Raw genomic sequence first — 72,089 nt, forward strand, 5'->3', positions numbered from 1 at the left:
ATCAAGTGGAAATCCTTAACAGCATACAAAAAGAATCAGCTCAAAAGCTATCCTGCTCTCTCTGTACTCTGATGATGTAGCTCATGGACTATCTAGGCCTGTATATATAGGCTGCACAAGTCCTCCAAGCCCATATTTACTTGCGCAGTTTTGATTGGGGTCCAATTACATAACATGTGTGAATTGGCCAAATCATACCTGCTGTCACCTCAGGTCCAACTACACAGTACTAGAAGGAATAATATTTCTTCCTTATGCTTGGAATATTCACTAGGAATATCCTAGCAACTGATAGTACATTGTCCCTCATCTGATCTCAACTGGGTCTCTATCTGAACTGCCATGCATCAGTTATCCATGAGTGAATACTCAGTTATATGAAAATACCAGTTGTCACATGCATGCAAGCATCCAAACATTGAATCTCATTAATTTAACAACTTTTTAAATTAATCTAATTGGACTTGACTAAGCTAAACTAAGTCAACTGATCCTCTCAATATAGAACTCATCCTTAATTCCTCAATCAGTGGATCAAATCAAGGACACATTCCCCAATCAGTGGAGAAAATATTACATGTTCTCACAAAGACTTCAAGTTCATAATTCCTTAACTAATTAACTCAAACTGAATTAATTAATTAATTTACAAACTGCTGTTAATATCAAATTCGAATTTTAATTCCTATTTCTAGTCCAGGGACTAACTAAAATAGGAATCCACACTGCACTGCTAAAAATAAAACTTCTATTTTTAGCACTTCCATTTTTCATTCCCTGTTGCCCAATCCAGCACTAATGCCCAAACTTCTATTTTTAGCAGTGCTATTTTTAACACTTCTATTTTTATCAATTTCTTGTTGCCAATTTTCAACACTCCCTCTCAACAAGAAAGGCTTCCTCTCGAACCCGATCTTGTACCTTTGGAATGTTCTACATGCAACACATCTACCAAGTGTGGTTGCTTCAGCAACTCTTAGAACACAAAACTCCCAACTGACCTCTCTGTTGGGCTAGAATCATACTCTGATGCTGAAGCTCTACCTACTGCTAACAAGTGCTCCCTCTCTGACCTATGTGCTACTGCAACATCTCCATTTATCTCGCACCATTGCACCCTTCTCTATGCTACCCTTCACTATGCAACACACTTGTTCCTCTCGCATTGTTGCAGCCTGCATGCTCTATGCTGTCTTAGGATTCCCTACACTGTAGCTCTCTCTACCGCTCCATCTGCATCTGTCTCTACCCAATCAGTCAGTTCCTGCAACTCCTCATTGGGGCTCCTATAGCAAAGTCAAATCAAAGAGGTTGGGTACCTCAAGGATCCTACCCATCCTCCTTGGGATGATCACTCCACATCACCCCACCTCCTACCTGGAGGTATGGCTGCATGTGATCCCTCAGCCCACCTGGCTCGACGTTTCCCCCTACTGGAGGTCTTTGCATGAGTATATGTCTCTACTCGATCTCCTCTCAACTTCTCTAGTTGTGGCTGCTCCACAACATCCTGAAGCTGCTGCACCAATCGTGGCTCCTCCACAATCGTCTGAGACTTCTCCTGGCGCTACATGTTTAGAGGTAATTTACTCTCCCTCTCAACCACCAAGTCTCCATCAGTTGCCTTTCTGCTCAAGGCTTTGCATGCATCTTGAACCTCAAGAGCATACAGGTTCTTGACCCATGAACCAATATGCTTCACCTGTCTAGTGATGATGTGTCTAAGGAAAACCTTTCCCTTACTGAAGACTACATCATAGCCTCTGTCTTCCAGCATTGCGATCGACACAAAGTTTCTCTTCAGTCCTGGTACGTACTTGACATCGATCAAGGTAAGGCGAGCTCCATGCTCCCTCTGAAAAATAACCATGTCTACACCTCAGACACTATACTTTTCATCATTACCCACCGCTATGAGTATCTGGAGATCTTTCTCCTCCAAAGTACTGAACAAAATCTTGTCACCGGTCATGTGGAAATAAGCTCCACTGTCAAGAAACCAACCACTTCCCACCATGGATGAAACCATGAATGCGAAGAGTGTGAAATCCAACTCGAACTGTGAAGCAAGTGCCTCACCTTTAGATCCTTACCTGGATCCCTTCTTGGATTTCCTTAGTGGACAATTTGTAACAAAATGGCCCACCTCATGACAATGAAAGCATCTTACTTTCGATTTGTCAACCTTCTACCCACCATGGGAAGAACTGGATTCAGGAAAAGAAACCTTCTCCTTCCCCTTCTTCGCCTTACTCGTTAAGGCATAGTTTTCTTCATTGTCCATGGATGAAGAACCGTCTCTGGTGCTTCATCTGATCTCCTCCTCCATAAAATCTGACCATAGTCGTTCCCAATCTGGCAGTTTCTCTCTTCCACTAGTCGAGTCCTGGTAGTTATGCCAACTCTTAGGAAGTCCAAGGAGTGCAAGACTCACCATGTCATCATCAGCTGTCACGATCCCTACACTTCCAAGCTCATCCTTGCACGAGGTGAGCTTGTTCAGATACATAGAGATTGTGTCATCCTTTTCACACTTGATATTTCGAAGTTTGTCCTTCAGTGCTAGCTTCCTCTGATCACTGCTATTCTGATAAATATCTTTCAATGTTTTCCACATCGAAAACAGAGTCTCCTTCCCATGGAGGCTCGAGACTATGTGATCTCAAACTTCCTCTAGAAGGATTCTCCTTGCTCTAACCACACACTTCTTCCATTCTGCCAGTTGAGTAGCATCAATCGGCTTCGAGACTTCTTGATCAATGAAGTCCTTAAGGCCATTATCTTCTAATACTGCCTCCATGCGATCCTTCCAATCTATATAATTCGAACTTCCATCAAGGGCATATTCGAGTCCCAAACCATAGAATGCCATTGGTGACATAGGTGTGATAAGAACTTAATTCAATATTCAGAAACCACAAACTTCAACTTCTCCCTTCTTGTATATTGTTCTTCCTTGATCACCCGTGCTTCGATACCATGTGTAATTTTCTCTAGAAATTAGCTAGCTCACTGATATCATGTAGAAGTTCCACCTGCAGATCAAACTGATATATGCAATGTACTAAAGCATATAACTAGATCTACATCTACCATAAACTTTGTGGAAGCTAATCAACCATGAGCAACATCAAGCATGAACACATATAGCTGATAAGAAGGAATCAATCACACATGACACAGAAGAATTTATCCGAGAAAAGCACTAGCCTAAAACCCCATCTCTGTATTATCAATCAAGTGGAAATCCTCAACAACATACAAAAAGAATCAGCTCAAAAGCTATCCTGCTCTCTCTGTATTGATGATGTAGCTCATCGACTATCTAGGCCTATATATATAGGCTCCACAAGTCCTCCAAGCCCCTACTTCCTTGCGCAGTTTTGATTGGGGTCCATTTACATAACATGTGTGAATTGGCCAAATCATACCTGCGATCACCTTAGGTCCAACTATGCAATACTAGAAGGAATAATATTCCTTCCTCATGCAAGGAATATTCACTAGGAATATCCTAGCAACTGATAGGACATTGTCCCTCATCTGATCTCAACTGTGTCTCTGTCTGAACTGACATGCATCAGTTATCCATGAGTGAATACTCAGTTATCTGAAAATACCAATTGTCACATGCATGCAAGCATCAAAAAACTGAATCTCATTAATTTAACAACTTGTTAAATTAATCTAACTGGACTTGACTAAGTTAAACTAAGTCAACTGATCCTCTCAACATAGAACTCATCCTTAATTCCTCAATCAGTGGAGCAAATCAAGGACACATTCTCCAATTAGTGGAGAAAATATTACATGTTCTCACAAAGACTTCAAGTTCATAATTTCTTAACTAATTAACTCAAACTGAATTAATTAATTAATTTACAAACTGCTGTTAATATCAAATTCGAATTTTACTTCCTATTTCTAGTCCAGGGACTGACTAAAATAGGAATCCACACTGCACTGCTAAAAATAGAACTTCTATTTTTAGCACTTCCATTTTTCATTCCCTGTTGCCCAATCCAGCACTGATGCCCAAACTGCTATTTTTAGCACTTCTATTTTTAGGAATTTCTTGTTGCCAATTTTCAACAGATTGTGCAATTCTTCTAGGGTCTTCCTCTAACTGCATGCACCATCTTTACACTTAGGAACAATCTACAATTGATAATACACTGCCTTGGAATCTCCATTTCAATTGGGTAACTCGAATTCTCTACAGCATGAGATGATTTAGGTTGATTTATCTATTATCTAGTTGATCACTAAGTGTGGTTGAAGTTCCACTTCCACAACTTTACCTTCCACTAGTTTCTCCAACAGTTAGAACTAGTTTAACTGACCTTAACTCAATTTAACTAAATTAAATTTCTACCACTGAAATTAACTCAACCTAGGCTCGTAAATTTAGGAGCCCACTGCACACAATTGAACTTCATGTCCCTAACTTGAATTAACTGTGCTAGACTCCTTTATTTTTGAGAATTAGCTCAAGCAAAATAAAATTTAACTCATTAAATCGAATTGCGTGTTCTTAACTGAGTGATAAGTGCTATGTCACCTCAGTTAACTCCATCAAGTTGTTTGTTGATGTGGAAATTCAAATTATCTCATTTTTAATTAAGGAAAAATCAAAATTGAGACTTTATTGCTGCATTTTCAACACTCCCTCTCAGCAAGAAAGGGATTATCAACCATCCCTATCATGCACATGTAGAATGTACTGCATGCAACACCTCTCATTGTTGCTGCTGTAACTGCAAGATATGCAACTGAGAAGCATAAAAAAAAACAAATTGTATCAACTATGTCTGCAACTGTGTACTGGAAAATTGTGTTGTTGCTAACTTTGCTACTGTGCCTAACACTCCTCTTCACTTCTCAGTATCTGACTGACACTGACTGATCCTCCTGCTAATGAATACTGTGGGCCCTCGTAGCAAAGTAAATATCCATGAGGAGAATGCCTCAATGGACCCTGCCCAATCTTTTGCAACTCTTGGACTAAGGATATACATCACTCCACCTAACTCCTGGAGGTATGGGTGCATGTTCTCCCTCTAGCCAATTGGATTAAACTGTCGCCTATTGTAGGTATCTTCTTGAGTGGATCTCTCCACTCTTCCTCCTATCTGCTTCTCCATTTGTGGCTTCTCCACAACTTCCTGAGGCTTCTTTTGAGGCTGAATGTTGAGAGGTCTAACATGCTCCCTCTCAACCACCATATCTCTAGTCTACGCATTTCTCCTCAAGGATTTGCATGCATCTTCTACCTCAAGTGCATATAAGTTCTTAAATCGAACCTCAATATGCTTCACCTATCCCGTGGCTATGTGTCTAAGGAATTCTTACTTTGTTGAAGATCACATAATAGCCATGATATTCTAAAAATGCAACGGATACAAGATTCTTCTTTAGACCCAGAACAAACATCACATCCTTGAGTCTGAGAGGGGAGCCTGAATCCCTTTGAAAGGTGACTGTACCAATCCCAGTCGCGATGTACCTTCCATCCTCTCCAAAATCAATGTTCATCTAGAGATCTTTCTCCTCCAAATCACTGAAAAAATCTCTATTCCCTGTCATATGGAACGAGGCACCGCTATCGAGATACCACATGCTCCCTATCACTGTGCTCGCCATGCATGCGATGAGAGTGAAGTCAATATTGAACTGTGAAGCCAAAGCTTCACCTGATGCTTCTACTATAGGCTCCTTCTTGCATACCTTCTTCTGTGGACACTTCGTAGCATAATGCCTAAAATCATGACAATGAAAGCACTTAATTTTGGACAATTCTTTCTTCTTTCCCTCTTGGCTGGAATTAGCCTCACCTTGGGAATTATTTCCCTTGGCCTTCTTTCCCTTCTCTGGTATTCCGCCTTATGTCTTCTTGCACTCAATAGTTTCTCTCTACCATTTATTAAATCTTGATTACAATGCTAGCTCTTGGGAAGGCCCAAAAGGGCTAGAGCTACCAAGTCTTCTTCAAGGACTTTAAAACCGACCGCACCAAGCTCATCACAACATTGTGTAAACCTGATTAGTTGCTGCGGAATTGTGTCATTATCTACATCTTGATACTTAAAAGCTTGTCCTTGAGTGCCAACTTCCCGTGGTCACTATTGTTCTGAACAATTCTGTTAGTGCTTTCCACTTCACGAACAAAGTCTATTTTCCATGGAGATTCAAGACAATATGATCTTGAACTCCCTCCAATATGATTCTCCTCACTTTGGCCACATCCTTCTTCCACTGAGAAAGATTATGGACATCAGATGTTGGGGTTTTGCTACATTTGTCTTGATGTATTCTAGTGGCCCATTATCATCCAATATTTCCTCCATGCATACCTTCCATGCAACAAAGTTTGAGGTTCCTTCCAAGGCATACTTGAGCCTAAGTCCATTGAAAGCCATCTTCTCAGTCTTGAAGAAAACCCACAACATTGATCTTCAAATTCGAATCTCCTACAATGACAACTTCGAAATCTCTACTCTACAATGATTCTAGCTCTGATACCATGTAGAAATTAATGTATAGATCCAAAAATGTTCATGAAATTTACTAAATCACAAGACTTAAAGCCACTCTACTCATCTGTGAAATTTAATTCACCATCTAAAACAAGAATCATAGACATGCACAAGGAAACATCACACATGCACAAAGATTTATCTAGGGGAAATCATCTACTCAAAACCCCTTACTATATGTATTACATTAATCAAAGAATCTGGATGAATACAATATGCAGTGATGTGGTGTAGAAGGTTGAAGGTTAAGAGTGCAACACAAGTAAATTTGGCATTCCAAGCGTCAAATTCAATTACAGAAAAATAAAGGCTTGTTATGGTTGAGTGGATTGGGTCTTGTTGATACTGTCAAAGAGTTATTTACCATATGTAAAACTAAAGTTTGATGCCCATGGTAATTGGCATACAAACACTATAAAAGGTGTAGTAATTGTGGAGAAAAAGTTAGTTGTCATATTAAAGATCAGAGGTCAAGAGATCGCCAAAGAAAAATAATAAGTGCTATTCAAATGAAGAGCATATGCGGCTAAGTCTCTGTGGAGTTTGTGAATGTATCAAGAATGTTAGAGGCTAAGAATGTCTAAAAAATGCATTAAGAAAGTCGAGAGCTAAGGAGGATGAATGGTGAAAGGGCTGAGACTATGGAAGGCTGAGCCGATAAGAACTAGAGGCAAAGTGTGTGTTGCAAAGCTTAAGTTGTTGTAAGAGTTTGCAAGGGACAAGAGATCCTCAAGTGTGGTGAAGAAGATTGAGTTGGCAAGAAGAACTCAAAACATATTTATAAATTTGAGATTTGAGATATTGTTGATTGGTGAAAAGAGAAGATCTAGTGTGTTGAGATCAGATCTAGAATTGTAGACAAGAGTTGTTGAAGCAGATCTGAAATGCTCTGATTAGGTCAGAGTGTGAGGAGAGTTGCATAGCAAAGACAAAATCTGAAATGTTGATTGTATTGTGAGGTATCACACTGAGTGAGAGTTGTAGCAGAGAGAGCAGCAAGTATGAATATGAAGTTTAAAGAAATAGAGCATCTATAGATTTGAGTTTGAAAATGAATGAAAAAGACATCTTTGGTAGGTTGGTGCTTGCGCATTAGGGAGTTGGTGCTTCCTTTAGGTGGCTGCCTGAGAAACAACTTGGGGGTTGGTGCCCCTTGCAAATGGGTACTTGCAAATCAAGAAGTTGGTGCTTCCTTCAGGTCGGTGTCTAAAAATCAATTAGGGGTTGGTGCTTCCTGCAAATGGTTGCTTGCAAACCAGGGAGTAGAAGCTTCCTTCTAGTTGGTCTTAGTAAACATATTGTAATAAAAAGGTTGGAACTTACATTTGCGTAAAGAACTAAATAGAAGATTGGTGGATTTCTCTTTTTATGGGTTTCCACATACATCCCGGTGTCTTTATGTGTTGCAGATGTGTTTGTTGATTATGGTGTTGTGATTCATATGTTGTTTTATGATGCTACTTGCATGAATAATTGCTAAGTAAATTGAAATTACAAATTGGAAATAATTATTAAAATTAGCCATATCATTGATTACCCCTCTCACTATTATCCTTATTTCCACCAAAATTTAGGGTATAAGAGCTAGCATACCATGGTAGAATCAATCTAAAAGAGGTCAGGTATGTATCCGATGGAAAAAAAAGTGGAAGAACATGTCTAAATCTAAGAGGACGAGCAAGATCTACTCCATAAGATTATTAGGGTCATTTCTCAGAGATCTGTTCTACTAATTTTTTTTTTCCTGTAACTTGTTCTACTAAATAGTTACATCAAAATAAATTTATTAATGGACCTGGGCAAGTGCTTTAACAAAGTAAAAAATGTCCAGGATTTAGCGAAAATTGAGTTGACTCACTGAGCAAAGTGCAAAACAACCACTCTAATACAAAATTTAATCCATCAAGAAGTGCAAAAGGGCCCTTAATTTGTAGCGAAAGAATACTTGAGAAGAATGATGCGTATGTGTCTCACCAAGCATTGGACTACTAAATGTATAAAAGTTAAAGCGACAGATATTTCATTGTTTTATTAGATCAACATGCATGTTAACCTGTTCTACATGAACTTGTGATTGCATTCCAACAAAACACTTTAATTGTGCCACTACATTCATTTTACCTTCAACATCAAGGAGAAAAGATTTAATGCATTCACATCTTACCCATCAACATCCAGGAGAAGAGATTTAAGTCATTCACATTTTCCATCCCTTAAAATGGTAAGACAAAGATACCTACAGCATGAATGAATGAATTTCTGATGAATTGTCAACAGGGAAAAACTCAGAAAGGAACTATATTTATTTATTCATTGCTTCCAGATACAGTCACATGCTTAAGCTACAACTGATGTTCAAAAAACTACATTTTTTCTACCTCAAAATGTGTGTCTCCGTTGCCTTCCCATATTTAAACGCAATAACTATAGATTTGAATGTAATTGTTAACAATTCATTATAAATTAAGCCAACATATGACAGTTAGTAACACACTCAATTTTATCCTTAACTCGCTATGATGCATATGTTCATTTGTCCAGATAATTATACTATGGGGTCAAATAAATGTTCATGTATTACGCATCGATAAATTAAAAAAAAAAGGTTAAATCAAGCTACAAAAAATGTTCAGTACCCCAACTGTGGGAATCGGGGATCAAGGAGACCAAATCCTCAGGTTGTGTTTTGCCTTGAGACCAATCTTAGTACTTACACTCATACAAAAATTTCAACTTACTTATAAGGCTTCAACTTGCACACGAATGGTCTGTTAACTCAGGAAATAATGCTAGAACCATTAGAATACTAATGTATTATGCACGACAAAGAATAAATCAAATAGTACTATTGCCCTGCTAAAATTATTAATACTGTATTCTCTATATTGCAAAACCCAAACAAAACATTAAGTCATTAACAATGAATAGATAATATTCAAATGAGTAATAGGAAAATGCTCTCTACAAAGTAGTCTGAAAGTCTGTAAAGAAGATTTCTAAACATCTACATAGTAGTCTAAAAGCCTGTAAAGAAGATTTCTAAACATCAATTACCTATTTCTATTCTAAGATACACACGACAAAAAGAATGGAATGGTAGGGGTTGTTATCACTCAGAAATTTCTCTAGAAGTTATTAGAAGAAAGAAAATGAGTGAGTTAACCACAAATCAACTTTGGAGCATAGGCTCTAGTCAACCTATGGCTCAGAGAGGGCTCTCTCTATATGATTTAGCTTTATTTGCTGGGATTTCAGGCTAGTTATGAATGTTCACGGAGTTTTTTGATTTGTATTTGAGATTGGGTGGTGGGATGCTTTAAACAGATGGATAGAATGATGTCTCTAGACCATTGGGCTATGGATTCAACAGAAGGGCATCAACACTGGATCAACTCACTAAAGGGAATGTTCAACGGGCAAGCTCGTAGAGTTAAGTGTAGGTCTTTGGAATAGGGGGTGAAATGGTTTGAATCAAGGTGAGAGAGCAATTAAGGGTTCTCAGACCGAGACTTAAACGAGGAATAGGGGGTAATAAAAAACAAAGGGCAATTAAGAATCCTTTGGTCTGGATTAGCAATAAACAACCTAAACTAAGGAGCAATTAAGAATTTCGTAACTTAGATATTAGTTGAAAACATTTATAAGCATAACTATTAAAACAGAGTGTAATTAAACAAATTCTGAGATATTGTTCCAGTTATAGCATTCAGATTCAGAAATACATTAAAGATTGTGGAAAAAATTTAAGAAAGATAACAACAACATGAGAAAATACTTGTCTGCATTTCGCTTAACACATGAATCCTCTGAAATATCTTGTCTTTATTCATCAATTCGACTTGTTGGCTCAATCAATGATATAATAGCTTTACAATCTTTTGATCAAGAAATCTATGGAAATGTCTAAGAATCCACCCTACATACTTCGAATTATGAAGTATTTATACAAAAATTATTACAAAATATCTCAAACTAACTTGAGATTTAATCTAGGAAATAAAAATATCTTCTTGCAAGAAGATAGAGACAACTATTGAACTGCTTTCATGTTGTCCCATTTATTGTGGTGCTGCTGGCCTTTATAGTTTGGTTTTAGCCCTTTATGCTGCTTTGCTGTTTGATCATTCACGCTGGAGGCTTTAGTCACTTTAGGCTTTCATCTGATACTCTTTGACACTGATACACTTTTACTTTGATGACTTGTCAATATCCTTTACTGTGTTTTTACTTTTACTGTACATTTTAACTTTTTACTGTGTATTTCAACAGTAAATTATTTAGTTTTTTATATGTATCAACATATGGTAATGGATATTAATCAACTTTCTGTATGTTTGATTTTTTTTTCTTTTGACTATATGCTCTATCTGGTTCCTTTGTTTTAACAGTCAATGTCTCTGTGTGAATGATTTCTTTCTCTATTTTGTGCATAACTATTTTCTTCTTCTGAATGAAGGTTTTTTAAATAGATTTCCTTTCAAGTCTTGGAGTAAACAAGTTTTGTGACTAGTATCAAAACTTAAGAGAAGAATCTTTGGCAAAAATCACATAGAGATAATTTTGTCGACGTGTTTCGAACCAACCAGTGTGGTTCATTGTTAGGACAAGTTGAATGAGCAGATCTTGCTATGCATTATAAATAGATGAGGCAGAATATCCAGGTAACGGTGTTGAATGAGCAGATCTTGCTATGCATTATAAATAGATCAGGCAGAATATCTAGGTAACAGCTAGAATAATGATAGCTCGATTTGACTAGGGAACGACTAGTTAGACCAAAATATTTATTTATTTATTATTAATTTTTTTCTTTCCAAATCAGTTAATTCGGTTATTAATTTTCATATTAAAATAAACGTAAATTGACAATTTTATAAATATATATTAAAATAAGTGAGCTAATATACTATAATCATAAAATAATCGAGTAATTAAAAATAGATAATAGTTAACTATATTTTAAATTGATATAAGTTAATTATATTTTAAATAAAATATCAGATAAAGGGAGATTTAAATCTTAAAAATAAATTAATTATAAATCAACGAGGTTATATAAATATTAGTTAGTTGTATAAGTTAAAAATAGAATATTCTATAAATAGCTAATTATATTTTAAAATATAAATAAACAAATAAATAAGTTTCATATTCATAGTCAAAGAGTATCCTGATAAAAATATTTACTTTAATAGTTTATTAAGGGTAAAAATTAGTATATTAGTTTATATATATATATAAGAATCAAAGAGCTTGAAATAAATAAATAAATAAATAAAAATATTAATTATAATTTAAGAATTAAAGAGTTTGAAAATAAAAAATAAAATAATTAAATAAATAAATAAAAATTAAAAAAAAAATAATTAAATAAATAAATAAATAAAAATATTAATTTTAATTTAAGAATTAAAGAGGTTGAAAAAAAAATAAAAAAATAAAATGAATAAATAAATAAAAATATTAATTTAAAAATAATAATAATAATAATTTAATTTTAATTTAAGAATCAAAGAGCTTGGAAAAAAAAAAATTAATTTAAGAATCAAAGAGCTTGGAGAAAAAAAAGCACTCAAGGGAGAAAACGATTAGGAGGAGAGGGCTGGGACCCAGCAACTACTGATCTTCCAGCCATCCCTTCTGCTAATTACCTGCAAAATACAACAATCATTAAGAAAACATAGCTTGGTAGGTAAGGCAATTGATGGCTTTATTGCATAGGGATGTCTGGGGAAGGAGTCATAGCAATGTTTTGAAAGTAATCGGAGGTCGAATTGTGTTGATGAGGTTCATGGTGGCGCCGGAAGGGTTTAATAGGTTTTACTGTGAAACAGGGCAAAATGAATAAAAACGAGGGTTTTTAGGGTTTTAATGGTCAACTTTTTAAATTTGGTGCGGGATTAGTTAAGTGAACAGTGATGATTTCTCAGGTTGAGCGGGGAAGCGGTTTCCCAGGCCATCGCACTGCTTTTGTGGCGAAGCTGGTATTGAGGAGGGGTCACCTGATCTACCTCCGCGCCTGACACATATCATTTGGGGTTCGGGGGAAAACTATTTTATCAGGCGGGTAACGATCAGCCATCGGGCATGGTCGATATGGATGTGGACTGTCGGATGAGGGGGATGGTGATCGGACGACAGTTGGGCGAGGGAGGTGTGCGGGTGATAAAAGCATGGGCTTCGGTTGGGCCCAGAGCTTTAATCCTTGACAGATTGGGATTATTTAAGACTTTAATCACGAGTTTAATCGATTGGGTGGGGTTTAATGACGGGGTTTAACTTCGGGTAAAGGTCGGGTGTCAGGTGAGCCCGATATGGCTGTGAATCGTCAAACTTGGGCATTGACAATCAGACGACAGTCGGGTGGTGAAATAGCACGGACGAGATAGGAAAAATTTTTAGGGGGCCCGAGGTTTTAATCACAAGTGGTTTGTGATTAATTAAGGTTAAATACGGGATTAAATTGATTGGAAGGGTTTTTAATGAAGTGGAACCATGGGTTTAAACAGAGTGATTTTTTTAACTTTACTGAGGGTTGGTGAGTTAAGAGGGGTCCGTTGGGGAAGTATCAAATAGAGGGTCAACTATAGTTTATATTTAAACTAAGGGTTGGGGTATTTATTTATGAGATTTAATTAATATATGGGAAAAAAGTATGTCGGGGAGGTAATACAATAGACTAGCATGTTAATATGAAATGAATGTGCGGGAATGTAAAATACACTAGGCATAGTGTAAAATATGATTTTTAAGCGCGATTTGTTCATTGTGATGCCCCACATAGTCATTTAACACTTCTACTTAAGATAAAGTCTTTTTGTGGGTTTTTGAGTGAAAATGGGACTTAACATGAGATTTTTACTTTTCATAGGCAAATGGTGTTTAACCTTAGGAAAAGGGGTTTTGTTAGGGTAATGAAGGGAAATGACTTTTATGAAGGGAATTCTAGCACTTAATGTCCATAAGCCATTAAGCCGAGGGTCCGGTGCCACCAAAAGTCAGAGAAATGCTCTGAGCCTCTTTGACTTGAAAGATTTAAAGTACTTGAACATGCTTGTGGATAAAAATTTAATAAGTATAGGGGAAAAATGAATGAGGAGTTAATCACATTCACTTGCAAACCTTTGTTTTTACTTCTATAGTTGATTATACATATAGAAATATGTGTTTAAGCATGATGCATGTATTTTGATCCAACCAATTTTATATTTCAACAACCTTTCTTCTACTTACCCATTACTTACCCTACCATTTTTTCTTCATTTTATGTTGGTGCATTTAGACTAGCAAACCCTTAACATCCATTTTTCTTTTGAAAAGTAATCTTTCTAATTCTATTATTATATCATCTAAGGGCTCAGATTAAACTGATGAGTTCCTTTTATTTTCTCTACCTATCTATAATGATATGCCAAGATCACGCTGTTTGCTCAGATTTTATTCTCTAACTACAAACATAAAATTCAAAGCAAAAAATAACCAAGATTAAACAATTTGATTACCATGGATTGTGGCATGAATAACAAGCTGCACACAATCATTATTATGCATAAAAGTAAATAGTAGTGGCATTTAGACTTGCACACTTTCATGGTCTCTTTTTGTTTTTGGGGTTTATATATTTTCATTTTTTAACCTTCTCTTTTTCTTTTTGTCCTTTGATTTTTCTTTTATGACATACCCTCTTTAAATTTTTTAATCTTTTAAATAATATGGAAAACATTTGCAGAAAGAAAATGTATGTACAATATTACAAGGCTTAACCTTAGTCATTCAAAATTATGACTCCTATTGGTATAGGAACCTAACAGGGGTCAAACCTCCGAATCTACCATGGGGGACCAACTACAATAAACATTTATATAAAGAACATATGCCAAAGAAAGCTCTAAAAATACTGTAAATTCAAAAGCTCTCTCAATTGGGACGGGCTAGAAAGTACTCTTCCTTAACGACATGAGTTAGCTCCTTTATTTTATGCTCGCAGAAGAGTTGGCTGAAGACTGAGAATTTTGTAGCCCAGTTAATGCTGAATTTTTTTGAGAAGATTCGGAGCAATGTTTCATAGCCTTCAGTATTAATTGTAGTAGATTCCAAGTTCAACTTTGCTAACATCCTGCCAACAATATGCGTAATAAATTGACTTTCAGCAGCATGGCGATCATGTTCAGTGAATGGCATCTCAACCATCTTGCAACCTTCTTTTGTAAATATATTCAAAAACCTATAACAAAATTCTACTCTTGCTCCTTTGCCAACCCTAACCTTTTCATAAACAAAAGGAAGGCCACTCCACCCAGATTTGCCGCTCTCAGGTCCAAACATAGGATGGGTGCACGATATATCAAATTTTGGAGGCAATACCTGTAAAAATAAATCACGTGGAAACTCTTTGACAGAAAGGACATCTGCAAATAATGTGCTTCTCTTCAATCTTTGAGTTGGAAATGACCTCAACACATACTCTGTTGCCATAATAGATGAACATGGCAATATAACCTCAGGATGTTCTTCACAAAAATCATCTGCATCCTTGAAGAAAGAAACTCCCATCTTTCTAGCAATCCCCCCATGATCTGTTCGAGAATGAGCCAATAATGTATGACCTTGCTTTACAAGGGTTTAGGCAAGAAATTGACCAAAATTACCAAATCCAACTATACCTATCTTCAACAAAAAGTTCTTCTCCAAGTCCTCTTTTTTCATGAATTCATAATCAAATGGCCGAGCAGCATCCAACGCTTTAATCTTCAGATGTCTGAGAATGTAACTATGCTCTCTATTTTGTTTCTTCCTAAAAGAAAATAGAGAGGTTGATCTACCGTTCCATATCTGTGATGGCATGAAAAGCTGTTTGACACAAAAACAGGGCTGGGTAGAGTGAAACCAAATAGATGAAGGCTTAACTGAAGTAGCCATGCATTGGAATTCAGGTATCTCCAAGATTTTGGTGATTATACTACAGCTTGGAATAAAAGGATGTAATTTAGACAGGTCGAGCCCTGAGTTTTAAATGTATCTCTTTCTTCTTGGATTAAAAGTCAAGTTTCTTGCATTGGCTAACCAAGCCCTACAATTTCAACTATATAAGATAGATTTCTTATCGCCAGAGTATTTGATCCTAGAATAAGATTGGACAAGTCAAGCTACATGTACTGAACTCTAGGCCTTTTCATCAGGAAATCGGTAATGAGCTCTCCCTTCAGAGTGAATCCAACATCTCCTGCATGGATTAACAAGACAAAACCGTCAGCGCTGTTAAAAAATATAATAACCTTAACAGGTGAACCTCATTAAACCCTAACAGGTGTTCGAGCGAGTCGAGACAACCAACATCCAAACAATAATGGACGCGAGCAACTCCTACTTTACTAGGGAGCATTATCATAAAGGACCTAGAACAAGGAATCACTTAATAATTGTTAAGAGCCTGTCTGATAGATTAATTGGTCTGCGGGTTATTAATATCTCATCGCTACTTTATTGATCTGTATAATTTTTGAATCATAAACAACAAGAAGCGTTGAATTTTTATTAGAACAAATGCATTTGAGATAATTATATCCATTGACCTTCGAAAGTTATATTGCTGTCTGCAAAACGAACAGGTACCTTACGGCTGGAATGCCTATACATCGTCAAATGACGCTTAGTACAACAAACTTTCGATATTCACTCGAAATAACCCTACATTCCAAGCAAAAATCACATTTTATGAAAAACTGAACAACTATCTTATGCTTGAAATGCCTAATACTTCAGAGATAACTATATTGATCCGAAAATGACTGAAAATGGTGGCAATAAGTTAGAATTACCTACGACTGGTATTCAAGGCCTGTTAAAAACCCAAAAGCAGAGTAGCGGAAGGCAAAAAAAACCTTTAATTCAACTAGATACTCTAAACAAAAATCGAACCCCAATGTGTAAAACAAGGTATCTTGAGAACTTATCAGACACAGGCTGAGGAGTTTGTTAATTCACTTATCTGTGTCCAAATATTGACAGTAACATGAAGGCTGAAATGCTTGATTCTCATGTTTGTAAACGATTATCTTCGTCACTCTATATGCACAAGGTGATTTTTTATGGCTAACTTTCAAATGCTAAGCAAAGATATTTATATTTGCAGTGAAAAAGAAGGCAGACGGCGGAAAATTTAAAACTTTCTCGCAAATTTGGCCGAAATTAGGCTGCTGATTGCCTATTCCTCTTTGTTCTAAAGAACATTATAACTTGATAATATTATACGCACAGAGAGATTTTGGACGTGTAAATGCCATAAATAATTGAACATATGAGAAAAAACTAATGCCGCTGAAATGCTAAATATCCTCCTTGTTGTAAAGAATGTTATAACTAAATAATACTATACGCACGGAGAGATTTTAATGGGCGTATAAATGCCATAAAGAAATGAACACATGAAAGAAAACGAAAACCGATCGAAATGCTAAATATCTTACATATGCATATGCATGACATTGAAATTCTTGAATTCAGAGTATAAGATTTAATAAAAATACAAAAAATATCTGATCACAAAAAACATAATTCGAAAAGTCATTAATTTTAACAACTTCAGAGTCTAAAAATAATTGATCCTGAAAAACAATTGCTTACAGTTAGAATTCTCAATTCTAAAAATCTTTAATTTTAGCAACCTGAATTGTCTAATCTAACGCCTACAATGCTTAATACCTTACACACGCGCTAAAAAACCTGCAAATTCATCTTAAAGACAAAATTGCAGCACCTCGAAATCAAACTCAGAGATTTAAACAGAAAACGAGATAAAGCAATTGCCATTGCCACGAAAATTGGCGATATTTACCAGAAAATGTTGTGAAATCCTCGCGCCGATCACCGAATTCTTTCAAGGATAGTGAATAAACTTCCTTCCAACTTCGAACCGTCTAGCGTACACGAATTCAACAGAACACCGGAGGCTATATACAACAGAATTTGATATTTAAAATATGCCTGGCTTTTCCCAATCCAACTGTGAAAAAAATGACCCGGAAAACCTGGAAGCATTGGGACCGATGGATTACATTGGGAGTAAAAATAATGAAGAATCTGTTCAAACTCTGAATATAGTTCTAAAAAATAATTATCAATAATATTTAAAGATTTATATTTTGAATTTAATGGTTAATAACATGTGCGTTTATGAATTCACATGTTTAAATCAAAAGCACACATTTTTTTCTTTTCCCGTGGAAAAAGTCGTAATTCCCATTATAAGTGAAAATTACATTTTGTATATGCAGACGCATTACTTTGATAAGGCAGTGCCTGTCCAAAAAGAGGAAAAAACTGTGCATTCCTCCACGCAGGGAGTGAGTGAAAATGTCAAAAAATAATTAACTGTCTGGCCCCTTCACTGAGGGGATATAATAAGTTCTGATAACTATTTACAATAAGTCAAAAAGATTAACATCAAAACAAAAGAAAACTGTCTCTTTCCAGTGCTGCTTCAAAGAGCTTCAGGGTCTACGAATGGCCTGTGATAGTGCTGATAAACAACACCATCCAATTCTTCGCAAATCAACCAAGTGTCGTCGTCCCTAATCGCTGCTTCTTTGGATAGGAAGTCAGCAGCGGTGTTCCGCTCCCTGTAAATATGATGACAAATGAAAGAGTCAAAAAGTGAGACAAGTCTATGAATCTCATCCAGAATATGCTTCAAAGCGTAAGCAGAGCATGCATATTTTTTGTTGATCCAGTTTATAACCAGTTTTGAGTCACCATATAGTTGCAGGTTTGAGCAATGTTTGAGTAAAGAAAAATGAATAAGGTTTTTTGCAGTAACAAGCTCGGCATAATTGTTGGTTCCCCTGCCTAAACCCATTTGAATTTTGTAGGAATGGGTTTCAGATATATGCAGGATCGCTCCGCCACCACAACCCACCTCCTGAGCTGAACCATCGAAATAGGCCCAAGGAATGGATTTGTTGATGACCTCTGTCTCAATGTTCCTTTGTTGGTTTTTTTGGGGCTCCTCAGGGATCAAGTGGTATTCTGCTATTATTCTGTTATGAATGGAGGGCCAGTGAGGTGGCTTCTGCAAAAATATAATATGGTTCCTTGCTATCCATAACTCCCAGCTGATTAGCAAGGGTATGTTCCTTTCCTTTCCGAAGGAGTCCTTCCACAAATTGTTCCAAGCCTCCTTGATTGCTGTTCTGTGCCATCTGTTCCGAATGGAGAGTGTTGCAAGGATACAATTCCATAGCTCTTGCACGGTAGGGCATCCCAGAAAAAGATGTTCTGTGTCTTCGTTGTTGCTCTTACAAAGATGGCACCAGAACGGTCCAACGAAAGATCGTTTCATGAGATTTGCCCCTATCAGAACGTTGTTGTTCAAGATTGACCATAGAAGTAGCTTTGTACTAGGGGCTGCTTTGAGTTTCCATATAAGGTTCCACCATGTCTCAGAGTCTGGCGGCTTGAGGGGATCCATAAGGACCAGATATCCAGTCTTGGGAGCATAGTGACCATTCTTTGCGAAGGCCCATATGAGTTCATCATCCCCTTCAATTATCCTGATATGGGCCTCTGTTAACACTGAGATAAAATACCTCCATTCTTGCTGCCACTGCAGGGGAAGGTTTAGGGCTGCTCCCGTTTTCCAGGCCTGCTGAGCCAGTGAGGAACGCTCATTGTCTGCAATATGACTGAGGTGGGTTATCCCCTAATCTGCTAAGTAGAGTCTCATGTCCTCAGGGAGTTTGTGTGCATTACCACAACCCACCCATGGGTCTTCCCCAATGCGCACTAGGGATCCCGATCGTATTCTCCAAGTCAAACCATTTATTATTAGGTCCATGGCCTTTGTCACTGCTTTCCAGATGATGGATATATTCCCATTTGTTCGATGACCATGGCGAATCCATTCTAGAGGATTTGAGGGGGTGATATATTTTGAAGTGACCACCTTTGTCCAGAGACTAACGTTGTTGAGAAGCTGCCATCCCAATTTGGCTGCTAGAGCTTTGGAGAAAGTATCCAATCTTTTGATCCCCCAACCCCCCCAACGTTTTGGCAGCATCAGGGTCTCCCATCTTGTCCAAGCAAAAATTCTCCTTATTTGATTCCCCTTCCATAGAAACCCGCAACATATTTTCTGCAGCCTTTCCAAGATACCCCTGGGAATCCAAGCTAAGGTCATCCAATAGACAAGAGTTGCTTCTAGAACCGCTTTGATCAGTATCAACCTGCCTGCTCTAGAGAGGTACTTATGGTACCAAATGTTCAGGCGCTTTTCCACCTTTGAGATGAGCCAGATCCAGTCTGCAATTTTATAGCCAAAAGGCTTCAGACGGTACCCTAGATATCTCAGACCATCTTCAAAGGGGTAGGTAACAAAGGGGAATCTCCTGAGCGCAAACTGTAATTCATTTTGGGCGCATCTGTAAGCAGATAAAGTGGATTTGGATTCATTCAGTACCATTCCGGTGGCCTTTTGGAAAGTGCCCATGACTTGGTGGAGAGCAGTGAGGTCTCCAAGACTGCCATTGAGAAAGATGAGGACATCATCCACAAAGAACAAATGAGTCAAGAATACTGTATCAGTGATTTTGATGCCCTTAAGTCTCCCTTGTCTGTGTTCTTCATGTATAAATCTGCTGAGGCCCTCCATGATGAGAAGAAACAATAGAGGGGACAGGGGGCATCCTTGTCTGAGTCCCCTTTCAGCATGAAAGAGAGGGGAGGCCGATCCATTTATTAGAACACTATAGGGAACATCAGTTATGCAGCTCATAATCCACTTGATGAAAGTAAAGGGGAAACCTATTTGAGTTAATAGCATTCAGAGGTAGAGCCAGTTGACTCTATCAAAGGCTTTTGAAAGGTCAATCTTCAGTATCATTCCTTTGATTTTCCGGTACTGGACAGAATGGAGGAGTTCCTGGGCTGTGCCAATCGCCTCATGAATTTGTCTATTGTGTAGGAAGGCAAATTGCTCTTGGGAGATATGGAGGGAAAGGATTGGCTTTATGCGGTTGGCTATAATTTTGGCAATAATTTTGTAAATGCAGTTGCATAGAGATATGGGTCTAAAGCCATCAAAGGAGGAGGGCTTGTCGGATTTAGGGATGAGAGCAATGAAAGTGGATTTTAGGCTTCCCAGAATTCTCCCTCTCCTTCTGCTTTCCTCAATGATTTGCAGGAGGTCCAAACCTAACACCTCAAAAAAGGCAGTATAGAATTCTACAGTCCAGCCATCCGGCCCCGGGCTCTTTTCTTTCTTTAGCATCTTAAACTATCTTCCAGATCTCTCATAGAAACTTCTCTCTCTAGCTCCTGATTCATCTCCTGATCCACAAACCCTGAGAAAAGCTGAACGGTCTGCATCACTTCAAGAAAGGTAGCATAGGGAGGAGTCTTGTAGATATTTTGGAAGTGTGAGCATGCTAGAGCAGCCAACCCTCTAAAGGACTGAACTGACCTCCCCTATGAATTCTTGAACTCCCAGATAGTGTTGATGGCCTTCCTACCATTTGCATGTTTGTGGAAGAATTTGGTATTGTCATCTCCCTCTTTCAGCCAGATATCCCTGCTTCGGAGCTGCCAACTCGCTTCTCTATTCCTTAGTATTTGGGTTCTCTTTTGAAGTGAAGCAGAGTATATGTCCTTTTGTTCTTGAGACCTCATGACTCCTCCTGAGCCCTCCTCAAACGAAGAAATGGCCTTTTTCGCCTCCTTGAGTGACAATTCTTCCGCCTCCTTTTTCCTCTGGGCCCAGATCTTAGATAAGCTTTTCAACTCCTTCATATTATGGAGGAAATTCTGAGTTATGTCCCCCAATAAACCTAGGGGGTTTGCCTTCCAAAAATCCATCACTAACTTGATGTAATCCAAGTCTTGTAGCCAGGTAGAATTGAACTTGAAAGGGGCCTTAGGCTTCTTAATGACATCCTGCAGCTCCAGATATATGGGTTGGTGGTCCGACAACCCTCCCGAACTCACCCATTGTCTGATGCTGGATCCCCCGTTGACTAGAAATTCTTTAGTAAGGAAGCGATCAAGTCTTCTGGCCAAGCTTGCTTCCCCAACTCTATTGTTCCTCCAAGTGGGCTGCTTTTTTGCTGTGGGGATATCTATGAAATTATGGGACTCCAGAAGGTTTTCAAAAAACCCCGACAAAGCATCCACCTGAGCATGATTGCCCCAAGATTCCGAGTACCCCATAGAGAAATTGAGGTCTCCCCCTATGATTATGTTATCTTGTTGCAGGAGGGATGAGTTGAACAGAGATCTCCAGACTCCCACTCTGTCCTGACATGGCCCATACACATTGGGAATCCTGAACTCCAATTCAAGGGTTGGAGAGAAGATATCGACACCCAAAAAACCCCGGCCACCCCAGACCTTCAATGTTTTAATGGATCTGTTACAAATGCCCAGGGTTAATCCCCCTGATCTACCCGAGGCATTGAGAGAGTGAAAAGACCAGCCTGGAAGCCATGATTCAAGAAGAGAAGAGACACAGATGGTAGAGCCAAGGGTTTCTTGGAGGAAGATAATATTTATCGGTTCAGAGGCAAATAAGCGCTTGAGGGCTAGTTTTTTTTTTTTTTTTTCCAGGCTAGCCACCCCTCGACAATTAAAAGAGAGTAGCTTCATGGAGGGGGGTTATGAGGGGCTTTCTCAGCTCTAAGGGCCCAATTTAAGGTCTTCTGTTTTCTGGAAGCAACCTCCTCCCTAGCCTGGTGCTTGGCTTTGGAGAGGTGGGAGGGACGCCCCCTAGTTTTGTGATGGGGGGAATGGCGACGACCTCAAAGCCTATGATGTCCAAGCCTTGAGAGCACATGTGGGAGCAGAGGGGGTAACAGGGTTCGGGGTTGTCTGTGTCGGGATGAGGGGAAGAGGGAGCCTTAGAGAGGGAAGGCTGAGGGAAGGAGAAAGTAGGAGGGGGAGGAGCTATGGTGCAATGCTGGACCATAGGGGGCTGATGAAAAAGCCATGGGGGAGGGGAGAGGGGGGAGAATAAAGGAGTACCTGGGAAATCCACTGAACAAATCTTCCTAGACAAAGAAGGCATAATAGGAGAAACAATAGTAGAATGAGCAGAGGAGAAAGGAGAAGATGACGTACTCGTGGTGTGAGTGTCCCCTATCGCCGTCTGTGCTCTAGTCAGAGGTGGGGACGGTGGCCGGAGAGGAGCTTTCCCACGCTTCTTCCTTTGATCTTTCTCGAGTATCTTGTCCGCTTTAGTTGGATCTTGAGGAGTCGGTTCTTCCCTTTCTATGGCAGATTGAGGTCCCCCCCGTGGGGAATGAACTTCCTGAACATTTTCCACCAGTTGTTTTACTCTCTTGTTGACTAGAGGGCAATCTTTGTACACGTGCCCAACTTTGTGACATCTACGACATCTGTATGGAATGCCCTCGTAGTCCAGAGGCTACTTTCGTGTGAAAGACCTCCACTGAATAGTAATGAATTCCTGCAGCCCTCCCCTTGTGTCCATATGAACCAGGATCCTGGCAAAGGCCATCTTGCCAGTAGATAGATATGATTTATCAGATTCCATGTATGAGCCGATGGAATTCCCTATTCATTTGAAGATGTCCTCTGACCAGAAATGTAACGGGAGTCTTGGTAATCTTACCCAGATCGGCATAACTCCAAGCTGCTCCATGTCCGGGTCGAAAAGAGGGGACCAATGTTTCAGAAGAACAGGGGCATGCTCGAAGTGCCAATAAGACGAGAGGACCCAATTCGTGAGATCAGGCCTGGAGAACCAGAGAGCGAACCACCCCTTTACAAACGTCTACACAATGGGCAAATCGGCCAGATGGTTCCCCCAGACCTCAGAGACCCAAGTTTTCAAACGGGCCACTGTATAGCTTCGGCCCCTAATTCTGCCCACTAAAACTCTGTTAGCAAAATCCATAGTCTCACCCAGCCGAATGTCTTCCTCCAATCTGAGGAAAGTATCCACCTCCTTGGTTCAGAAGCACTTTGTCTTCTTGCTTAACCTGACCTCGGCTGTAGGACTTTCTCGGTCGATTGGAATGCACTTAGGGGCATGAGGGTTCACCGGGGAAGAAGATGAGTCGAAGGGAAGGCTTTCCGCTAGAGGGGGAATACTGGTGAAACTACCTGAGGGGAGGGAGGATGTGCATGGCGGGATCTGGGGAACCGAGGAGGAAGGAGGAGTGAGGGGAGTGGGGGGGTTAGTGGAAAGAGGGGGTTGAGAGAAGTGACCAGGGGAGGGGGACGAAGGGTTAGGGTTAAGGCAACCTGTAGCAAACCCTAGGGAAGACAACGATGGCGGGGGAGTAGAGAGGGATGGCCAAGTTAGAGGGTCATCCGGCAAAACTATCTGATGGTCTGGTGGTCCTGAGAGTGAGGGGAGGCCAGAGATAGCCTCATGTAGATCGTTGCTAAACAAAATAGACCCCAACTTAGCAGGTCTCAAGGATGCCTAGATAGTGCCCTCCACTAACTCATCTTTCGAGTAATCCACCATTTCTAGATCCATCAATGTCAGGGTAAAATATGTGACAGCTGCCTTGGTAACTGCCAAAGGGAGGAGTAGCAAGTCGACAGAATCCGCCAAAGAAGGCCAGAGGTCAAACAACAAAGTTGTGGAACGGGAATGGGCGGCCAGGTAAAAAACTGAGTAAAAAACCAAAGTTACGGGCCAAGGTCTAAAAGTATTAGCTGTGTGTGGTGATGGGGACGTGTACGCTGCTGGTACAGCCCACTGCTACGATCTGCTACAACCACGCACCCATACCCATTTTCGCTAGTGATCATTTCCGATGTCTCCATTCTCCCACCTGCTCCAGAGCTCCCTCATCAAAAGCACACATTTTAAATGAAAAGAAGTAGAATATGTATTTATATTTTTTAATGAATAATTATTAATTGTAAGTTAGATATTAATAATCCAGTGACATCCTAGACCATCTTACACATTGAAGATCACTTCATTTTTTATGGTGCTTCTATATGCTGGGGTATATATATATATATAATTTTTGTGTTTTATTTTATATATATATATATATATATATATATATATATATATAGATATAGATATATATTTATTGTTTTCAATTGAGTATGTAGTTTTGTAACAAAAAGTTAATTTTCTTTGTTTAAATAATACAAAAATCAAATTTTAAATATTTCAAAAAAATTATGATTTAATGATATGTATATATTAATAAATTGGTAAATATTTATAATCAAAATATAACTAATTAGCTGAAGGCTTCCTTATATTGACTTAGGTGAATGTACCACTATAGACTTTTTTCAATGAAGAGACGAGATTTAATATTCCTCTGAATATGCTTCATTTGAGAGAAATCGACGACTGCACCTTCTCCACTGTCTCTGTTTGTTCATTACGATCCATCGGAAATGGAAGTGGAAGGGCCATTATGGAACCCAAGCCAATTCCATAATTGAAGTGAAGTCATTGTCTTTAATAATTTCCAATGGGTGCCCAATGGAAGCCCTGTAACTACTCCCAGTGGGGCGCTTCCTTTCCATTTCTCAGCATGCTTCCTTTCCATTTCTCTGCACCCTTTCGTCAGACCTTCTTGACCCTCCACGACAACAAAATTGAAAACCCTGGAACTCAAACGTGTTAGAAAAGGGAGGGATTTACATGGAGGCAAAGGAGAGGAGTTTCACAAAGAGTTCAGTTGCAGCAAGGATTTCATGTAGCTATAGAGAGGCTTAATAAAACACATAATTCACTCATGACAAAATAGAGTAAAACAGAGTAAAGCTTGGAGCAACACAATAAAACTTAGGATTAAATTCTAAATCATGAAAATACATTCATATGAGATTGCAACTCATTCACCAAGTAAAAACAAAGGTTTACGATGATTTACACTTCACGAGGGGTCGCAGAGTAACACACAGTAAAACACAGTAACTATTGTTTCCGCGTGCCCACCAAAATTTGCTCCATGATTTTCTCCTCACTACCTCACAGACTCTCGTTCTCTACTTGCCCAACCTCCCACTCTCACTCTCACTCTCACATACAAAATGACTTTTACATCCATATTTATCTCAACATACGATTTTACATTAATACATGACAAAGCAAATAATTAATATGCAGGTGTTGTTGAGTGTGGGAAATGGTTGCATAGGTGTTGTTGAGTGTGGGCAATAGTTGCACAGGTGTTGTTGAGTGTGGGAAATGGTTGCACAGGTGTTGTTGAGTGTGGGCAATGGTTGCACAGGTGTTGTTGAGTATGGGAAATAGTTGCATAGTAAATGCTTGCCCATATTTATTTACCAAACTTCATTAAATTCCTTTAACTTCTGTGATGTGTTGCAGACTGGTCCACGCGGTACTTCTGTTCTGACTTCGGTCCTTCCATCTTCAAACAAAGACGCAACCTGCAAAAATACTTCTGACAAGTATGGCTGCTGTTAGGGTGTTTAATGTGGTGGTTGGGATTATTATTTCCAACACTCCCCCTTAATCACAATTTCCGCCATTGACAATTCCCAAATAGTCTCTGAGATAAACAAAACTTTCATGTGCTAATGGCTTTGTGAAAATATCAGCAAATTTTTCTTGTGACCTGCAGTGCTGCAACACAATTTCATCATTGTTAATCAACTCTATGATAAAATGACATTTAGCATCAATATGCTTGGTCCTCTTGTGAAAAAAAAATTCTTTGATAATGCAATTGCGGATGTGTTGTCACAAAAATGGTTGTCGTTCCCTCTTGGTCGTGGCAAAGATTCCTCAACATCCTCCTCATCCAAATTGCCTGATACGCTACTACTGTTGCGACGACATATTCAGCTTCTGCTGTTGATACTGACATTATTGGCTACTTCTTGGAGGCCCATGAAATGGCTTCGGAACCCAAATAAAAAACATATCCTGACATGCTCTTTCTGTCATCGACACTTCCTGCCCAATCATTATCAGTGTAACCAACTAGCCTAAAATCACTTGTTGCAATGTACAAAATGCCATACTGTTTTGTCCATTGACATACCTTAGAATCCTTTTTGCTGCTTGCCAGTGTGTCTCCATGAACCTCGACACTAAGCTTATTGCATACATTATATCCGACCTAGTGGCGGTCAAATACATCAAGTTGCCTATCATGCTTTTGTATAATGTCGGATTGACATTTCTGCTGCAATCTTCTTTGCTCTAATTCAACCCCATGATAGTTGGAGTTGGTGCAGGCTTGCTGTTATGCATTTTAAACCTCTCCAAAATGTCTGATACATACTTTGCTTGAGAGATAAAAATGCCATTTTCTATTTGCTTCACTTCTATGCCCAAAAAATATCTTGACAATCCCAAGTGAGTCATTTCAAATTCATTCTTGATGACTTATTTGAAATCAGCGATGAGGACATCATCACTGCCTATAAAAATCAAATCATCTACATATAAGACGACAACAAGAATCTTACCATCGATCTCTTTGATGTAGAGAGTAGGCTCACCGTCACATTTGTCAAAACCATTGTCCAACAAGTAGGCATCTATTCTGCTGTAAAATGCACGCGGTGCTTTCTTCAACCCATAAAGAGCTTTCCTCAACCAATACACTTTGTCTTCTTGGCCTTCTACCTCATAACCAGGTGGTTGCGCAACATACACTTCCTCTTTCAGTACTCCATTCAAGAACGTTGATTTTACGTCCATTTGATACACTTTCCATTTATGCTGCGCGACAATCGCCACAACTATACGCAATGTCTCCATCCTCGTGATTGGCGCGAATGTCTCCGCGTAATCTCTTCCATGCTGCTGCTTGTATCATTTGACAACTAGCCTTGCTTTGTGCCTTTCAATCTTTCCGTTGACATTGCTTTTGGTCTTATAGACCCACTTCACTCCAATTACTTCTTTTCCTTGTAGAAGGTTCATTAACTCCCATGTGTCATTCTTTTCTATTGCTTCTATTTCTTCCTCCATTGTTGCAACCCATTTTTCTTCTTTGACTATGTCTTCAAAATGGATTGGGTCATCTACCTGACAAAATAAAGCAAATAAGGAATTCAGACCAGTGCTACTATCAACTTCATCTTGCTCATAATTTCATTTAAATTTCTGAACTTTGGTCTTCTTGTGTTTGTTGAAGATGGGCTTGACATGTCACTTGGTGTTGTGCTTTGCGGCGTGCTTGGAGAACCACTTGCTTGACTACGCAACACTGTCATATTATTTGTTGATGGTGTTACTTGCTGCCTGCTTTGCTGCGTTTGAATAGAAGTAGAGGGAGTCAATGTTGAGGAATTACTTGCTGCTGTTAATTCCTCTTTGTCCTCATGTGGTATACATGCTTTCACATTGTCTGTCTTCTCTAAAATTCCATCCCATGCTTCTTCTTCTATGAGATACACATCTCTGGTGATTATGACCTTCTTGGTTAATGGATTGTAGATTTTGTATGCCTTGGATTCATCACTGTATCCAACAAATATACATTTCTCCCCCTTGCTGCACAACTTCTTCCTCAACTCATCCGGGACATGTGCATACACCACACATCCAAAGATTCTCATGTGAGTGACACTATGCTTCCTTCCACTCTATGCCTCTTTAGGAACTATGTTCTAGACGCTTTTAGTTGGACATCTATTCAAGATATATGCTGCACATGTGACAACTTTAGCCCAATAATCATTTGGAAAATTCTTTGCCTTCAACATACTCCTTGCCATTTCCATAATGGTCATATTCTTCCTTTCCGCCACACCATTTTGCTGAGGTGTATACCTTGTTGTAAATTTCTTGTGAATTCCATGCTCCTTGCAAAATCGAAGGAAGTCATTTGAGATGTATTCGCCACCTCTGTCAGTCCTAAGGACTTTGATGTAGTGTCCACTTTGCTTCTCAACAAGAGCTTTGTATTGGCGAAAGCGCTCAAACACTTCACTTTTCTGTTTTAGGAGATAGACCCATGTCTTTGTTGTGCAGTCATCTATGAAGGTCAATAAATAGTGGCTGCCACCAATTGACGATGTCTGCATTGGTCCACATAAATCTGAGTGGACAATCTCCAAAGGTGCCTTTGCCCTTATTGACTTTCCTATTGGAAATATCTCTCTATGTTTCTTGCCCAAGATACATCCTTCACATAGGCTGTCCGTTTTTCTATGAGTGGTAATCCCTTTACAATGCCTTTCCTATGCAATAAATTCAAACCTCCAAAGTTTAGATGTCCAAATCTCAAATGCCATAACCAATTTTCATCTTTGACCTCTGCTTGATAGTTCACTTGTGTGACAACTGCATCGTTTCTTCCATTCTCTTGTGAGTTCATTGATAGTTGTGCTTGTGCACCTTCTTCCTTCAAATCTGATCTTATCTTTAGGGGAAAAATTCTGTTGTTTGTCACTTGAACCTTTGCAATCAACTGTCTACTTGGAGGCCTATCCAAAATTGTGCATACATCATTTTTGAAGAAGACATTGTAGCCCTTTTGCATGAGTTTTCCAATGCTTATGAGGTTATGCTTCAAACCAGGGACAAAGTAAACATCTGAGATGTACTTCTTCTCTCCCTTATTTGTTAGGATATTAACTCTTCCTTTTCCCATGACAGAGACTTTTCTATTAGTCCCTAATGTCACTTCAGATTTCACACTTTCATCTAGATTGGAAAACATTTCTATGTTCCCTGACATGTGGTTGCTACACCCTGAATCTAGATACCATATATCACTTTGTTTTTCTTGTGCTACATTACAAGCTAAAAAATGCTATCATTGTTCTGATTTTCTTTTGTGAAGTTTACGCTTGGTTTGTTACTAATGTCATATTGCTTCTTTCTACATTCATTTGCATAATGACCATACTTCTTACAGTAATGACATTGGACTTGAGATTTATCATACCTCTAACCTTGTGCTTGATTTTGGCTTGGGCCTTGACTTGGATTTTGATTGCTGCCTCTTCCACTTGAGCTTGAAAGGCTGCTTCTTCCACCTCCGTGTGGGCTTCTTCCTCTTACTCTAGCTTATGATCTTCCTCTGCCTCTACCTTGACTAAATAAAACTTGTGTCTTGAAGGCATGCTCCAATGAGGAGCTTGTTGCTCTATTTAGTCTATGTTCATGAGAAATCAGTGATGCCTGAAGCTCATCCACTAAGAAATGTGAGAGATCCTTTGTCTCTTCTATGGCCACAACAATAACATCAAACCTTGCTCGCAAACTTCTCAAAACTTTATCAACTATTCTTCTTTATTCAAGTGTCTCGCCATGAGACTTGATTTGAGTAACCAACCCAATTACATGTGTAAAAAACGAGTCTACATTCTCAGACACTTTCACACAATGTGTTTCAAAATCTCTTCTCAACATTTGTAGTTTTGTTGTCTTGACTTTTTCCATGCCTTGGTAGGTTGTCTGGAGGGTGTCCCATGCTTGCTTGGACTTCATTGCTGTTGCAACCCTTGGGAAAACACTTTCATGAAATGCTTGAAAAATGTAGAAGAGGGCTTTTGCATCCTTCTTCCCGTTGTCCCTTAACAAATCCCTTTCTGATTGAGACAAGATAGTGTATGATGCTGCATCTACTGGTTCTTGAAAACATTCTCCACCAAATCCTAAATGTCTTGAGACGAAAACATGGCCTTCATTGTAATGGCCCAATAATCATAATTTTTTCCATTAAACTGAGGTATTTGAGGATTAGTCAAGCTTGTACTTGATGTTTCCATTTCTGAGTGTAAGAAAAAAACTTTCTACCTGCTGGTAAATATGCTAAAAACAATCTGCCCTCAAAACAATTTTAATTGCTAGTAAAAACACTTGTTTTTACACTAACAAATTTTAACCCACTCTGATACCATGTTAGAAAAAGGGAGGGATTTACGCGGAGGGGAGTTTCGCGAAGAGTTTAGTTGTGACAAGTATTTTGCATAGGTACAGAGAGGCTTAATAAAACACAGAATTCACTCACGACAAAATTGAGTAAAACAGAGTAAAGCTTGGAGCAACATAATAAAACTTAGGATTAAATTTTAAATCATGAAAATACATTCATATGAGACTGCAACTCATTCACCAAGTAAAAACAAAGGTTTACGACGATTTACACTTCACGAGGGGTTGCGGAGTAACACACAGTAAAACACAATAATTGTTCTTTTCACTCGCCCACCTAAATTCACTCCATGATTTTCTCCTCACTACCTCACAGACTCTTGCTCTTTGACTTGCCCAACCTCTCACTCTCACTCTCACTCTCACATACAAAATGACTTTTACATCCATATTTATCTCAACATACAATTTTACATTAATACATGACAGAGCAAATAATTAATACGCATGTGTTGTTGAGTGTGCGTAATGATCGCGCAGGTAAATTCTTGCCCATATTTATTTACCAAACTGCATTAAATGCCTTTAACTTCTATGATGTGTTGCACACTGGTCCGCACGGTACTTCTGTTCTGATTGCGGTCCTTCCGTCTTCAAACAAATATGAAACCTGCAAAAATACTTCTGACAAGTATGGTTGTTGTTAGGGTGTTTAACGTGGTGGTTGGGATTAATATTTCCAACAAAAGGTGCATCGAGTCTCAATCCTGCGACCAAGAAAGGAGTAAGGATTTTCGAAGTGACTTTGATCGAATCTTAGAGATTGTCAGCACAACACCGTGGATAGTTAAATTTATCTTCCATTGCATAGACATTGAAATCCTACTTACCCACAAACAAATGAGATTCAACCCTTTGACTTACCCAACCTACGTTGAAACCATTATGATGGAGCGCAATTTGTCTATGCCCAAAATATTTTCCATAACTTAAAAAATGAATGATCTTATTGGATGATAGGTTAGTGTTTCGTATCTATAGTGCATTTTCATTTTCTTGTGTTGATACTCTTAACAATTTGAATCAACTCTATAATTTATATAGACTCCTATTTGTGCATTATTATTTTAAATTAACAAAAATGTTATTTATTTTTGATATAATCCATATATATATATATGTGTATGTGTGTGTTAACCTTCATAATTAAAATAATTATCTAAATTAATAAAAAATATGAAAATAATTATCTAAATTATAACTATTTAAATTTTATAAATTAAAAAACAACTAAAATTAATAAAAATAAAAATAATAATCTAAAATAATAAAAATGTTTAATAATTAAAAAATAAAAAATAACTACACTACAAAAAAAATAGTATGACTTAATATTAAGGTTTTATTTATTAGAGTTTTTAATACTAGGTTTAGAATATAAGATTTAATAATAATAAGAAGTTATTAATACTTTAATATAATTACTAATATTAATATTATAAGGAGGAGGAGGAGTCATGGGTTTATAATAGGGTTTACAATATTTACCTTAGGGTTTATATACTTAGGTTTATAAATTTTATCCCTTGCGTTTATTATTCCCATGGGTTTATGATATCAATCCCTTGGGTTTATTAATCTATGGGTTCATATTCCTAGGGTTTAAAATTATTCCCTTAGGTTTATAATCCCTTGGGTTTTTAGTAATAATCCCTAGGGGTTATTATTCCGTTGGGTTTATAATATCTATCATGGTCAACCATCGTCAACCATATTTTATAAAATCAATCGTGGTCAACCATGTTTAATCATGGTCAACCATGCTTCTATGTCGCATTGTGACAAAGATTGTCTCAATATGAAAATCAATCATTGTCTCAACGATGGTCCAACATCGCATTATGACAAAGATTGTTTCAATATGATAATCATGGTCAACCATGATCAACCATGGTCAATCATGGTCAACCTTGGTAAACCATGTTCAACCATGTTTTATAAAATCAAACATGATCATCCATGGTCAATCATGATCAACCATGGTCGAACGTTGCATTGTGACAAAGATTGTCTTGATATGAAAATCAACCATGATTAAGCATGATCAACCATGGTCCAACGTTGCATTGTGACAAGGATTGTCTCAATATGAAAATCAACAATGGTCAAACATGGTCAACCATGTTTATTTTAGTGTTTATAATATTTATCTTATGGTTTAATACCTTGGGTTTATAATATTAGTCCCTTGGGTTTAATGTTATTCCCTTGGGTTCATAATCTCTTGGGGTTTTAGTATTAATCTGTTGGGTTTATAATATCAACCATCATCAACCATGGTCGAATGTCACATTGTGACAATGATTATCTCAACACAAAAATCAACCATGGTTAACCATGGTCCAACATTTCATTGTGACAAGGATTGTCTCAATATGAAAGTCGACCATGGTCAACCATGTTTAGTTTAGTGTTTATAATATTTATCTTATGGTTTATATACCTTGGGTTTATAGTATTAGTCCCTTAGGTTTAATATTATTCCTTTGGGTTCATAATCCCTTCGGGTTTTAATATTAATCCCTTGAATTTATTATTCCCTTGGATTTATTATTCTCTTGGGATTATACTATCAATCCCTTGGGTTTATTATATCAATCATGTTCAACAATGGCCAATCATTTCCAAACATGGCCAACCATGGTTGAATGTCACATTACGACAATGATTGTCTCAATATGAAAATCAACCATGGGTCCAATGTCGCATAGTGACAAAGATTGTCTCGATATGAAAATTATTCATGGTAATGCATGGTTAACCATGGACCAACATTGCATTGTGACAATAATTATCTCAATATCAAAATCCACCATGGTCAACCATGTTTATTTCAAGGTTTATAATATTTATCTTAGGGTTTATATACCTTGGGTTTATAATTTTTATCCCTTGGGTTTATGATATCAATCCCTTCGGTTTCTTAATCTATGGGTTGATATTACTAAGGTTTAATATTATTCCCTTAGGTTTATAATCCCTTGGGGTTTTAGTAATAATCCTCAAGGCTTATAACATCGATCATGGTCAACCATGTTTTATAAATTCAATCATGGTCAACCATCATCAACCATATTTTACAAAATCAATCGTGGTTAACCATGTTTAATCATGGTTAGCCATGCTTGTATGTCACATTGTGACAAAGATTGTCTTAATATGAAAATCAATCATTGTCTCAACCATGGTCCAATGTCGCACTATTACAAAGATTGATTCCATATTATAATCATGATCAACTATGATCAACCATGTTCAATCATGGTCAACCTTGGTAAACCATGTTCAACCATGTTTTATAAAATCAAACATGGTCATCCATGGTTGGTCATGGTCAACCATGGTTGAACGTTGCAATGTGACAAGATTGTCTTGATGTGAAAATCAACCATGGTAAAACATGTTCAACCATGTTTATTTTAGTGTTTATAATATTTATCTTATGGTTTATATACCTTTTATTTATAATATTAGCCCCATGGGTTTAATATTATTCCCTTGGGTTCATAATCCCTTGGGGTTTCAGTATTAATCCGTTGGGTTTATAATATTAGTCCCTTGGGTTTATAAGATCAACCATTGTTAGCCATGGTCGAATGTCGCATTGTTACAATGATTGTCTCAATATGAAAATCGACCATGGTCAACCATGGTCCAACGTTGCATTGTGACAAGGATTGTCTCAATATGAAAATCGATCGTGGTCAACAACGGTCAACCATGGTCGAACATTGCATTGTCACAATGATTATGTTGCTATAAAAATCAACAATAGTTAAGCATGACCAGCCATGGTTTAAAAATTACCCATGGTTAATAATAATAATAATAATAATTTATTTTTAATTAATAATAAATAATAATTATCATAAAAATTAAATTATTAAAAATTACATTTAATATTAAATATTAAATAATATAATTTAATAATAATTATTAATTATAACGATATTAATTTTATTATTATTATTGTAATAGTTTTTTAATATTATTTCTATTATTATATATTTATTAGCGTTAGATACAAATGAAGCCTTCAGCTTATATCAACCACATTAATATTTTTAATGTGGTTGTGTTAGTATAAAATCAATAGGGATGACTATAATTTTAAATAGATTTATAAAAAACTTATAATTATATTTAAGAAAGTATTTAATTTTATAAATGAAACTAAGATGAAATATTATTAAAAAGTATATGATTTTATTAGAACTTTCAAAAATATAAATGATTAAAATTAAGTAAAATTTATAGGATATCATTATACTATATAGAATATGATTCACAATTTTTGTTTTGTCAAATTTATCGCTTGAAGAGCTCTATAGCCTACCATGAGGGAGATGTTGTAGTGTCCCTAAATGAGTGTAAACATTTAAGAGTTAGCTTAGTATGAGGGAGATGTTATAGTGAGTGTAAATGAGTATAAATATTTAAATGTATGTTGTAATATGTATAAAATGAAACATTAATGATAAAGTATAATATCAACTCAATTAAAAATGTAATAAAAAACAAAAAGTATTAAATCACTTTAGTTCAATTTATTGTATTGTAATTTTGCTTTTAAATATATAAACAATTTGTTTTGGGGAAAAAATCATAATAAAGATATCATATTAAAACAAGTGCAACATAGTAGCTAGTACTTGTCGCTTAGTTTAAATATCGCTAAATAAAAATAAAAATAATAAAGACAAGGATTTCAAATAAAATATTAGATTTTACAGGGATAGATACTTCTCTCTACTTATTCTTATGGTCACTTTAATATATAATCAATTGAATTAAATATGTTTAGTACAATGTATTATATTCTTTATTATTATATATTATTAAAAGCATGGTCAAATAAAATATTTCTAAAGTAGTAATATATTTATTACAATGTATTAGATTTCTTTATTATTAAAGTCATGGTCAAATAATTTATTTCTAAAATAGTAATATTTTTGGATAGTCTAAAAAAATAAATAATAAATTATATTACAATTAGTTAACCATTAAATTAATAAAAATGAGATTTATTATTATTATTTTTTTTTTCTAGTTAAGACTAACCTAAGTACCCACGGGGGATTTGAACCGGTGACCTATCGCAAGGAGTGCCTTAACAACACACCCATTCACCGTCAATCCAAAGCCCCATGGGCAGATTTATTATTATTATTATGCATTAATATAAAAGTTATTATTCTCTTAAATTTTATATGTAAATGTGATCATTGCTCTAAGCCAAAACCATTTTTTTGTGACTGTCATTAATATACTGATGATTAAAATTTTAAATATATATTAAAATGTGGATCACTGCTTTAATTTGCTGAAATCTATTCACATTATTTGCAGATGTAATGTTGAACATCAACATTGTCACTTTTTGTGTTTGGATAAGCGGATGCCCTTGTGTGGCCCTATGTGGATGTGAGAAATAATGGTGTTAGACCCAAGAACAAAGGCAAGCAACCACGATTATGCATTATTCTGTGTCCATTTCTGATTTGGTAGTCACTTCAATCACACATGTGTGCCACTTGAGTCTGGTAACCATTAGGCATCAGAGTGTGGAGGAGCAATAACTTAGTTGTTTCTTTCGTTCAATGGTAGAGCATAATTATTTATGATCGCAAGAGCCTGTCTATGCCTAATCCTCACACTTTACTATGAAAATTGTCCAAATAACCTCCATTTTTGTCTGTATACCCCTCCTCCTTCATTAGTGCATATGTGACAAGATTTAAAGATATCGAATCTCTCTTTCTACAAGGTTCTCTAGGACAAAACATGATTCAAGATTCGCTGTAATGAAGATTTTGCAGCCTTTTACATGAATTTTATTAAAGGAATTAAAGGCAGAAGTACTTCATAGTGAGAAACGAGCCTTACTATTTTGAACTGTAACCAAAAATCTGCGTTGATTATCAAAATCTGCATTGCGACCAAAAATCCATGTTGATTGTCAAAATTTGTAGGTTGCAAGGATTTGCACTTTCTCTGACGGAGCGTTGGTAAGTTAAAGAAATAAATGGGGATTTGCTTGCTCCAGAAATTAGCTCGAATGAAATACAACATAAATTTATTGACATTATGGCTTACTAATTGTCTCGTCTTTAATGTTTGCTAATTGTACTCCTATAGAGGGTTTTCCAATCGAGGCATTGAGCAATAACATCTACAAATGAACAGATAATCACGTGATATATAAATGCAATTAAAATATTTCACAAAAAATAATTTCTAAAAGTTACACTTTGCTAAATTGAAAAATATTTGACATGTTTGATTGAATTAATAGATTCTTAACCTAATACCGATTGCATAATACCTGCCTAGCGGCAAGGATAATAAATTTAAATGATAATAGATTAATAATACATATCATTTTGCAAGGGAGTTGGAAGAGAGTTTCACCATACTGGCTCATGATGGTCTAAAGAGGGATCAGCCGTGGAGAGAGAGAGGCTGATAAGCTCCATACAAAAGGAAAGGGATTTCATAGCAGTGGATCTTAGGGGGATACAAATATTTTTAAATATAGCATTGTTTCTGGACAACCAAATTTTCCAACAGAGATATTTAGGGAGGGAAACCCAAAGTTTTTTGATGTTATATTTGCCAGCGAAGGATCAAATGTAGTGTTTATGCCAAGAGGAGAAGAATGCTAGGAGGTCATATGGCCATCTTATACGGGGATACAAGGGGCTCAGGGAAGTGTTCCAGACAAGCTTGGAGTAAGGGCATGAGGGAAAGATGTGGATAAGGGAGTATTCTTGTTTCTCACATAAGGAGCAATGCGAGGGCCCTTGTTTATCCCATTTCATCAAATTTCCAGAAGTAGAATTTTTTTTATGGGAGAGGAGCCAACAAAAGGTATTCACTTTCATAATGGCATTGGCTTACCAAAGATTTTTATAGAGGGAGGACTTTGGGGGGATTTGCAAAGAGAAGGGAAGTTCCTTGTAACCTTCCTTTACTGTGTAGACATAATATTTCCATCCTATGTTGTCTTCAACATATTGGGACCATGGAGCACACCTTGTTAATTTTCCTTTCAAAATTTCCTCGAGGGGTTGCAAATTGTTGAGGAGGTCATCCGTATTCCACTCGATCCAACCATTAGAGTCATCTAATATGAAAATGTGAGAAAGCATATTTATCCCTGAGTGACACATGAATTTTTCTAAGGGTCACAGTTCTTTAGATTTGTGGAGGGAAAGTTGATACATTATAAAGTTACACCACAGGGGAGTTTTCCTTCCATTCCCCAAAATCCAACTGAGGTGATCATTGATGAGAATATATATGGTAGATATCAGCTTCCAAATCGAGGAGTCGTGTTGAGATGATTAGATTGGATCAATATCCCTTTGGTTGCCATGATACAAATATTTTTCCTTGAGGACTTGGACCCACCAAGTCTTCGGATGAGTTTTAAATTTCCAGGCTAGCTTGGCCCCTATGGCTTGATTCATTAAAATGGGGTTCCAGATAGCAAGCCATCCATGAAGTTTAGGAGCTTTCACATTATCCTAGTTTACCAAGTGGAACATTTTAGTGGAGGATTTCCCTACTTCCCACATAAATTTTATGATGTAGATGCTGAGACGCTAGAGAACATATTGTGGTGCACGAAGTGCTAAGAATTGGAACAGGGGATTAACTGATAAGACTACTTTTATGAGAATGATGTGGCCTGCTAAGTTAAGCCATTTGGCTACCCAAGCTTCCATCTTGACTTTTATTTTCAAAAGAGTGTTTTGTCATGCTTGAGGAGAATGGTGTTTAAGGTAGATAGGGATCCCCTTATACTTGAATTATTTCTAGCTTTCAATAGGCTTAATTCCGAGAATATATCCAATATGATTTAGTTTGGATCCAAATATGTTCCAAAAAAAGATTTTGGATTTGGATGTGTTGGCCAATTCTCTTGAAGTTGAGAGATATTTGTCAAGAAAAAAATTGAATCTCTTGGTAATGGATAAAGAATCTCCACCTAAGAAGATGGTGTCATCAGCAAATTGTGAGAGATTGACACTTTTAACATTTGGTGCATATCTTAGACTTTGGAGGTGACCATTACTACGTTTAAAGTCTAGCCGACAACTTAAAGCATATGCCTTGCTGATGTATAAAAAGGGGGATAGAGGGTAGCCTTGCCACAAGCCCCCAAAGGCTTTGAAGAAAATTGTGACTTGCCAATTGACCAAGGGGGCTATCCAAGGGGAGTTGATGTAGAGGGTGATTGATTAGATAAATTTGTCTTAGAATCCCATATTTTTCATGACCTTAAGAAGGAAGTTGTGTCTTACTCTGTCAAAGGTGTTGGCCAAGTCTAGTTTAATAAGAATTCCTTGATCTCCCCTTGTCCAACTGGAATCAACCACCTCTTGGATAAGACTGATGTTATCTATGATCCCTTGACCAGGAATGAAACCTCCTTGGTTCTCCTGAATAATATGAGGAAGGATTTTTCTTAGACAATCTTCCAGAAGCTTAGAGATGATTTTATATGAAACATTGCAGAGGGAGATGGGAAAAATATATCAGAATAAGAGGGGTTAGATTCTTTAGGAATAAGGGCCAAAGAGGAAGAATTGATTCCTCCACCAATGCATAGATTTTTTAAGGAATAGTCAACCATTCTACACAAATCTCTCTTGATAGCATTCCATAAATGTTCGTAGAAGTGAGCGCAAAATCCATCTGGACGAGGGCATTTATCAAGATGAAAGGAGAAGGCCACCTTACTTATTTCTTCCTTAGTGGGGTGAACTATTAGTTGGTGTTTCATACCTTCAGTGACCAACAATGAGATATGCTCAAACATGTAAGATTCATCTTCTTCTGAGGGTGAATCACTCTGACTATACGTATTACTGAAATGAGTAGTATCTTCCTCTTTGTTGTTTTAAAAGTTGTCACTTTTGATTCCTTACACCTGTAACTCAGAGATATTATTTTTTCTTTCCCAATTTTTTGCTTGCTTGTGGAAAATTTTGGTACTTCTGTCACCCGCTTGATGCCATATGCTACTTGATTTGAGCCTCCAGTACTCATGTTCTTCTTTTATAAGCAAGTGATATTTTGTGAAGGAGTCCTTTTCATGAAGTAACATTTCCTCTGTGATGGGCTCATTTTCCATGGAAGTTTGGATTTTCTTTATTTTCTGTTCCATCTCCTATATTGTTGTTTGCCGACTGGAATTGGATTCCATTAGCCAAAGTTTGATGCCACTTTTGAGACTTTTGATTTTGGATTCCCAAATATGGATCCAGATTCCCTCAACCCAAGGGAGCCATGAGGAGGTGACTAAATCATGAAATTTCAAGGACAAGGCCCATAGCGGAGAGTATCTAAAGGGGATTGGTCCATAATTAAGTGGAGAGGATAGAGCCAACTTGATAGGGAGATGGTCAGAGCCATTCCATAGGAGAATAGAGGAGGGCATGGAAAGGTTGAGGGCCAGGAAATCATCATAGGCTAAGAACCCATCTGATCTTGTAGCGATATGGCATGAGGTAGGTATTTTATTGTTCCAAGTATAATGAAAGCGAAAAGGTTTAATGTCCATCAGATGAAGGTGGCTTATAAAGTCTTCCATGCTCTCTTGGAAATAATCATGGATAATGGATCCACCTTTCTTCTCTCTTTGATGGAGGGTTGTAATGAAGTCCCCTCCAAATATACAATTGGTGCCAAATTCAGTTAAGCTCCATAAGAAATTTTCAATAGTCATGTTTTCTTTTAAATGAACATGCATATATACATTGTTGACAACACATATCTAGTTTGATGTGAGAATTTGGAAGGACATGGAAATCCAATGTGTTGTCTTGAGGGAGATTATAAGAAGGAGTTGATTGGGATCCCACAAGGTGCATAAACCACCCGAGGCTCCTTTGGAGCTGAGATAGGAGATGTCACTACTGTTACAAATATTTTTATGCCTTGAAAAGGTCTCCTACTCCTCCAATTTCATTTCTTGGAGTAGGGTTGTAGTGCTGTTTTTATCAATATTAATTGACCGAGACTGCAACATTTAATTGTCAACCCAAGGTAGTTCTTACTGTTTCAATGGAGTTCACACTGTCTGTGCCAATACACCACAACCAAGAATAATAAATTGCAGAAAATAGTAAAAGGTTTCGTTGAACTAAATTGTTGAATCAAACCATTCATGTAGACATAAAAACACTCTACAAAATCAATCACACTTCGCAACTATTAAAGTAAAGGCGCGCCACACAGGAACTAATATCTACTCTAGTTGGTTACTACCATTTTGTTGATTAACCTAGTGTAACAACATAATATAAATAAAAACAACAACGAATGTAATCCACGATTTGTACAATAACAATGAGAAACCATAAATAAATTAGCTAAAATAGAATGTACACTACCTCTATCACTGCAATCCTTGCCAAAGAGGAGGGCTGTTCCTCCTCAACAGGGCACAGGATTAACACAAAAGTAATTAACGAATCAGCTGAAGAGCAGTAACAACATCACTGTGATGATTAATATTAAAAATAAACTCAGAATTACAGAAGAAGAGTAACAATACTTTTCTATATGCCGTATACTTGTACATGAAAAATCGAGTTCCTTTATAGTTATTACATCCCGAGATTAGAAAACAGATAAGTCATGAGAATCTCATGATTCTCATGCTGATAAAAAATAAAAGTAGTTACAACCTATTTCTGAATACAAATACACAGTAGTTAGGATTGAAACCGCTTGGGTCTATCGCTTCCAAAATAAACAATCCATATTGCTGACAGTTGTTATGTGGAATAGTACCCACATTTTCTAGCTTCGGCGCAATAACATCGAGTGAATCACGGTTCAAGATGTCATGGCATTGCTGGCGATAACACTTTTGGCGTAACAACGGATTCTTATGTCAATGTGTAGTGTAACATCATCCAATATGTAATATAAACCTGTAACAACATCCAATGTGTAAAAACATCCTATAACATCATCCAATGTGTAACAACAAACTGTTCTACCATTCTCTGTAGTTAATTCGTGCCGCCTGTCTGCTTCATAGCTTTGTTCTCACGAGCCATCACCTGAAAAGAAGAAGAGCTTCCCAAAATACTTCTTCAATACTCTCCCAGTTAGCCACAAAAAGGAACAAATCATTGCATTACTCAGTAAAATACAACAAAGTAACTCGACAGTAGAATAGGTTAAAAAGGTGAGAAAACAGGGAAATGGATCATGTAAAGTCATAAGCCTGGAGGATAGAAAGGCCAAAATTGGGGAAATAATGTGCAGAAAATAGGTAAAAAAACCACACCCAACATCTCCCCCCGACTGAAGCAACTACATGTCCCCATGTAGAGTCTCAGCTCCTTCTACTGTACCCTCGATGTAAGTTTGTGAAATTATAGGCACCAACAATACCTTTGCTTGGAGCTCTGAACCCTTGAATGACCATCAACCGGTGCGGTCAAGATTCCCTTTTGTAGTCACATAGGTGGTAGTCGGCTGATAGTCCTCTACTGACAACCAAATCAAAGGAAATTTGAATCTGAGGCCAATCTAGAATGCCCCCAATGTTTCCACAATCCAAGCATACTCGGGCACCTGTGTAACAACATCCAAAAGATTCTTGTACTCAAAAGGATCCCCTTCTTGTAGCTCAATGCTACAGGCCTCAGTACGCTTGAGACATTCCGCTAGCGCTCGACTTTTCATATTTTCATATAGGTTGAGGCAGATTCTCACGATCCTTTTTCTATAGGTGGCCGACTGTTTTCTGATTTTTGGAGTGCTTAAGAACAACTTAAACTCATGCCTGAGTTCATAAACCATACCTGGTTTGGCTCTGACCCACAATGTTTCTCTCTCCTCGTTAGCTTCTACTGATTTCATGGCCAGATGCCACTCAATCTGATTCCTCATAAATGAAAGGAAGGCCCACAACTGCAAATATCCCATGTAGGAGAAGACACTCGCTACCATCTTCGTGCTGACATATTCACACATGATATTATGTGAAAATAGCTCGCACAACAAGCTCTGGTCATCAAATTTGCATGAGCAAAAAATATCCAGAAAAGTATGGGTTGAAGAACCCAAGTAGGACCTATTCTCAAAAACAAATTTTAATTGAAATAAATAATAACGTTCCCAGAGGAACACTGGATATGACGGGGATGGCCGCATGCATGCTAGCAGGTTTAGGGCAAGGTCACGGAGCTTAATCTTATCATTCATTAGGTCTGAGACCTGTTGATTCAACTGATACAACTATTCATCCTTCTTCATTATAGTTTCCTTGTGCCTCCGTGCTTCCCATTCTTCTTTTAGCCATTTGTCTCTAAGGGAATCCATCATCTTCTTGTGAGCTTGGAGCGAGATCACCCCCTCTCGTAGAGAGAGTGCCTGCTACTTCCATTTTTGCAGCTCTGGTAACAATAACATCTTCTCAGTACACCATCCTTCATTAGGACCCGGTGTTCTCCCACATGCACTATCAATTGAAGGTGTATCAGCCTCCTGAGGGTGAAACTGTTCCACCTCGGCTGTAGGTTCTTGTGTAACAAAAACTTCGTCAATGGATTTTGTCACAGTTTCCTTATCTTCTTCATCAACTTCCATTTCTACTGCTGGTTCTTGTGTAACATCAATGTTATCCATAGACTCTTGTATATCATTTTTCCCTGGGTAGGCTTCTGTCTCCACTGTTGGTTCTTGTGTAACAACAGTGTCGACCGCTGACTCATGGATGTTAGCTTCTCCTTCCTTCCCTTGGCTGAATTCCCCCTCCATTGCTGGTTCTGGTGAAACAATAGTGTCAGCCAAGGGCTCTTGTGTATCCATTACCTAATCACTTTATGTGGATTGTGCCGTCTCGGTTGCTGGTTATTGTGTAACAACAACATCCTCAATGGTTTCTTGTGCATCAACTTCCCAGGTTTCAGTTTAGGTCTCCCTCGAGGAGGTGTCTGCTACACAGACCTTAAATCCTGCTGCCACTAGCTTCTCAGCACAGGCTGCACACACAGTTCCCGAAACATCTCCCTTTCTAGCCTTGTCCACAACCTCAACCAAAGTATCTAGCCTTGGGGCTCTTGGCTCTGCCTTTCCCTCTGCTAGTTGTTCCCTTAGTTCTCTATTTTATTTTTCTAAAATTTCAATTCTTGACAACAAGGATTGGGTTTTGCTCTTACCAGGTGAAGAAGGTTTCTTTGGCTGAGCTTGCTCCTTGTCCTTCTGCTCTGCTACTTCTTTGTTCTTCCTTGACATGGATGGGGACTCTGGGTGCCCGCTAACCCTTATCCTCTGCTTTAGCCACCTGTCACCAATTGGTTTGTCAAATGGCCTCTTACCAACCCTTACTATTGAGGGCTAGGGTTGCTCCTTTGTCACCGCTGGAGCTTCCTCAGACGTCTCGGTTTGCCTCCTGCGGGTGGTCCTGGGCTTCTTCCTCATAAATTCTTCCCAATTCCTACCCTGGCGGCTCAAGGCGTCTAGCACAATGAGTTTGATAAGAACATGGTTGGTGATACACGTTTCTGGATGTGCAGCTATTTTCACAGCCACAACCATGTGCCTAATGTTTCCTAGCAAGAAGTAAGGAAGATTGATCAACTGTTGATGCCAGAGGTGGTTCGGCAATGCAAAGTGATAATTAAACACAATTGTTTCCCTTCCCTCGCAAGTAATGTAATTGATGAGGTGGAGGGCAACATCAGCCCATGGCTAGGGGAGTGACAATCTATTAATTCCCCTTCCTTTCTTTACCAGCGACTCTTCTTCTTGGAGGAAATCCCGAGGGGTCATTGAACTTCCTGTTGAGCCACCTCTTTCCTTCCACTGGTAATCCTGTCACTCTAGAAATCACCTCTTCTGTGACCTCTAGCTTCAACCCTCTAACTTCTATCTGGTTTCTCTCCAAATTATTTGCAAATTCCATGGCAACAACGCTGTCTGATCCCTCTAACCTCCGAAAGAATTCGAACCGGCCTGCGTCCTTGAAAATCTGGCAGGCTTTAGGGCAATCCTCCAAGGCTTATGTGGACCCTAGCTCATGCTGTATTGCTGCTCCACCCATTACTTATGCAAATTCAGTGCCGTTTCACCTCCTTCTCCCTTCCTTTAGACGCTCCGAGGTCGTCGACACACAACTTAGCTGTTTTAGCCTGCACTGCTATCTTCTAATTCTCCGAGCACTCTGAATGGAGATTCAGTGCTTCTAGCAGGGGTAAATGGTAGGGTGGTAGGGTGGCACAAGTGAGGATTTCGAATTGGTATTTTGCACTTATAATTCGTATTGCACGATCAATTTTCCTTATTAATGGCGAGTCATGGGAGGTATCGTCGAAGGTACACTTCCCATTTTTGGCATAACTGGCATTAAGTAACAATAAATACCAAGTCATCATGCCTTAATTATAGGATTTTTTTGAATAATCACAAATCATGTGATGGTCATGTTGCAATATGATTCGTGCCCCCCTGGCTTAAATGTGATAGCGGCCCTCGGCCGTCAAAAATCATGTTAAGTTGCCATAATTACCAAATAAAGCATATTCAATATAACCTTTTGATGACGTACTTGGGTGATGTGGGGAGAAGTCATGGGTGACGCAACGCTCGAACCAAGCTCCGAAAGCGAGACGCGTGAATTTAATTCTGATGACAAGGACCCCAGTGATGCCTATTATTTATTTCCAATAAAATATCTCATTTATTTTTTAACAGTCGTTGGCTGTTGCATGTGTAACAGTCAAGATGACTAATATATATATTATTTTGATTTCTACCAGAAAATAAAGAAGAAATGATCGTGTAACAACACTTATCGTAAGGTGTGCTTTGAAATAATAGATATTGTTACATAGTGTGTAACAACCGCCACGAAGTGGTTTTCAACTGCTACAAAAAATGTCTGTTTGCGCCTGGGAAAGGTTTTCACAACCAGATTATTATTATTATTATTATTATCATTTTTTTTAAGGTGTAACAGCTGCCAACCATAGTTGATTTTCAGCGGTTACACTTATTGGAAAAATTAAATTTTTTGCAGCACAAGGGGGCTTTCCCTTGTTCCTGTAATCTATAGATCCGAATTTGTGACAATGTTGACAAATGAATCCCTTGAAGCAGGTTTGTGATATAACCGAAGACGGTGCCCATTTGCAAGCAATGCTGTCCTCACACTGTCAATGGTCACCAAATTTACAATCCCATTGTCGAAGAATGCATCTACCTCATAGGGACCTAGCCATCTGGTGCAGAGCTTACCCTCGAAGTATTTAAATCTTAAGTCATATAAGAGAGCCTAATATCCTTTATGGAACTTCTTCTTCTTGATGAATCTGTCATGCCACTTATCTCTCTGCTGCTGTATAATCTCTGTTTGTTGGATAGATAACCATTTCTCCTCCAATTCATTGAGCTGGTTCAATCTCTGCTTTTGTGCTGTAGCCAAATCCAAATTGACCTGCAATGCTATTCTTAGTGTATTGATTTCAAATTCAATGGGGAATAAAGGGTTTTTACCATACACAAGTTCATATGGTGAGAATCCAGTGGTATTAATCCATGTAGTCATGTATGCCCACAACACTTATGGAATTTTATCAGCCCAATTTCTTCGGTCACTGGCCACAACCTTAGTAAGGATCCCCTCAATGACTTTGTTAGTGCTTTCCACTTGTCCATTTGCTTGTGGATGATAAGATGATGTGATTCTATGATGGGTTTTATATTTTTCAACCAACTCCTGGATCTTATGAGATGTGAACTGCGGTCCTTCATCTGTGACTATCTCCCTGGGTATGCCAAATCGAACAAAGATGTCTTCAAATAGAAAGTCTAAGACAGCCTAATCCGTGGCTCTGGGTAGTGCCTTTGCCTCAACACATTTTGTGACATAGTTAGCACAGACCAAGATGTAATATTTCTATCTGGATGGGGGATTAATTGGTCCCACAAAATCTAGAGCCCACTTCTCAAAAGGTTCTAGGACGATTTGGGGTTGTAATGACATCTCATCTGATTGCAGGGGTTGGCCCATCCTTTGACAACTATCACATCCCTTCACAAACTTCTTGGCATCCTGAAATATTGTTGGCCAATAATACCCTATTGAAAGGACTTTGTATCTTGTTCGTTTGTCTGCATAGTGCCCTCCACAAGGTTCTTCATGACAAGCTTTAAGGATGTCAAAGACCTCATCTTCTCTAACACAACGTCTGATCTAGAAATCTGGTCCAGTGTGATAGAGGTTCCCATCTATCCAGGTATATGTAGCACTTTGTTGTATGATCTTTCTTTTCTCCTTGGAGGACAAGTACTGTGGAAACTTCCATGCAGCAAGATAATTAGCTATATTTGCATACGAAGGTGAGTAAGCAGCAATAGCAAAAAGATATTCATCTGGGAAAGAATCCTCAGTGGGAATGCAATTGTCATCAATAGTTAACCTAGAAAGAAATTCAGCTACTACATTATCTTTTTTAGGTTTATTGACAATAGTGATATCAAATTCTTGTAACAACAATAACCAGCGTGTAATCCTACCATTGGTAATTGGCTTATTCATTAAAAAACGAATGGAAAAATGGTCAGTGTGCACAAATACTTGATACCCGGTGGTATAATGTCAAAATTTATTGATGGCATGCATGACTTCTAAGAACTCCTTCTCAGCCACTGTGTAGTTGAGCTCCGTCAGGGTTAGATTTTTGTTTATGTATTAAATAACATAAGGTTTCTTATCCTCCAGTTGGCCCAAAACAACCCCTACAACAATATTAGATGCATATGTAGCTATGTGAAATGACAGTTTCCAATTAGGTTCTCACAAGATCAGAGCTACTGATACACAACATTTCAGCTTTAAAATGGCCTACTCACACTTCCCTGTCCACAAAAATCAACATCCTTCATGAGAAAGGAAAATAATGGCAATGAAATTTTTGAATTTTTTTCTATAAATCCCCTGTAATACCTTGAATGCCCAAAAAAAATACATACATATTTTTGCATTTTGGGGGTTGGAATTTTCAAGATTACCTCTATTTTTGCAGGGTCTACCTTGATTCCTTCAACAGAAATGTAGTGTCCAAGCACGATCCCTCTATTCATCATCATGTGACATTTTTCAGTGCTCAAGGAAACATTACTCTATACACACCGTTCCAACACTTTTTCCAGATTGACTAATTCTGTTTCAAAAGCATCTCCATAAGGTGTAAAATTGTCCATGAATATTTCCAAGTAGTCATTTAACAAGTCAGAAAAATTCCCCAGTATTTCCCTTTGAAAGGTTGCTGGCGCATTACAGAGTCCAAAAGGAAGTAATTTGTATGCGTAGGTTCCCCAAGGGCAAGTAAAGGTAGTTTTATCCTGATCTTCCGGGGCAATCTGTATTTTATTATAGCCACTAAATCCGTCCAAAAATGAAAAGAACTTATTTCTGGAGAGGGTATCAAGGACCTGATCTATAAATGGTAAGGGAAAATGGTCCTTTTGAGTGGCTTTATTGAGTTCTCTGTAATCTACACAAACTCTCCACTTGCCATTCTTTTTAGGAACGATGATAAGTGGTGACACCCACTGACTGTCAGATATTGGGTAAATAAAATTAGCACTCAGGAGTTTTTGTAATTCTTCCTGCACCACCTCCTTTAGTGCAGGGTTCATGCAGCATTGTGGTTGTCTGATTGGTTTGAAGCCATCCTTCAAATAAATACAATGAGTGCATATGTTAGGGTGGATCCATTTCATATCCATATAGTCCCATGCAAATGCCTTTTTATACTTCTGTAACAGTTGTAACAATAGTTGGTTTTCCTCAGCATACAGGTTGGGGTTAGTATTCAAAAAATTTCCAGATTTTATCTCAATTGGACTGCTGTCAATATTCGGAGCAGTTCTCATTTGTTCAAAATATTTATCTTCCACCTCTTCTTCCTCATTCGCATTCTTAACAGAAGCGACAGAAAGTGAGTTACTAATAAAACCATTAATGACATCATCTTCTGTCTCATTTTTGAAATACTGGGCTTTCCCTAGAGTGAGGAGTGGCAGGGAAAGATCTGACTCAAGCTCAAACTCATCCCACCAAGGGTTGTATACATCCATATTTGGTTTTGGGGGGTAAAGATTAAGGTTCTTTCTTTCCTGGCCATCCAAGATCACCATAGATCTTGACCTGCAACCTATAAATGCATTTGCAGTGGCCAACCAAGGTCTCCCTAGGATCAAAGGATGCCCCCCCAAATTGGATTTGGGCTGTAAGATAAGAAAGTCAGCTGGATACCTCTAGGAAGATATTGTAATCACTATATCCTCTAACATGCCCTCCGGTTTAACACAAGACATATCTGCTAATTCAAGTACAGTAGGAGTATGTCTAAGTCCCTATAGCCCGAGAGAGATAAAGAGGTCCTTTGTCATTACATTAATGGCAGCCCCGAGATCGATCAATGTGTTGGCTATGGGCTGATCATTAATGTAGACAGTGACCGTAGGATTTCTTGGATCATTGTACTTAGTTAGGAGAGGCTGAGCAAACATTAATTCAGATAATTTCTCCATCGCATGTATGGTGGCAGGGCCTTTAGGCTTCCTCTCAGGTTTCTTGATGCACACATCTCTCACTATTTTAGCATAAATAGGTACTTCTTTAAGGGTTTGTAAGAGAGGAATTCGTACATGCAAATTTTGCAACTTCTTAAGAAAATCAGATTCCGGCTATGAGGTCATCCTAGGTTTGGCCAAACTCTGAGTATATGGAGGGTCCTTCGTTATGATAGTCGAATCAGTTCTTACAGGTGTATCAGCCTTCCCCAAGTTGGCTATTACATCAGTAATAGTTCTTCATAGGCCGATTATTATAGATGTGACAACTTCCTCTATATCGGTTGTTGTAGGTGCAGTAGTCACCTCAGAGCCTCTGAAATCTCTTCTGGATGGTTCACATTCCTCCTTTGTAATGATAGGGGAGTGACTTGGTTTAATTACCTTGCCCGATCGCAATTGTATTTCATTAAGTCCCACGGGGGTAATAAGGTAGGTCTGGAAGGTAGTTAGAGCCTCTATGCCCTGAGCTGCTTTATTGTTTAGGTTTGGGTTAGGTTGCATAGGTAGTTGGGGTCACACAGGTGGTGGAGGAGCAGGAGTTTGTAATGGAGGTAACTGTAGCTGTTGTTGCATGGGTAGTCCACGTAGAGCTGAATTATGGGCATTTCCTCTCCAATTCTGGTTCCAAGGATATGGTTGAGATTGAGGATATTAAACAGAAGGAGATGGAGACCACTGGTTCTAGGGTGAAGGAAACTGTGCTGGAGGAGGAGTAGGATATTTCCATGGATATTGCTAAGTATTATATGCATTGTTCCATGAATTGAAAGAGGAAAAGTCTTGAGACATACTCGGAGGTCGTGATTGCCATGGCCTCCTTGGTGCAATGAAATAAGAGGACTGCACTTCCTCGCTTGACTCTCTGAGTGCTGCCTTTAATCTAGGAAGCTCTGGAAATTTCCCTGTCGAATGTTCCAACTCACAGATATTGCACAAGCTGATGCTGTTCAATTCACATTCCTCAAAGGATGTTTCTTTCGGCAACTCGGATAGAACACAGCCAGAGGTGTGTCAACTTTTTCTAGTGTCTTCTTGATCTGCACTATTGTTATCTGGGCAGAGAGAGTATTGAGGATATTGGTCTTGAAATTTTCAAACAAATTCCTGATTTCTGCTCTGGTTACTCCCCCTCCTGTAGATTTTTCTATCCGAGTGGAGGCATATCGAACTTCTCTCCTCCCCTTAGATGATCCTCTAAAGCATCTTAGACAGAGCTTTACAATTTTAGCGAATGGTTCTTACGATATATCCCCCTTCCCTAATAGGTTTAGGGTATCAAGGTAGTCATCCCTCATTCCTATGATAAATATAGTCTTCAAGATCTCCTGGTCTAGATTGCTATGTTTAGACCACTGTAGATTATAGTGGAACCTCTCCACATAATCTTCCAGGCTTTCATCCTCCTTCTGTGTCATTCTAAAGATCTCCTCCCTTAAGTCCCTGGTTCTGCAATAGTCTTGGTACTTTGATAAGAACGTCTCCTTCATGTCATTCCATGTTCGAATAGAAGCGGAACCCAATCCCATGAACCATCTCAAGGATGCCCCTTTTAAAGTAGCATGGAATAATTTTAATTTCTGTGCATATGAGGTATAATCATAACTTTTGCATAAGACATCATACTCAAATAAAAAGGTGTATGGATCTTCCACAGTCATCCCCTAGAAGGATGGTAAGGATGATAGAGGAATATTTTTCATAGGAGCTCCACCTTTGATATCCCTGATTGGTAACTGAAAGGTGGTGATAGTAGCATATGTTTTAGCATTGTTGTCATTGTTGTCCCCCATGACTAGTCCCTCTAACCCTTGTTGTATCAGACGTCCTTCAAACTGTTCTTGTGATGGTCTTGTAGATGTGATTAGTGGCTCAAATGTTCTTGGGGCTGGCCGTTTTACCGCACTACCTGTATTTGGTATTGATAAACCAATAGGTGTTCTTCCGTCCCAGGTATTTGATGCCCCCCCTTAGTTTCCCCTTTCCCCTCGGTCCTCAAATTCTAGCTACTAGCTTCGCCCTCTTGCACTTGAATCAGATTCTTGGTCTTGGAGGTATGGGTGCTAGCTTTAGAATGATATGGTCCCGAGATAGAGGAATCATAGGTTTCTGCTTTTGCTATGGGAGTAATAGATTTTTGCGGCCTTGTTTCCCTTGCATCCATTTGAGAGCTGGACTGTTCTTTTTCTACCTTAGAGATTAGTTCCTAGATGAATGTTTTCCTTCCCAAATCTACACTCTTCCTTTCCTTTTTACAACCCATTTTTCTTGTGACTAATTAGAGTGAGGGTAGTTTTGGTATCTCTATAATTTATACAGTTGTACTCATGGACCCTATGTGTATTAAATCACACCCTAAGTGCCTCAGTCTTCAACAATGGTGAGCCCACCCAGGTATGTTAGAGCGATTCACATGTTCTTACCTCTCATCTTACCGCCGAGCAACTGAAGAGCTGAAGACACACTAAACAAAACACCAAAATGTCCTAAGTTCCCTAGTGATCACAATGGTGAGCCCGCCTAGGTATGTTAGAGCGATGCACAGGTTCTTACCTCTCGTCTGACCGCCCAACAAGTGTGGACTAGGAACGCTCTACATCAAAAAAACAACTTGGCTAACTGTATCGTCAACTGCCATCCCTGGCAACAATGCCAAAATGTAGTGCTGTTTTAATTAATCTTAATTGACCAAGACTTCAACATTTAATTTTCAACCCAAGGTAGGTCTTGCCGTTTCAATGGAGTTCGCACTATCTGTGTTAATACGCCAAAGCCAAGAATAAGAAAGTGCAGAAAACAGTAAAAGGTGTCGCTGAACTAAATTTCTGAATCAAACCATTCATGTAGACATAAAAGCACTCTACAGAATTAATCACACTTCACAACTATTAAAGTAAAGGTGCGCCACACAGGAACTAATATCTACTCCAGGAGGTTACTACCATTCTGTTGATTAACTCAGTGTAACAACATAATATAAATAGAAACAACAACGAATGTAATCCATGATTTGTACAACAACAACGATAAACAATAAATCAATTAGCTAAACTAGAATGTACACTACCTCTATCACTGCAATCCCTACTAAAGAGGAGGGCCCTTCCTCCTCAGCAAGGCGCAGGAGTAACACAAAAGTAATTAATGAATAAGCTGAAGAGCAGTAACATCATCACTGTGATGATTAATATTAAAAATAAACTCAGAATTACAGAAGAAGAGTAACATTACTTTTCTATATGCCGTCTCCTTGTACATGAAAAATCGAGTTCCTTTATAGTTATTACATCCCAAGATTAGAAAACAAATCAGTCATGAGAATCTCACGATTCTCATGCTGATAAAAAATAAAAGTAGTTACAACCTATTTCTAAATACAAATACACAATAGTTAGGATTGCAACCGCTTGGGTCTGTTGCTTCCAAAATAAACAATCCCTACTGCCGACAGTTGTTATGTGGAATAGTACCCACATTTTCCAGCTTTGGCACAACAACATCAAGTGAATAACGGTTCGAGATGTCATGGAATCGCTGGCGATAACACTTTTGGTGTAACAACGGATTCTTGTATCAATGTGTAGTGTAACAACATCCAATATGTAACAACAACCTATAACAGCATCCAATGTGTAACAGCATCTTGTAACATCATCCAATGTGTAACAACAAACTGTTCTACCATTCTCTATAGTTAATCTGTGCTGCCTGTCTGCTTCATAGCTTTTTTCTCGTGAGCCATCACTTGAAAAGAATAAGAGTTTCCCAAAATACTTCTTCATTACTCTCCCAGTTAGCCACAAAAAGGAATAAATCATCACATTACTTAGTAAAATACAACAAAGTAACATGACAGTAGAATAGGTGAAAAAGGTGAGAAAACAAGGAAATGGATCATGTAAAGTCATAGGCGTGGAGGACAGAAAGGTCAAAACTAGGGAAAGAATATGCAGAAAATAGGTAAAAAACCACAACCAACAAGAGCCACTGAGCGTTTTACATTTTTGATGAGTGATTTTGCTTGAACTATTCCCTTTTTAGATCTGATGCCTCCACAACTCTAAGAGAATATGATGATTACTTACTATTAGATTGGGTTTCCTCGTTAGGAGGGGCTGCTCTGATTCCTTTCTTATTACCCTTGCTGCTGCGTTCTTCTAGTTGATGGGGGATAATATGCTGGTGGCCTAACTCCTTTTCTTTTTCAATCTTTTCGATACAAACTTCTCTATTGGTTTTTCTTCCCGATCTGTGCATACATCATTCAAACTCTCTATTTTTCTTTGCTTCATATTTTTCGTCCGCTAAGCTTGCAAATATAGAGGCAAATGCAATTTGTCTTGTGGATAGGAAAGCCTCTTCTTTTGTTTGGTCCTCAAGATTTATATTTGGATCTAGGCTTGTCCATGGTCTCCGACTCTGGATCGGGGTGGGAGGGTTGCTTAAGTTTCTTTTCTGGATCCTATATTTCTTGATGTGGAATTTCCCGTTCATCCTATTCCATGGCTAGAGCTTCAAACTAGTTCTCATTACCTCCCGTATTCCTTGATTTTATCTTCCCTTCTCCACTGCTAGCGACTTTATTTATGGGGGAAGAGGGTCATTTGCCTTTTTGGCTTTCCTTTTCTTTCTATGTCTTGGTGAGAGGTCATTACTTATTAGGGCCACACCTCTTCTTTGCTTGTTTCCATTGTTCCCTTTCATCTCCTTGTTGTTCTTAATCCTATTGCATTTTAAGGTAATTTATGGAAAAGTGTCTTTATTTATGACATAATTTGCATTTAAAGGGGAGCTAATAGTAATCAAATTATTGAATGTGGAACCAATTATCCAAGCATAGATTAATTGCAGAAGGAAGCCCTTTGTTGAGATCCACCCCAATACAAATTCGAGCATAGGAGAAATGCCCTTCACATGGCTCCACACAATCAACACATTTGCCAAGAGCATTGCTAATGTGCTTGAAGGTAACACTTTTCCAACAATGAAGGAGAAAAAAGGGAAGTTTGACCCAAATAGGCAAAAAGGTAGGGACATCACAGTCAGGGTTGAAATTAGGACTCCAATGATTAAGATAGAGGCCTTGGGCACCTAGAAAATATGGTCCACTCTTGAAGATTAATTCCATGTTTGACTTATTTTCAAAGTAGAATGTGAAAAACCATTTTTTGTAGAAGGAGGAAACAATCTCACTAGTGATAAGAGGTTTCCATAGACCCATAAATTGACCCACAAACCCCCTTTCAACAAGTTGGAGAGTGCACGATCTATCCTAGGAGGTGGAGACTTCAACCTTGAAAATGTCATCAAGTTTCTTGAAAAATCTAGACAAATGAGCTTTCTGAAACTTAGGCCCATTGGTCACCAGGGCACTAAAGGCAACTATTTCTTGGGCCAAAGGTGGATCAGGGGTTGTATTGGTCATGGTTAGCCATTCGACCAGAAAGGCATGATGTAATTGACATAGATCAATGTAAAATTTAGACAAAATGAGAGTAGAAAATCTGGAAGAGTTGGGGGAAAAATGAAAGTGGAGAAGGCAAATCTAAGGAAGGAAAGATGGATCATCAGTGGGAAAAGATGCAGAGGGCAAGATTCACTAATTCACTAGGGCTAACAACAGGCAAAAACTCTAAAATTTCTACCCACTTCATCAATGAAATCACAAATTCCTTTGTCAAAGATTCTACCCACTTCATCAATGAAATAAAAAATTTAAACCTTGACCCAAATGACATATTAGTTAGTTTTGATGTAAAATCTCTATACACCAACATTCCCATAGATGAAGCCATGAAAATAGTAGAAAAAACCACAAGCCCTGACATAGCCAAATTAATTGAGGTTTGTCTCAAATCAACCTTCTTTAGTTTTAAAGATGAAATTTATGAGCAAACCTGCGGTGTGGCCATGGGATCTCCTCTATCACCTGTCATTGCCAATCTCTTTATGGAGGACTTTGAAACTAGAGCCATTGAATCTTCCCCTCTAAAACCCAAACTTTGGAAAAGATTTGTCGATGATACTTTCATAGTTTGGTCCCATGGAATAGAGAAACTCAACATGTTCCTACAACACTTAAACAACCAATCTAATTCCATCAAGTTTACCATGGAAATGGAGGAAAATGGCAGCCTTCCTTTTCTTGACATTCTAATCAATAGAAATCAGGATGGTTCCATATCTCACCAGGTCTATCGTAAGAAAACCCACATAGAACACTACCTACATGCTAATTCCCACCACCATCCGTCCCAAAAAATTGGTGTTCTAAACACTCTAGCAACCAGGGCAATACACATTTCGGATCATGATCATTTTGAAGAAGAGAAAAACCATCTTATGAAAGTATTTAAAAAGAATGGATACCGCAAACACCAGATGATCAAAGCCTTTAGGAAAGCTGAAAATCCCATAAGCAAACAACCTTTGGATGATCAAACAAGTAAGGTTCACCTCCCCTACATATTGGGCACTACAGACAAAATTGCTTACATTTTAAGAAAGAACAATATTAGGACCACCTTTAAACCCATGAAAACAATCGGAAGATGCCTTAAATCAGTCAAAGACCCCGTTGATCCCAAATGCCACAGAGGAGTTTACGCGATTCCTTGTTCTTGTGGAAGAACCTACATAGGGGAAACTGGGCGATCTATCCAAACAAGGATTCAAGAACATGCAGTTGACATCAAACACAACCGCTCAAAAACCTCAGCCCTAGCCGAACATTCTAGTAAAACTAATCACCATGTCTGTATCGAAAACTCAAGCGTAGTAGCCAAAATCGATCATTATCACCATAGAAAATTTAGAGAAGCCATAGAAATAGGAAAACACCCAAACAACCTCAATCGTGATAAAGGATGGAAGATAAGTGACAACTGGATTCCGACCTTAACCTCTTAAATCAACCTTAAATCTCCTGAATTAACCCTATCTCAAGCTTTCCCACCTCTCTACACTTATCGCAACCAATTCACAACCCTAGTTCTGGTCCTAATTAGTCCATAATTAAATTTGAAACTAATTAAATTAAGAAAATTTATAAAAATACAATAAATAAAAATAAAAATAAAAATTAATTAGAATTAATTAAATTTGAATTTAAACAAGCTAAGAAAATTTTCATAAATAATTCATTTGAATTTATCCACTAATTCAATCATAATGAATTAATAAATTTAACAATATTATTAAAATAAAAATTCTTATAATTACAAATAACCAAATTAAAATTAATTATTTATAAAAATCCAATATATTAATTAAAATCAATCAATATCAACTCAACTATAAACAGTAAAATGAATTAAATAATTTAATAAATATTAATAATACTATTAAAAACAAAAATTCTTATAATTACAAATTAAAAATTAAAATTAATCACAATTAAAACAAGGTATGGATTTACAACCCTAATAATATTATAAGAGGACAAACTATAATAATCATTAAATATTATTAATTACTAATTAACCTAACCTAAAAACATGTTGGCCATCATCTTTCTCATTCTCTACTTATACATCTTGTTGAGATCTAACTTACACATCTTTTTGATCTATCCTGATGATGAGCCACAGTGGATGGCTTGAAACGTTGATTTAAACAATCATGGATGCGATAATCCCGGAAGAAGAAAACACTACACAAGAAACTAATCGCAGAAGCCTCAAAATAATAATAGTAAACATATAATTAAAAATAAAAATATTTCTAAATATAGGAATATGACATACATATACATTAAGATTATTTCATCATATACATTAAAATAATTATTCGTATTCATAAGCATTATATTTCAAAAATTTCATATTGAAATTTAATTTAAAAACACATAAAAATTCAATATTTATAAAAAAAATCTTTTGTCCTAAGTTATATATATATATCTAAATATTTATTGTAACTCTGATCTATACAAGTGCCAAGAAGAATCAAATTCGTAAACCTTTTCTCAAAATTTGCATTTAAAATGAGATTTGCATGTTGAGGGATCTGATCTCTCGATACTTAATAAATCGAGAGTTGAAATAAATATATGTTAATAATATAAAAAATATAATTTATTACAAAAATAACTCATTTTAAATTCATAAAAAGTTTGAAGAGGTTGTATTTTTTACTTAATGGAAATCAAGAAGTAACATTTTGCTAGTCAAATTCATGTTTTTGGTAATTATTATTACAACCTTGATTCATCAAAAGCCAAGAGATAATGTGTAGTAATACATAATTAATTGTTATGGATTGACATGAAAAAGATTATATAATGCTTGTCCAAATAATTAGTAAAAATGTATTATGGTAAATACATTTTGGGGATGGTAAATTGCATAAACCATCAATTCTGATTATAAGATCTCACTTCAAGAGAATATCAAACCTATAATCAACTACTAACAACCATATAAAAAAAATTCATGTCCAGGTGTAAACCACTCAACATAACCATTGAAACTCATATTTTTAAAACTATATAAATATACCTTAAAAACAAAATTAATTGCAAATCCTTTTTACATAATGGATAACTGTTGCAAGTTGTCAACGTGATCCGATTAGAACCCGTGATCAATTGTCAAGGCGGTAGAGCAATCGTGTTGAAATTGAGGAGAAAGGTGTCATTACATGTGACTTCTTGCACATGGAGAGCCTCAGTGAATGAGTTGATAATTCCTTAGGGTTTTTTAATTCAAGGAAGCAACAACAATCCTACTATGTTTTTTAATTCAAGGAAGCAACAACAATCCTACTATCTCCTTGTTTGTGGATAAATGTTCCAAGCTGTCCACATTTTCTATTATTCATTAAGTGCACAAACATTATAAAAAAAAATAAAAATCTGATTGTTCACCTATACTATTCTAATAGAATAACAACATAGTAACATGTATTTAGAATAAAGATGTATTTTTGGTACACGTATAAATAAATGGATTTACAGGATTGTTGTTTTGTATTCACACACTCATTTTATTACTTTTTTATTATTTTTAAAATTTTGTAGTATATGTTGAAATTTTTTGATGTCATTTTTATATTGTATTGGTATGATTTGATATAATCTTTTGAGATTTGTGTTTACGTAAATAAAAATTGTGAATATTCAAGAAAATAAAGATAAATTGACTTTTGGATAGTGAATCAATAAGTTGGACAAATAATTGTAATCTAATGGAAAATCAATTTATTTGGGAGTTACCTCTAAGATGGTATCAAAGAAAGGTTGTATGTCCCATTGTAACTCCTTTCTATTTACTCAATGTTTAGCTTGTCCCTTTGCTCAACACTTCTACTCATGCTTTGTCAACGGCCGTACACCTGCATGCTTGTCAGTTCTCTTCTGTGCATGGTCAAGAAATTCCCACATCAAGTGCCTCACTTAGTCTTGTGCCTATTTCTCTCCAGCATGGCCTCAAACCCTAGCAACTCCACACACCTCTACTCCAAGCATTTAACCAATTGTCCAATATTTGGTGAACCCAACATGAAACAAGTGTGCAACCTTTATGTCCGTAAATCCCCTCAATTTTACTTGTTATTGGGATTGTATTCTTTAACCTCAACTCTATCATGTATTGTCTCTTCCTTGGCTGGTTATCCATTGATCAATTTCAAACATCGATTTTGGGTATTTTTAGTTCATCTCCTCATCTTGTACTATCCTCATTGTTGATTTTATTCCCATGCGAACATATTATTCATGACAAACTTAGTATGCCTTAGACCATCAATTCGTATTCCAAATCCCTTCCTACATATGTTGGTTTTAAGTTAGGAAAAACAAGTACTATGTCTATAAGGGATGTGAGTGCAAGTTTTCAAGACATCGAAATTGTTTTGGGTATCTCTATGTGTATATTTGGTTTTTATTTTGTTAATTTGATTGGTTGGTCACTTGGATCATTGATATAGAAGAAGCCATGTTGTGGAGTCCTAGGCTGGGATCATTTCTATAACATCAATATACACTGGTCATTAGGAAGTTGTTTAAGACTAAAATCTAAAATTTTATCTAATATTGTTTGAAGAATCATACAACGAAGTTGTATATCTATTTGTTTTATTGAAATTTTTTATTCGAAGATGTAGAAAATCTCGTAGATTCACAAGCTAATGCAATTTTCTAAAGCAAAAGACAAAAATATACTTCTACTTTTTACAACGGAAGCCCATCAACATTGAGAAAATAATAATCAATAGAGGAAGAGAATCAAAGGCACATAACACAATAAATATCTAGGGAAAGCCACAACTCAAAACCCCACTATCTGTTTTGCATTAATCCGGAAAATCAATATGAAATTACAATGCTTGTTCTCTCTAGAACAATCCCATCACTCAGAAAATTCAATCTCCAACTCATAAGCAAGATCAAGGCCAAAGCTTAGCCTCTTCACAAGCTCTCTAAGTCTCTATTCCAATGTGTAATTCCTATGAAGGATAGCTTGTATTTAAAGGGAAATGAATGATTTAGGTGGATATTAGTGGCCACCCACCTATTCCACATGGACCCCCACAATATTTTCTTTCAGTTTTTCAGTTTCCTTAATTGTAGCACAATTTACTATTTTTGGCAGTTTTTCGGGTCTTGAGCTTCCGGAGCCATTTTGAGGCCCTAAATGACGTTTTTTTTGGCAATATTCCTCCAAGAATTTTCATTTAAATTGTGTTTTCTATTTTATTTCTCGAAGGGATCTTTCCAACGAGGTATCATGTGCGTCAAACAGAGATAATATGACCAAGTTACAACCCCAGGAAGTTGGCTGCCCAACTAACCCCAACGAGGCCCATAAACTCTTGGTGTTACATCTCCTTGGGTTAGGGTTTTGGTTGTTTAGGGTTTTCTCTTATTGTTCAATAATAAAAGGCCCTTAAGCCTCATTGTAACTCAGTTCAGAGGCATGTAGCCGCTACATCTCTTCTAAGAGATAAGCTACCATTGCCCAAGCTAGTCTCATTTCCATTCTGTTTGTAAGCATATTTCATTATTTGATATTAATGAAAGATAGTGTTATTTCTGTTGCATCTCTGTATTTATGGTTATATATGTAATTTGTTATTTTCCTGTTTAAATTCGGATCAGGGATATGAGAGCGGTCTGCTCTTTCTTTGTTTTTTTTTGCATGTCCCCAACGAGGTGGAGATATAAGGAGTTAGGGCTTGAACTGGTCGAACCTTTGCAAGACTAGCCTCGGAAATCTCAACGGCCTCCCATGGGGGAAGAAAAGAAATACGAGGGAGCAGGGGATCCTATCAAAATATTGCTCAAGGAGGCCCTCGAGAAACAAAGAAACGCGATGATGGATAGCTTTGCCCAGATCCTTCAACGATTGCCCACCAACGACGCATCCACATCCAACAGCCACTCTGGAAGCTCCACACCCTTTAAGGTATAAGTAAACTTTTACGTTCCCATATTTGAGGGCCAAATAGATGCAGACGCAATAGATAAATGGTTGAATCTACTAGAAGGACATTTTTTTGTTCATGATTTTTCCAGTTGAGAAAAGATTACTTTTTCTCTTCTCAAAGCTGCCCCCCACGTTAAAGACTGGTGGGAAACCTATTGTGAGTAAAAGGCTGAAAGTATGACCTCACTGTTTTCAGCCGCTCCCACTTGGAATTCATTCCAGGACACCATCAAGGAGCAGCACTACCCTATTGGGAGCTACGAGGAAAAATACATAAAGTGGACCACGCTGTGGCAGGGAAGGGACCAAGATGTGTCGGAGTTTACCAATATTTTTCATACCCTTCGCACGAAGTTGGGTATATAGGATTATGAGAAACATTTGGTACTCAAGTACTGTGACTACCTACATAGATATAGCCAGGATGGGATGGAGTTCCTGGATATCTCCTTGCTCAGCACGACGTACCGATACGCCGTCAAGATCGAGCATAAGTTTAAATAGAAGAAGCGAGAATTTAGATCTGTGAATCCGAAGCAAGGGAAAGGTGCCCCCAAACCACACAACAAAGGACAAATCCAAGGTAGGACGGCCCAGGACAACCCGCCAAGGCCACAAGAAAAGGAAAACACTATGAAGCTGAAGAAGGACACGAGAGAGTGGTGTGAGTTGCATAAGAGATCCACCCACAACACAAGTGATTTTTGGGCCAAGTAGTCACTGGTGGTCGAACTAAAGGTTTCAGAATCAGATGCATGTTCTGACTCTGAGTCAGAACCCGACAAAGGGAATGACAAAGGGAAGCAGATTATTGATGCAGAGCCCAACGCCACCATCGCCGCTACAAAGATCTAGAAGGAGGAACCTGAAGATCCAGAGGAGGAGGAGCATCTCTTCCACTCCCAAATGTGGGTAAAGGGTTCCCCACTATAGTTCGTTGTCAATAATGGGAGCCAAAAGAACCTCATCGCATCAAAGGTTGTGAAGGGACTGGGTTTATCGATCACAACACACCCACAACTGTACACCGTCGAGTGGCTTCACCAAGGACGAGATTTGCGTGTGAGCCAACAATGTCGCCTTCCATACAGAATCAAGCCCTTCACGGATGAGGTATTATGTGATGTTGCTCCCCTTGATGTTTGTGATGTATTATTAGGCCAACCATACTTGTGGAAGCGACATGCTATGTATGAGTCAAGGCCTCATGCTATTATTGTTACATTGGGAAATAAGTTGTACAGGATACCGGAGGTAGCACCACCTACCACCATCTCTATGGTTACTGCAATACAATGCAGTAAGCTCATTTCAAAAACCGGGAAATTTGTTTTCTTGATGATACGCCATCAAGGAAAGAAGAAGACGGTGGTCACGACCTACAGACAGGGCCTCTCCGCATGACAACAACAAATGGACAAGGTCGTGGAGGAGTACGAGGAAATCTTCACCTCACTCGCAGGGGTGCCTCTTCACTTTCAAGTCAAGCACTCCATTGATTTGACCCCAGGTGCACCGTTACCCAATGGACCAATATATCAGCGCTCCGTTCTGGAGAATGATGAAATCAAGAGGCAAAATCAGGAGCTGCTGCAGAAAGGTCACATTCGGTCGAGTTCATCGCCCTGTGGGAGCCTGATCGTGTTGGTACAGAAGAAGGATGGGACTTGGAGACTTTGTATTGACTATTGGGCACTGAACAAGATCACTATCCGGAATAGGTACCCAATCTCACGGATTGATGACCTTCTGGACCAACTCAAGGGGGGAAAATATTTCAGCAAGATCGACTTGAAGTCTGGATATCACCAGGTACCAATCGAATGCTCTGATGTGTGGAAGATTGCCTTTAAAGCAAAGGAGGGCCTTTTCAAATGGTTGGTTATGCCTTTCGGGTTGACGAATGCTCCTGAAACCTTCATGAGGCTTATGGATGACATCTTATGGCCATTCACCAACTCATTTGTAGTGGTATACTTGGATGATATCCTGATCTTCAACCAGAGTTAGGAAGAGCACCTCCACCACATCCGACAGGTTCTCCAGACACTATGGCAACACACGCTGTGTGCTAATTTGGAGAAATGCACGTTTGGCACGACCCAGGTTTAGTATCTAGGATACATTATTGATGAACGGGGGATGCATGTGGATCTAGACAAGATCCAAGTCATTCGGGATTGGCTAGCCCCAACCACTCCGATGGAGCTTCACATCTTTCTAGGTCTTGCCAATTTCTACTGCAGGTTTGTGTTGGGGTTCTCTCATATCACTTGGTCCTTGAGTCAAGTCACCAAAGGAGGAGCTAAAGCAAAATTCTTTTGGCCTGAATCTCAATAGAAGGCATTCATAGAGTTAAAACATCACCTCTACTCTGCACCAGTGCCCACATTACTAGACTTGCAACAACCATTTGAGATCGAGACAGATTCCCCTGACTATGCTATTGGAGCAGTCCTTACTCAACAAGGGCATCCAGTGGCATATCATAGTGAGACACTTTCAGACACAGTCCGAAAGTATCCCACTTATGACAAAAATATGTTTTCCATTGTGTAGGCCTGCCGACAATGGAAGCATTACATTTTGGGGAAGGAAATGGTCATCCACACAAACCACCGACCCCTGCAGTTCATGCAGACGCAGGGGAAGTTGCATAATGATCGACATCAGAAGTGGTCCACATACCTGCAACAGTGCCATTTGAATATCAAGTACAAGAAGGGCAGCGCAAATAATGTTGTAGACTACCTCAGCCGACCATCGATCATGGCGTTAACCACCGTGCTCAACTCTTGTGGGCACAAGACTTCTGATTGGCCACTTCTCTACAAAAGCGAGCCATAATTCGACCAGACATACCATATGTTCTTGGAGGGTCAACAAGTTCTAGATTTTCAACTCTAGGATGCTTTGTTATGCCACATGGGACACCTTTATGTTCCTTCAAGCGAGCGTGCGAAGATGATCTGGGAAGTGCACAATAGCTGGGCCTTTGGGCATTTTGGGGTTAAGAAAATGGTGGTAGTACTGCAGAAGTATTTCTATTGGCTGAATCTTCGACAAGATGTCGGGAAGTACATCAGATCGTGCACTGCCTGCACCATTGCCAAACCGACCATCAAGAAGAAGGGTCTCTATACTCCGCTGCCTACCCCTAGTCGACCTTGGGAATCCATCTCCATGGATTACATGTCAGGCCTTCCTTCTACTAAGCATGGAAACGATTGTGTTTTTGTGGTCGTCAACAGATTCTCGAAGATGGCCATTATGGCATCTTGCAAGAAGAGTATCACAACAGAAGTTGCTGCTAAACTATTCTTTGAACGAGTGTGGGTACACTTTGGGATCCCACAGTCTATCATTTAGATCGGGACAACAGGTTCCTCAGTACATTTTGGTCTAGTCTCTGGTCGACGCTGGACACCAAGCTCACTAAGTCCACAACTTTCCATCCCTAAACTGATGGCCAGATAGAAGTCATCAATAGGATGATTGTACACAATGTTTTGTGCATGTACAACTCAAAGCATCTGCGCACATGGGATGAGAGCCTCCCCTATGTCCAACACAACTATAACCGGGCTATCCACAGCTCGAATGGCCACAACCCTTTTTAGGTGGGCTTGGGATTCCAGCCACTATGTCCCATTGATGTGGCCATACCATTTGCAGCGACTCAGGCAGATTCAGCTCACGTCCAGTGCGAAGCTGACAAGGTAAATAACTTCATTGAGCACATTCAACACATCCACAAACATGTCCATGACATATTGGACAAAGCCAATGCTAAGTACAAGCAGTGACATGATCAACATTGGGTGCCACACAAGTTCTAGGTGGGTGAAAAAGTTTGGCTACATTTGTAGAAGGAGCGCCTCACTGGGCCCCACCATAAGATTCGTCCGCTTCGATATGGGCCATACAACATCACCAAGGCTGTGGGAGATAATGATTTCGAGCTCAAAATTCCCCCATTCCTTGGCCTTCACCTAGTGTCAATGTGGATCGCCTTCAGCCATACTTTCCACCATTACTGGACACTTTCGACATTGCAGAACAACTCACGCCAACAGAGTTAAATCCAGACTACATGGAACAAGCTGCAACTGATCGGATCATGGACACGTAGATCAAGAACACTCGCCAACATAAGATCCAATTGTATCAAGTTGTTAAAGCCAGCCAACTCCTGCACCATGGAAAATGGCTCACTAGGGACCAAGTTCAGCAGAAGTTTCCTCATCTCATGGATGAACTCAATGCAATGGAGACCATTGATTCCTAAGGGGGAGGAATGATCCAGGTGGATATTGGTGGCCACCTGCCTATTCCACGTGGACCCCCACCATTGTTTCTTTTAGATTTTCAGTTTCCTTAATTGTAGCACAATTTACTATTTTTGGCAGTTTTTTGGGTCCTAAACTTCTAGAGCCATTTTGAGGCCCTAAACGACGTTTATTTGGCCTAACTCCTTTTATTTTTCAATCTTTTCGATACAAACTTCTCTATTGGTTTTTCTTCCCAATATGTGCATACATCATTCAAACTCTCTATTTTTCTTTGCTTTAGATTTTTCATTCGCTATGCTTGCAAATATAGAGGTGACTGCAATTTCTCTCGTGGATAGGAAAGCCTCTTCTTCCGTTTGGTCCTTAGGATTTCTATCTCGATCTGCGTAATATATGGGCTTTTCCAAGGCCTCCGACTCTAGATTGGGGTGGGAGGGTTGCTCAAGTTGCTTTTCTGGATCTTATATTTCTTGATGTGGAATTTCCTCTTCCTCCTATTCCATGGCTAGAGCTTCAAACTGGTTCTCATTGCCTCCCATATTCCTTGATTTGCTCTTCCCTTATCCACTGCTAGCGACTTTGTTCATGGGGGAAGAGGGTCCTTTGCCTTTTTGGCTTTCCTTTTCTTGCTGAGGCCTGGTGGGAGGTTGTTGCTTATTAGGGCCACACCTCTTCTTTGCTTGTTGCCATTGTTCCCCTTGATCTCCTTGTTTTTCCTGATCCTCTTTCATTTTAAGGTAATTTATGGCAAAGTGTCTATATTCACGAAATAATTTGCATTTGAAGGGGAGCTGATTGTAATCAACTTCTTGAATGTGGAACCAATTATCCAAGCATAGATTAATTGCAACAGGAAGCCCTTTGTTGAGATCCACCCCAAAGCAAATGTGAGCATAGGAGTAAAGCCCTTCACATGGCTCCACACAATAATATATATTTGCCAAGAGCATTGTTGATGTGTTTGAAGGTAGCATCGTTCCAATAATGAAGGGGAAGAAAGGGAAGTTTGACCCAAACAGGGACAAAGGTAGGGACATCACAACTAGGGTTGAATTTAGGGCTCCAATGATCAAGATAGAGGCCTTGGGCACCTAGAAAATATGGTCCACTCTTGAAGATCAAGTCCATGTTCAACTTATTTTCAAAGTAGAATGTGAAAAAGGATTTTTTGCAGGAGGAAACGACCTCACTTGTGATAAGAGGTTTCCAATTTTTCTCGATCCGCACATGGACAATCTTGGGGGAGGGCCATAGACCCATAAATTGAACCATAAGCCCCCTTTTAGCAAAGCCAAAGAGCGCACAATCTGGCCTAGGAGGTGGAGACTTCAACCTTCAAAATGTCATCAAGTTTCTTGACAAATCTAGACATAGAAGCTTTCTGAAACTTGGGCCCATTGGTCACCAGGGCACTGAAGGAAACTATTTCATGGGCCAATGGTGGATCACGGGTCGTATTGGTCATGGCCGGTCGTCCGACCGAAAAGGCATGAAGCAACTGACATGGATCAATGTAAAATTTAAACGAAATCAGAGTAGCTATTATGGAAGAGTTGGGGGAAAAATGAAGGCGGAGAAGGCAGATCTAAGGATGGAAATATGAATCGACAGTGGGCAGAGTTGCAGAGGGAAAAAGCCATTGCTTCACCAGGGCTAACGACAAACATAAACTCTAATACAAATAATTAATAAACATATAAAAACAGTAAACATATAGTTAAAAATAAAAATATTTCTAAATATATATATGTTCATCATATAAATTAAAATAATAATTCATATTCATAATCATCATATTTCAAAATTTCATATTTAAATTGAATTTATACACACACACAGACACACAGACACACACACACACACACATATATATATATATATTTGTAAATTATATATCTATTTATATATTATTGATGCTATACATATGATATTAATTAATAAACATATAACTCTATGTATTATCAAGGTTTTAATAAAATTAAAAATAAATTAGCATATAATTGTTTTAAGTATGATATACTCAAGTGCAAGGAGGAATCAAATCTGTAATTCTTTTTCAAATTTTGCATTTAAAATGAGATTTGCATGTTGATAGATTTGATCTCTCTCGGTGCTTAATAAATCCAGAGTTGAAATAAATATATGTTGATAGTAAAAAAAATATAATTTATTTTAAATTAATAAAAAGTTTGAAGAGATTATATTTTTTACCTTAATGGAAATCAAGAAGTAACTTTTTGCTAGTCAAATTCATGTTTTTGGTAATTATTATTAAAACCTTGATTCATCAAAGTCCAAGAGATAATGTGTAATAATACATGGTTAATTGTTATGGATTGACATGAGAAGGATTATATAATGCCTGTCCAAATAATTAGTAAAGATGTATTATGGTGTGATATTTATATATTTTGTGTACTGTAAATCAAGGAAATTATCGATTATTATTATGGGTCTCACCCTAAGGAATATCAAATCTTTAATCAACCATAACTAGCAATAATATAAAAAACTTCAATATATAAACCACTTAAAATAACTCTTGAAATATATATATATATATATATATATATATAAAATTAAGTGCATACTTTTTTTACATAATGGATAACTGTTCCAAGTTGTCAACGTGATCCGATTAGAACCCGGGATGAATTGTCAAGGCGGTAGAGAAATCGTGTTGAAATTGAGCACAAAAGTATCTTGCACATGGAGAGCCTCATGGTTTTTTCAATTCAAGGAAGAAACAACAATCCTACTATTTCCTTGTTTGTGGATAAATGTTCCAAGGTGTCCACATTTTCTATTATTCATTCAGTTAAGTGCACACACATAATTAAAAAAAAAAATTAATGGTCACTCATACTATTTTAATAGAATAACAACATAGTAACATGTATGAAATTTAGAATAAAGAGGTACTATTTGGTTTTGTTTTAATGATTGCAAAAGGTAGCTAGAGAATCCTATTCTAGGTTAAGTGTGTAATGTGTGGAGTGTGAGATATAAAACATGAGATATGTTTTATAGTTTAAGATTTTTTGATATGGGTAATGTTTATGTTTATAAATTAAATACAATATAAATAAGATTTACTTTAAATTAGAAATTAAAAATATAGGTACACATATAAATAAATGAATTTATAGTATTGTTGTTTTGTATTCACACATTTATTTTATTATTTTTAAATTTTTGTAGTATATGTTGAAATTGTTTGATGTCATTTTTATATTGTATTGGTATGGTTGGATATAATTTTTCGAGATTTGTGTTTATGTAAATAAAATTTGTGAATATTCAAAAAAATAAAGAAAAATTGACTTTTGGATAATGAATCAATGAGTTGGACAAATTATATAAATCTAATTGTAATCTAATGGAAAATCAATTCATTTGTGAGTTACCTCTAAGATGGTATCAAAGAAAGGTTGTATGTCCTATTGTAACTCTTTTCTATTTGCTCAATGTTTGACTTGTCCCTTTGCTCAACACTTCTACTCATGTTTTATCAATGACCGTACACCTGCATGCTTGTCAGTTCTCTTCTATGCATGCTCAGGAAATTCCCACATCAAGTGCCTCACTTAGTCTTGCGCCTATTTCTCTCCAGCATGGCCTCAAACCTCAGCAACTCCACACACCTCTTCTCCAAGCATTTAGTCAATTGTCCAATATTTGATGAACCCAACATGAAACAAGTGTGCAACCTTTATGTCCATAAATCCCCTCAATTTTACTTGTTATTGGGATTGTATTCTTTAACCTCAACTCTATCATGTATTATATCTTCCTTGGTTGGTTATCCATTGATAAATTTCAAACATTGATTTTGGGTATTTTTTAGTTCATCTCCTCATCTTGTACCGTCCTCATGTGTTGCTTTTATTCCCATGTGAACATATTATTCATAACAGACTCAATCTGCATTAGACCATCAATTTTTATTCCAAGTCCCTTCCTAGATATGTTGGTTTTAAGGTAGAAAACACAACTAATACATCTATAAGGGACGTGAGTGCAAGTTTTCGAGGCATCAAAATTGTTTTGGGTGTCTCTATGTGTATATTAGGTTTTTATTTTGTTCGGAATAAGTTTAATTTGATTGGTTGGTCACTTGATATGGAAGAAGCCATGTTCTGGAGTCCTAGGATGGGATCATTTCTATAACATCGACATATACGGGTCATTAGGAAGTTGTTTAAGACAAAAATCTAAAATTTTGTCTAATATTGTTGAAGAAGCATATAACGGAGTTGTATATCTATTTTTTTATTGAATTTTTTTATTCGGAGAATGATTATTTTCCTTGGAGAAAGTGTTAAATGTGAGATGTTTCATATATGTATTTTCAATGGCATTTTCATCACCTTTTTGTCTATACAAGAGATCTTGCTTATCTAGGCCTCATCTCAAAGAACAAGTCCCAAGTTGATGAAGATGCATTCCCTCATCTCCATTGTTAGCATAATGTTGATTAAAAAGGAGAACTACAAAAAATGGTCTATAAGGATCAATTAAACCCTCATTTTTAATGATGTGTAATGGAATTTGTGAAGGAGAAGCTTCCACTGAAAGGGAGAGGAAGAAAACCCACCTACCAAGCCTAAATCAAATAAGAAGCTAGCCATTTGGAATAACAAGGACACCAAATCCTATGCATCGATTGCTACTTGTATAGCTGAACAAGTGAGGTCATATTGTTTCCATTACAAATTCTTATGGTGCATCAAAGAAGTTAAAAGATTTGTATGATTCAAACTTTGAATTGGAGCTTTTTCCATTAATGATAAAACTCTTCAACCTTGAGTTGAAAAATGATGTTCCCTTAACTCTAGCCTCTAAAATTAGAGCCATCATGCATGATATAGATGCCACTGCAGTGGAGATAGACATTCCTCACACAACCTTTTTCAAGGCCCTATAGCTAACATACTCACTATCTTGAATCCTTGCAAGCTACCGATCAACTCAAGTCCATAAATTTTAACTCTCTAGTGGATAAAATTGTAGCATGTGAGAAGCTTCTAGGAAGAGGAAGATAACAAATAAGTTCCCTAAAGAAATAATGTACTTTTATTAGAAGGGGAAGTGCTAGGTCCCTAGAATACTAGTGTATTCCCTCATTGTTATTGTTAGTGTAGCCCCCTTATTTTTATTTTTGTTCCCATGTAGTCCCCATATTGTTATTGTTGTGCCCTTACATTATTATTGTTATGTTGACAATTATTATATTGCGACCCTTACACTCCTATATATAGAAATGAAGTTTTTTCATTTGAATCATCCAAGAATTGTTCATTTATGTGTTTTAAAGGAGGTTCCCCCCTTGAGGAGGACTCTTTTTAAGTCGTTGATCTATCTTTTTGTGAGCTGGTTGCATAACATTTGGTATCAACGCTTTGGATTCTAGGGTTTCACTTCTTCAAACAGGTTATCTTGGTATTTTGCTATAATTTTTTTTCTACGAGGCTTCAGAAGTTGAAATTTTTACCATGTTGACCTAAAATCTAAGAGAACTTCATGTAAAAATTTCAGATATTGGTTCACTATATTTTCGGAGATATGCTCTGAGGAAATTAGGGTTTTTGCGGGCTCCAAAATTTTGTCTCAAACATGTGACCTAGGGAAAATCGTCATAACTTTTGTTTCAGGCATCTGATTTGAATTCTATACAAATTGGCTGAAATCACACGGACTATAATTTTTCATGTAGAAATTTCAGGGCTGAAGGTTAAAACAATGACATGCGACATCCCATACTACTTCGCTCTACTCAACTAGTTCATAATCAGGTCATCGTGGGAGATTTGGCATAACTCTTTCTTGAAGAATCCAATCTTAATCAGACTTGTGGGGTTGGAAATAGGACTCAAAGAGATACCACAGGAATATATTTCAGAACTTTGAGTTATGAAATTACAGTGTTATAATCGTTTCAAGATCGATCTCCTAAAATAAAGAGAAATGTGTGTATTTTTTAAAACAATTGCCCAACTTTTGTTTGAAAAATCAGTTTGAAGTGATTCAAAGGGCATAGTGAAGCATAGATATCTAATTTCAAAATTCCCTGAAGCAAGAAAATGGAAACACTTAGTAAGCAACTAGAAATATCTACTATGGTGCATGAAGAAGAGGAAGAAATGCAACATGATATATCAAAATTATGAGACCAGTGCAACAAATTTCACTCTCCCAAAGAGTAACCAAAAATGAAATGGAAGCTAAGATAGATGGTTTGAATAAAGGTATGGAAGCTAATATGGATGGTATAGAAGTAAAAATTAAAGGTAATATGGAAGAATGAAGAATGGTTTAAATGCAGACATGGAAGGTTTGACAAAGTTTCTACAAGAAATGCTTCTGAATAGCGAAAAAGTATTAGATGAACATCATGATGAGAAAAAAAGTAATGTTAACCATGATTCCATAGACTTTAACTTTGGATTTAAGACCCACCATATTCCAAATATCAATATGAGGAAGTTTAATGGCAAGGATCTGGTAACATGGATACTACAAATGGAGCGATATTTCGATCTCCATAATGTGCAACACACACAAAAGGTACAAATTGCAACTTTACATTTAGAACCCAATCAATTTGTATGGTATCGATGAATTTTTTCTCATAAACCAATTTTCACTTGGTCAATTTTTATAGAGGAAATGATAGTACATTATGAGGATACTAAGAGAAACACCTTCTTTATCTAATTGATAAATCTCAAACAAAAGGGTTCAATTGAATAACACATTGAGGACTTCCAAAAATTGAATATATGGGTAAATGATATTCCAGCGGAGAATAGGATTTATGTGTTCATAGGGACTTTAAAGGAAAACATCTGACATGAGGTTCACCTTTGGGAACTTGACTCATTGGAGAAGGCATTCAGGTTGGTAAGAAAAATTGAAAGCAAAATTATGGCAACAAAGAAGCTGACCACTCACAACTATAAAGATGGAAGTGTTGTTGCGCCTAGTCTTCCAAAACCTACAAGGTTGACACCACAATAGTTGGAAGGAAAAAAAGCAAAAGGTATTTTATACATTTGTGATAACAAATACATTAAAGGTCGTAAGTGTGCTCAGAATAAATTATTTTACATAGATTATGAAGAGGAGGAAGAAAAGGAACAAGAAACTTCAAAACAAGAGGATATACATGAGGAACCAACCCTAGAGAAAGAAGAAATGAATCCAACCATATATTGTAATTCATTGGTAGGAATTACCACTCCTCAAACTCTCAAGATAGAAGGACATATCAAGAAGAAAAAGGTAATAGTGTTGATTGATTCGGGTAGTACCCATAATTTTATTCATTGTAAGATAACCAAGGAATTGAATTTCTTCCTAT

General features: G+C 37.7%; 1 pseudogene; it reads right to left on the minus strand.

Moving 5' to 3' along the window:
- Positions 1–14,453: 14,453 nt before the first annotated feature.
- LOC149242097 (arogenate dehydrogenase 2, chloroplastic pseudogene) lies at positions 14,454–15,467 on the minus strand (annotated as a pseudogene).
- Between the last annotated feature and the right edge of the window lie 56,622 nt (positions 15,468–72,089).

Source organism: Pinus tabuliformis, chromosome 8 (genome assembly GCF_031772625.1).
Source record: "Pinus tabuliformis cultivar Carrire ecotype Pingquan chromosome 8, CPIR1, whole genome shotgun sequence".
Classification (NCBI taxonomy): Eukaryota; Viridiplantae; Streptophyta; class Pinopsida; order Pinales; family Pinaceae; genus Pinus; species Pinus tabuliformis.